General features: G+C 33.6%; 8 protein-coding genes, 2 non-coding genes and 2 pseudogenes across 13 annotated transcripts in view; 5 read left to right on the forward strand and 7 right to left on the reverse strand.

Annotated features, from left to right (window-relative positions):
* The first annotated feature begins 4,088 nt into the window (after positions 1 to 4,088).
* LOC114714231 (probable starch synthase 4, chloroplastic/amyloplastic) lies at positions 4,089 to 14,811 on the forward strand. Of its 2 annotated transcripts, none has more exons than XM_028898960.1 (16): positions 4,089 to 4,346; positions 4,956 to 5,202; positions 6,230 to 6,293; positions 6,395 to 7,466; positions 7,543 to 7,594; positions 9,722 to 9,844; positions 9,933 to 10,008; positions 10,079 to 10,263; positions 10,343 to 10,537; positions 10,615 to 10,686; positions 11,273 to 11,482; positions 11,798 to 11,923; positions 12,241 to 12,390; positions 13,377 to 13,438; positions 13,520 to 13,595; positions 14,163 to 14,811. In XM_028898960.1, the coding sequence occupies exons 1-16, from the start codon at positions 4,207 to 4,209 to the stop codon at positions 14,340 to 14,342; spliced, it is 3,030 nt and encodes a 1,009-aa protein (XP_028754793.1). In that variant the 5' UTR covers positions 4,089 to 4,206; the 3' UTR covers positions 14,343 to 14,811. The 2 variants fall into 2 exon arrangements, with proteins under 2 accessions (XP_028754793.1, XP_028754794.1); XM_028898961.1 differs by having other exon boundaries at positions 4,269 to 4,346; positions 4,963 to 5,202.
* An 844-nt stretch (positions 14,812 to 15,655) lies between these two features.
* On the reverse strand, positions 15,656 to 18,037 carry LOC114714288 (sm-like protein LSM5). Its single transcript, XM_028899016.1, has 5 exons — positions 18,019 to 18,037; positions 17,167 to 17,229; positions 16,942 to 17,065; positions 16,418 to 16,490; positions 15,656 to 15,967 (listed from the first exon to the last, which is right to left on the reverse strand). Exons 2-5 carry the CDS (start codon positions 17,198 to 17,200, stop codon positions 15,935 to 15,937), a joined length of 264 nt encoding a protein of 87 aa, XP_028754849.1. The 5' UTR covers positions 17,201 to 17,229; positions 18,019 to 18,037; the 3' UTR covers positions 15,656 to 15,934.
* A 1,791-nt stretch (positions 18,038 to 19,828) lies between these two features.
* On the reverse strand, positions 19,829 to 20,596 carry LOC114714215 (chlorophyll a-b binding protein of LHCII type 1-like; annotated as a pseudogene).
* Positions 20,597 to 22,891: 2,295 nt separating this feature from the next.
* LOC114714214 (chlorophyll a-b binding protein of LHCII type 1) lies at positions 22,892 to 26,503 on the reverse strand. Its single transcript, XM_028898939.1, has 2 exons — positions 26,428 to 26,503; positions 22,892 to 23,872 (listed from the first exon to the last, which is right to left on the reverse strand). The coding sequence occupies exon 2, from the start codon at positions 23,822 to 23,824 to the stop codon at positions 23,036 to 23,038; it is 789 nt and encodes a 262-aa protein (XP_028754772.1). The 5' UTR covers positions 23,825 to 23,872; positions 26,428 to 26,503; the 3' UTR covers positions 22,892 to 23,035.
* On the forward strand, positions 26,022 to 27,146 carry LOC114714213 (chlorophyll a-b binding protein of LHCII type 1-like). The gene has a single exon (XM_028898938.1). It carries the CDS (start codon positions 26,199 to 26,201, stop codon positions 26,991 to 26,993), a length of 795 nt encoding a protein of 264 aa, XP_028754771.1. The 5' UTR covers positions 26,022 to 26,198; the 3' UTR covers positions 26,994 to 27,146.
* Positions 27,147 to 27,263: 117 nt separating this feature from the next.
* Positions 27,264 to 29,469, reverse strand: LOC114714217 (uncharacterized). Its single transcript, XM_028898942.1, has 3 exons — positions 29,196 to 29,469; positions 27,955 to 28,087; positions 27,264 to 27,871 (listed from the first exon to the last, which is right to left on the reverse strand). The coding sequence occupies exons 1-3, from the start codon at positions 29,354 to 29,356 to the stop codon at positions 27,815 to 27,817; spliced, it is 351 nt and encodes a 116-aa protein (XP_028754775.1). The 5' UTR covers positions 29,357 to 29,469; the 3' UTR covers positions 27,264 to 27,814.
* Positions 29,470 to 30,108: 639 nt separating this feature from the next.
* On the forward strand, positions 30,109 to 31,092 carry LOC114714216 (uncharacterized). The gene is made up of 2 exons (XM_028898941.1): positions 30,109 to 30,185; positions 30,263 to 31,092. Exons 1-2 carry the CDS (start codon positions 30,135 to 30,137, stop codon positions 30,887 to 30,889), a joined length of 678 nt encoding a protein of 225 aa, XP_028754774.1. The 5' UTR covers positions 30,109 to 30,134; the 3' UTR covers positions 30,890 to 31,092.
* A 136-nt stretch (positions 31,093 to 31,228) lies between these two features.
* On the reverse strand, positions 31,229 to 31,308 carry TRNAL-UAG (transfer RNA leucine (anticodon UAG)). Its single transcript has one exon. It is a non-coding gene; the product is annotated as a tRNA-Leu (tRNA).
* Positions 31,309 to 34,119: 2,811 nt separating this feature from the next.
* TRNAP-AGG (transfer RNA proline (anticodon AGG)) lies at positions 34,120 to 34,191 on the reverse strand. The gene has a single exon. It is a non-coding gene; the product is annotated as a tRNA-Pro (tRNA).
* A 10,716-nt stretch (positions 34,192 to 44,907) lies between these two features.
* On the forward strand, positions 44,908 to 45,027 carry LOC114714295 (uncharacterized; annotated as a pseudogene).
* A 14,548-nt stretch (positions 45,028 to 59,575) lies between these two features.
* Positions 59,576 to 64,615, reverse strand: LOC114714218 (ribosome-recycling factor-like). Of its 3 annotated transcripts, XM_028898943.1 has the most exons (9): positions 64,524 to 64,615; positions 63,771 to 64,039; positions 62,967 to 63,110; positions 62,755 to 62,870; positions 61,287 to 61,378; positions 61,147 to 61,168; positions 60,962 to 61,030; positions 60,107 to 60,175; positions 59,576 to 60,028 (listed from the first exon to the last, which is right to left on the reverse strand). In XM_028898943.1, exons 2-9 carry the CDS (start codon positions 63,970 to 63,972, stop codon positions 59,948 to 59,950), a joined length of 795 nt encoding a protein of 264 aa, XP_028754776.1. In that variant the 5' UTR covers positions 63,973 to 64,039; positions 64,524 to 64,615; the 3' UTR covers positions 59,576 to 59,947. The 3 variants fall into 3 exon arrangements, with proteins under 3 accessions (XP_028754776.1, XP_028754778.1, XP_028754777.1); XM_028898945.1 differs by lacking the exon at positions 63,771 to 64,039 and having other exon boundaries at positions 64,524 to 64,614; XM_028898944.1 differs by lacking the exons at positions 63,771 to 64,039; positions 64,524 to 64,615 and adding an exon at positions 63,218 to 63,458.
* A 4,565-nt stretch (positions 64,616 to 69,180) lies between these two features.
* The window catches only part of LOC114714286 (toll/interleukin-1 receptor-like protein), a gene marked incomplete at its 5' end in the record, with an annotated part of 1,021 nt that continues 14 nt past the window's right edge, over positions 69,181 to 70,187 (forward strand). Inside the window, 2 exons of the mRNA XM_028899014.1 lie at positions 69,181 to 69,638; positions 69,808 to 70,187. The exon at positions 69,808 to 70,187 is cut by the window's right edge and continues 14 nt beyond it. Of these exons, the coding sequence (XP_028754847.1) occupies positions 69,181 to 69,638; positions 69,808 to 70,187 (838 nt within the window). The remainder of the gene's footprint in view (positions 69,639 to 69,807) is intronic.

Genomic DNA, 70,187 nt, shown 5'->3' on the forward strand with positions numbered 1-70,187 from the left:
GATCTTTTTCAGGTTCAAGCCCATATTATTTGGATTCATTACAGTGCCATTGATGCCTGAAAATGAGATTCATTATCACTAGGGTTGGATCTAACAAAATGGCCTAATCTCCCACATGACAAATCAATGTTTGAATCTCTCATAACATTTAGTGTCTGACAGTGTCTCGAAATAAGACTGTGTCCAATAGGAGGATACCTATTCTTTAGTCCAAAAAAAACAAAATAGAAAAGAAAAGGAGGTTCATTGGTGTTGTACATTCTTTGCTTATTTTTGTTATTTCTTAATCATATTCGAAATGTGTTAGTGAGTAAACTATTAGGGTTTTGTAAATCTGATGTGTTAACTTTGACAGTCTAGTGCATCTTAAAGTAAAATCACTTCATTTCATTGCACTAATGAATTAATTTCTTTTAGGCAAATAATGTGCACTTTTCGTAAAGTATAACATCTCGTTTTTCCTTCTCATTTAGAATAATTATAATATGTAGCAATTAAATATAATAAACTTGATAATGTTGACATACTTTAAAGAACAACTACTTCATAGAAATAAATTTCGATTTAATTAAAAAGTATGGTAGCGTGAAATTTCAATAAATAGATTTGAACCACTCAATTGTCCTGATGTTGAAGTAAACATTATATTGTAGCGTTTTGAAGGCAATTTTATATTGACCAATGGTACACAATCTATCACAGACGGCGTTGAAGAGTCATCTTTTTCTCGCTGTTTTTTTTTTTTTGGGGGGGTGAATATCTGTTTCTTACTTTTACTACTTTAATGGGCACAAGAACATAAAAGTCATTTCACATTGGCCAATAGAGGAGCTTTGATCAAACAACATGATCAGCGGAGGATGTCAACTGCTGATCATTCTTTTCATGGAAGAGTGAGATTTAAACTTCGACGAAGCAGCTGTAAGAATGCATTGTGATTCCATGAAGAAGGTGATAATTTTTTTTTAATTAAAATCAAGTCCGGCTACCAAGTCAGCATGCCATGTCAGCAGAATAAATGGTGTTAATGACGCATCAGCAAACTTAACATCGTTAACTTCACCTACACATCCTTGTTAAACTACAATGACTGAAGTTATAAATAAATTAAAACTTAAAGAATCAAAACTTATAATTTTAAATTTCATACCTGAAAGCCAAAATTAAAACCAAAATTAGGGAAAATTACAATGACCAAACATTACATTAACCTTTTTCCATTTTGTCACTCTCCATCCGTCTTATTTCCCATTCAAATACAGTCATCACATTGATTAGGATCCAATTAAGATGCTCATATAAAAAGATGGCCACCCGGGATTAGTGTTCTGAACTATCTAAATCTGATTTGAATAGTTTAGATTTAATTTTTTTAATTTTTATTTTTAAAACAATTATTTTAATGGATATAAAATTTAAAACAAAATTAATTATTACTTTTAAAAAAATAGTTTTTATTTAAAAATAATTAATTAGAAATATTAAATATCTCAATCATTCAAATCGTATTTGGACAGTCCAGTGCTTATCAAGAGTTGAGTAGGGAAGATAAGCACCCAAACTAAATCTAGACAAAAGAGATGAAAATAATCGACTAAAGGAAAAGGAAAAGAACAAAATGTTTCAAAATCGCCTATATGTTCCATTTGGTTGAAAAAAAAAGAGAAGTTATTATAAGTTCTTAGCTTCTCATTAATGTTTTCCTTATGTCACATAAATATTAAAAAATAATTATAAATTTTGTACTCAGATGATTTTCATGAAAGAAACGAAAATATTAACGCACAAAAAATTTAAACTATCAATGTGAAATTTTGTTCCCGTAATTATAAAACGACAAGAATTGTAATATTTACCTTTTGAATTTCGAATTCTTAGTGTTGCATCCTAATGTAAGCTATAAATGTTCCGCTGATCAGTCTAAACTGGGTTTGCTTCTATCAAATTAATTTTTTAGATTTTTGCTTCAAGTGTTAAATTAAAATAATTTTATTTAAAATATAAAAAACAAAAAAATTAAATAATTATAAATTTTGAACAATCATTTACACCCGAGGGACGATTATTAGCATATGTTTGCTGACATATATTACTATTTCAAATATCAGGTCCGGAAATAATAATTTTTAATTTAATATCATATTTGATTATTTAATTTCATCCTGTCTTTAGTTCCAGTATACTCTAATTCTATAAATTATGTGTGAGTTTTGTGCGTTCCCAAATGCTGTATGAAATGGGAAGAAAAATTCAACAGTTGAGTGTAGTGGGAGAGGCTAGTCCCTTGCAACATGACCAACTAAAGCTCAAATTTTTGCTAAAAAATATGCATATATTTAGTGCATGACAATGCTTCAAATAAAATTGTTTCTAATAGGAAAATAAATGTGTCACACAAAAAAAATAAGTGAAAGAAAATTCTATAACATAATACTACCTTTGGTCCTAATTATAAGAGTTAGTTGATTAATTTGAGGAGATTAAGAAAAGAAGTTAAGGTAGTTATTTGTAATAAATAAGTATTCTCTTTTTTAAAATATCCTTGTTAATCAAGTGTGTTGACTAGAACTACCATTGTTAGAAGGACTATCTTGAAAAAAATACATAAATATGAGAGACAAAATGGATTAGAATCTTATATTTAGAACCAAAATAAAAGTCAAACAAGATTTTATATTAAGGACTGGAGGTAGTACCACCTTTGGTCCTTAAAATATGATCTAAATAACTAATTTGTAAATATTTAAAAAGTTAGTTAAATTAGTTATTTGTAATAAATAGATTTCTTTTTAAATACTCTTGTTAATCATGTATATTAGAATAAAAATCATTTACCATATGCAGTCATTTGGGAAAAAATGAATAATTATAAGAGACAAAGCGAATTAGTTTCTTATATTTAAAATTAAATTAAATATCTAATTAGAGTATATATTCAGGATGGGAGGTAGCATGTCACTTTCTCATCGTAAGCCATATCTTTCACAGTGACTTTGTTTATAGGATTTGAGTTTACTTTATCTACTAAATTTATAATTGTTTTTAATTGTTTCTTATTAATTATACATATTTAGAAGATTTTTTCACCATGAGAGTAACTTCACAAATTAATAAAGGGGTCATTTAAAAAATAAACAGAAATAATTTTTATAAATAATTAACTTAATTAATTATTAAATTACTATATGTCTTTTTTTTTTTGGGCCAACATATTAAGTTATCAAATGTATTTCATAATTTCTCATTTTTATGTAAGAGGTTAAGAGCTATTAAACTAATTTGGTTATATTAAGAAAGTTAAATAACCTAATTAATTATAACAAATACGTGACTAACAAATTATTGATTAAGATGATAAGACCTCATAAAAAGGAGAATGCAAGTTCGAATTATGAGACACTTTAAATTATACAAAAAAAATTATAAATATATAACATTAAATTCTATACATTAATCTATACATATAGAAGACAAAAAGAAAATTAATACTACCTCCGGTTCTTATTATAAGATCCTGTTTGACTTTTATTTTAATCCTAAATATAATACCCTAATCTATTTTATCTCTCATATTTATCCACTTTTTTCCATCATAATCTTTCTAATAATAGTAGTTCTAGATAACAAATTTGACTAGCAAGGATATTTTAGGAAAAACAATACCTATTCATTACAAATAACTAACTTAACTAAGTTTTTTAATCTCTTCAAATTAGTCAACTAGATCATATAATTAGGATTGTAAGTAGTATTTAAGAGCAGAACTAACTCAACACCTCAAACTAGTTGGCCAAAAAAAAAAAACCAAGCTAGTTGTCATGTGTGTAGTAACGGTTGTAAATGGGTGGTATTTCCCGCAATACCAGCTGACATTGTGAGGATAAAATGGGCGCCCTGCGTTGGACCCATGAATGACCATATGACGTTGTGTGGACTGTGGATGAAGCAATTTGTTTATGTAACGTCAATCTTTAGATAAGGCGGCTCCATAATCACACTCCGTTTTAGTCAAATTTCAGCCACTCTCTGTCTTGTTCCTTATATATATTATTCCTTGCCCGAGAGACACAGCCCATGTGGCACTCACCAGTCCCGGAGACGAAGACGTTGTGCCCACGGAATCCTGGAAGCTTTTGGTTCAAGGCTGCTTCTTCTTCTTCTGATGCTGTTTTTACGCAGTCACACAGCAAAGCTTGAGGAACAAATATGGCGACGAAGCTCACCACTTGCTTTCTTTGCTGCAATTTAAGTCACCTCAGCTGTAATCACTCTAATGCAGTTCGCTTTTCCTTGCCGTCGCATCGGTTTCTCACTGCTTCCTGTAGAATGCGACAGCGTAATCTCAGGTGCTACTAATAGTTTGCTTTACCACATGTTGGTTGATTCGGAAGCGTTGATTTGTTTGATTAGTTTTCTTGGCCATTAATTCGTTCAACTTGATTTCGTTTGGATTGGGAAATGGTTTTGTTGGATTTCGCATAATGTTTTTGTTGTCATTCTTTCGTTCATTGATTGAAGCGTGATTCATTTTCACTATTCATGAGAAAACGAGATTCATTGCTGTTGTCTATGCTTTGCCTCTTTTTGTTATTTCTTAATCATATTCGGAATGAGTTGGTAAAAGAACTATTAGGGTTTTGTGAATCTAATGTGTTAATTTTGAGACTCTAACGGAGCTAAAAGTAAAACAACTTAATTTCATTGCGTTAATGAATTTATTTTAGGCAATGCTACGTATTGTTCATGAAATGTAACATCTCGTTTTCCTTGCACTTAGTGTAACTGTAATCTAGTGGTCAATGGAATTGAATGTCAACCGAATTAAAAGAACTAGTTATCTGTATTTGGTTAAATTTTTTTTTGTTTCTACTTCTATAATGCCTGCTATACTTTGCTAGCTGGTAATTTTGTATATTTGGTAGTTAGCATGCACGAACTCATACAACTGTTCATAGTTCCCAGCACAAAAAGCAACAGATCAAGAAAGCTTCTCATCAACCCCCTCCCACTGAGGGAGATCTCCATCCAAGTGAAGATGAGGACTCTGAGCTTAGAAAGGTTTCTTTGGATGGCATACCAAATTTGAACGAGGATATCCTAGACGCTGACACTGATACGGCTAGTGACAGTGGAGATCATATCGAGTATATTGACGTGGAGAATTTGAATAATCCTGTTGTACTAGCTGAACCAGCACCTTTGGTATCTACTTCAACTAGACATGTAGCTTGAAATTGTGGATTTATTCCTTCTGACATCTGCTTTGCAATTCTGTCTGTTTTATTCAATTATTTTCTGTTTGGATGTTGGTCTGTTCACATTCACACATCTATGGACCACCTACTTAGATATTTCATAGTTAATCATTCTACATCATGGATCTCTCTTTGAAATGTCGTGAGAAAGAGGAAGCTAAAAGAATATAACAATGGTTTCTGTTGCCATATATGCAGAAGTAATTTATTTTCTATTGAGAAGTATGCCATGAAGTACATTCCTACATATTGGTTTATCTGTAATTGATATTTGGTGACATGTACTGAATATTATTTACTTTGTTTGTATTCATCTATGTTGAAATTTAAGGTTCACAAATTGTCGGATGTGATTTACTTAGGAATTTTCAATAGTGGTATTAAATCTTGATACATGTTATTATTTGGGGTTGTTTTCAGATTCCAGTAGTCTTAGTTTAGTTTCTTTACAATTTATTGTTTTAAGATTTAGTTTCTTTACAATTTATTGTTTTAAGAATCTTATACAATAGGCCTAGTTATCATTTGTTTTTGGACATATTGGTATTGAATCAAGTTTTATTTGCAATCTTTCTGTCTCACTACCGATGTCAAAATTTCAAACATGAGTCCTTTATTGTTCTTCAACACTGGGTGGAATTTTGGTGCGTGATCTTTTCAGTGCAAGAGTCTGGACAAATAGTTACCGTCCCATGTATAACCTTACTTGGCTATGACAATGATAGATATTAAAAATTATGCTGTTATTACCCTAAACTAAGGTCAACCTTGCATTGCAAAGGGAAATTCTAAATTCTTTAAATCCACGCAAAAGTTTGAAAGAGGAAATCAGTTCTTCCCACCAAAGAAGAAGAAGAAGAAGAAGAAGAAGAAAGAGATCAACAGTCATGTCAATAAATAGTAAAGTAACAGTGTTCACACCTTTTACTTTTATATAATATATGGATGATTTTGATTACTTCACTTTGAAACAGGCTGAGCAGTTGCCAGGTAGTCAAGTCAAGGATTTGTTAGGCTTGATAAGAAGTGCAGAGAGAAGTAAGATGCCTTTTTGAAGCCCTTACGATTTTCCCTCATCTCCATATTTACAGTATAATGGCTTGTTACCTTTTGTTGAGAAGTATAAGTTCTTGTGGCAGACATCAATCTTTTAAACCAAGCCAGAGTTCATGCAATTGGAGACCTTGAAAAGGTTCTATCTGAGAAGGAAGCATTGCAAGGAGAAATGAACTTGTTGGAGATGAGGTTGGCGGAGACTGATGCACGGATTAAAGTTGCCACCCAGGAGAAGATACGTGTGGAATACCTGGAGAACCAGTTAGAGAAGCTAGGTAACGAGATGACTCGCAAGGGAATTACTGAAGGAAGAGGCACGGAATTGCATGATTCACAGTACTCTCTGACCCTGGCTGATACAATTCATTCTCTTACTGAGGAGCTTAGCTCATTGAGAGCAGAAAATGCCTCACTAAAGAATGTCATTGAATCACTGAAAGAAGAGCTTAATGATGTCAAGAATACAGGTGAACGTTTAGTAATGTTGGAAAAGGAACGCACAACTTTGGAATCTGCTGTAAAAAACTTGGAAGCAAGATTGTCAGTTTCTCAAGAAGATGTATCAAAACTATCCACCCTAAGAGTTGAATGCAAGAATTTATCAGAAAAAGTTGAAAATTTGCAATCGTTACTTGATAAGGCAACAAGGCAAGCTGATCAAGCTACAATAGTTTTGCAAGAAAATCAGGACTTGCAAAGAAAGGTAGATAAACTGGAACAATCCCTTGAAGAAGCTAGTGTTTATAAGCTGTCATCAGATAAATTACAAAAATATAATGAACTAATGCAACAAAAGATAAAGCTGTTGGAAGATCATATTCAAAAGTCAGATGAAGAGCTGCAGTCTTATGTTCAGTTGTATCATGAGTCAGTGATGGAATTTCAAGACACAGTTAATACTCTAAAAGAAGAAAGCAAGAGAAGAGCACTAAATGAACCAGTGGAAGATATGCCATTGGAATTTTGGAGTCACTTGTTGCTTAAAATTGATGGTTGGTCCCTTGAAAAGAAAATTTCAACAGATGATGCTATGTTATTAAGAGAAAAGGTGTGGAAGAGAGATAGGGGTATTCGGGATACCTACATGGCTTGTAAAGAGCAGAGTGAGCAGGAGGTTATTTCTGCATTTCTTAGGCTTACATCTTCTGCAACAAGGTATTAATTCTTAAATAGTAAATTGTAGCAAATGCATCTTCACTTGTCTTATGCATGCCTTATTTTTCTTCTTTAGTTCAGGATTATATGTGATTCAGATTGCAGTAGAGATGGCACCAGTAGCTAAGGTGAACTCATCATCTTTCTTTTTGTTTTTCTCAATAGAATTTTCTGTTAGCACAAAACATGTTGAGCTATAAAATGAAAGACTCTGGATAGTTTACATATAGTCTCTAGCATATTTGCAGGGCTTTCCTCAATGCTAAATATCTCTAAAAAGCTTTATAACAATCTCTAGCAATGTATATGGATCTTGTTAATATTTAAATTGTTATCATGTGGCATCCTGCTTACTAAGATGGATGCTGTTTAATGATGTTCAGGCAAACAAATTCGATGTATTCTGTCTTCCTCTTATTTTGGATTTAAGACTCTTCTTTGTTTCATCTCTTTCATGTTTGAAACAAACTTGTCAGATTATGTTAAAAAAAGACCAGTTTATTAATGTTGGTCCTACTGGTATAAATTTTATGCTTAGCTTTTATGCTGCTGTGTCTTCCTTGTTGTTTTTCTCATGTTCAAAAATCACTTGGCAGACAATTATGTAAAGCTATCTTTTGTTTTATTGTGCTTGTGTAGCAGTTTCAGGTCCGTCAGTTTGCAGTTTGCTTATCATTTTCATACCTATTCAGATTAGACAATGTTCATAATCACTTCTCCTTAGCAGTTGTTTTTGTTTTCCTACCCTAGTTTTCTGAAATTACTTTGATCACAACCAGCTTAGATATCATCATTTTTGGTCCATAGCCTGTTCGCCGAAATCAATTAGTCAAGGTCATCTGGTGCTTTGTAGTGGGGAAAATATAAAGTGATTATCTTTCTAGGTTTCTTGGTTAGCTAAGTTTAATGCACAAAAAGTACTATTAATAGTACAATTAGTATTCCTACAGCTTATATGGTAGCGGTTGTGGACATAAGGTGTTGAAAAACTATCAATAAGTATATAAAATCTAAATCAATTTTGCAATATATTTACTATATGCATTGGATTGCATGTTTTTGTCTTATTATTATGCATTTAATCCACAGAAGTAATCTAATTTTTGAATATATCTCAACCATAATAGTTTTCAGCTATAGTCCATGTCATCAGCCATTGATTTAGTTCCATTCATAGTGCTTAAAGTCAGGAGGATCCACTAGGATTGGCCTAATTCTCTGGTATTTGGGACTACTGATAATCTAATCTAAACAGGTAGAATGCAGAGGCTGCAATTCAATTCTTCTATTTTTTTTTCCTTTTTTTCTTTTTAATGCTTGCTCATGTGGGTGCCCTCTGCATTTTTTGTTAGCTGTGGTTTTATCATACCTGTATCTGCTTGTCAGCTTGGAGAAAGTGTTCTTCTAGATACTAGCTTTGCATTGATGGAAAATGCGATTGTGATTTGAAACATCATTCATGATGATGGCAACGTAGGATTGTAGTTTCCAAATTATATATTCCGCGAGAATTATCATGGTTTCACTTTGCTTGCATGATGTTTGTTAGACTTAGATACCTACTTACATGTAAATGAAAAATGAAGATCTCCATTATGACCTAGCAAACATGAGAATCTTGAATTTTTCATTTGTCAGATACCCAAACTTCTCATTAGTAGAGATTGCCGGATACTCCTTCTGGTTCTAAGTATAGAAGCTAGTTATCTAATTCAAATCGATTAAAAAAATTAGATAAGTTAGTTTTCTATTAAAAAAATTGTGTTGATTTTCTGAAAATACCCCTTCTTTTAATCATTTACATTGGAGTATCATCAATGTAACTTATAAATCATACAAGAACCTAATTATAGGGATGGCTTGGGAATATAGGAGACAAAAGAGATTTGGGTCTTACATTGAGAACCAAAACAATCCCCCCAACAACAACTAGCTCCTATATTTAGGACCAAAGGTATTGGTAATCTAATTGCAAGGGTATTTCATCAATCCTATCCAGAAAGGATGGCTGATCAATTGGAAGAATCTGTTGAAGAAGCTGACAGATTCTGTTACTGCTTGGACTCTGGGAAGGGATGTTTCATTTTTCTCTGACGCTTTTCCCTTAAACTCATGTAATTTATACGTGAGGTCTCTGTTGTCTGATTCTTACTCTAGACCTTTTAAACTTACCCCAGGATGTCATTCTCTGCTTTCAGTTGCAATATTTTTCACCCATATTTACTCATAATTAAGTTTAGTTTTTTTGGTTATAGGTTGGTGGTTTGGGGGATGTTGTCTGTGGTCTCAGTAAAGCCTTGCAGAAGAAAGGACACCTTGTTGAAATTGTTCTTCCCAAATATGATTGCATGCAGTATGAACACATCCAAGGGCTAAGGGTATGATATTCTATTGAGAAATGAATTTGTCTAGTTGATAGAACCTAAGTGTCTTGAACTATTCATAATAATTTGATTACTTTTGCAGGCTTTAGATGTAGAGATAGAATCATACTTTGATGGTCAACTATTTAAAAATAAAATCTGGGTTGGCACTATTGAAGGTCGGTCATTAAATTTTCCATTTTAATTGATTTTTTAAATCTTGGGTGTAACCTAATTCTGTCTATGCAGGGCTTCCTGTTTATTTCATTGAACCCCATCATCCTAAAAAGTTCTTTTGGAGAGGCACATTTTACGGAGAGCATGATGATTTCAAACGCTTTTCATTTTTTAGCCGTGCAGCTCTTGAATTTCTCCTTCGTGCCGGCAAGAAACCTGACATTATTCATTGCCATGATTGGCAAACAGCTTTTGTAGTATGTTCTGTCATCTTTTTAGAGTGAGCTTGTTCTTTCTTTGGGTTTCTTATATGACACTGGATATTTTTTTGGCTAGGCTCCTTTATATTGGGATCTTTACGCTCCTAGGGGTTTAAATTCAGCCAGAATATGTTTTACATGCCACAACTTTGAGTATCAAGGCACTGCACCTGCTTCAGAATTGGGATCATGTGGTCTAGATGTTGACAATCTAAACCGACCAGACAGAATGCAGGACAACTCAGCGCCTGATAGAGTCAATGCAGTCAAGGTACAACAATAAAGAACTTTTCTAGAATCATGATTCATGTGCTAGAATAAATTACAACTTTACATTCCAATTGTCAGGGGGGAGTTGTTTTCTCTAACATTGTGACAACAGTGTCGCCTACCTATGCCCAAGAGGTGCGAACTGCAGAGGTATGGCTTTTAACTCAATTTTGTGGATATAATGGAGTTTTGCTTTATCAAAATATCAATTTTTTTTACCCAAATAGTGAGGCGAGGACAAGCTCTGACAAGTGTGGATTGAAATAAACGAGAAAGCCTTGGTCTTATCTTGTGAACAAATGCTTTAAAAAAGAGCAAATAGATACTGTAAAGGACCCCAAAAATTGATTCCTAAATAACAAAAGACATCAGGAAATAACTACTATTATCTCATTACAATGGTGTTCTAGTCTCATTCTATCATTCTGTTGGGGCCACCTGTGTTTGAGATGCCTATCTGTGTGTGTGTGTGTGTGTGATTTTGACACATGTTTGGAGTGTCAGTTTCTGACATGCCAACACTATTGAAATTAATCACACACATGTTTGGAGTGTCAGTTTCTGACATGCCAACAATACTGAAATTAGTTATGTCCCTGCTTTATAGCATATAAATTGTCAACTGTTCTTTAAGCTCGAATGGTTTGTAAAGAGTCATGCAGTTTTCCTAAGATGTTCTTTTGGATGATCAGGCTTCTTCTTGTTCTTTTGGATGATATTCTTCTATGCAATGCAGGGAGGACGAGGTCTCCATTCAACCCTTAATTTTCACTCCAAGAAGTTCATTGGTCTCTTAAATGGTATCGACACTGATGCGTGGAACCCTGCAACTGACACATTTCTTGAAGTCCAGTATAATGCAAATGATCTTCAAGGGAAAGCAGAGAATAAGGAAGCCATAAGAAGGAAACTGGGTCTTTCTTCTGCGGATGCTCGGAGGCCATTGGTAACTTTTAATTTTAATTTCATGGAGATGTTGTTCGATGCAGTCAGTTTCTGTTTTGAAATAATTGCTATTTTCTATCAATTAGAATATCTCAGTCATTCAAATTTATGCTATCCTGATTTCTGTCAATGTTCGGCTTATGATGCAATCTCTTTTTGATATTGATTTGAAGTGCCAGTCCTGATTCTTACTTATGTGCCCCCTATACAATAATGATGTTCAGTGTGAAACAACTTTACGTTATCTGGTATGAATCGTTCATTCTGGACATGCTTTGATGCTTAATTTAAAAAAAAAGAAAATCGTATTTTATAGGTGGGCTGCATAACAAGATTGGTGCCACAGAAAGGTGTCCATCTGATTAGACATGCAATATATCGAACGTTGGAGCTGAGAGGACAGTTTCTTCTTCTTGGTTCAAGTCCAGTCCCGCATATTCAGGTTTTAGTTGCTTCCCTTGTACCTGAAGTTAGTGGGATGCTGTTTCTTTGTACACGGATGAAAGTCACAGAACATATCACGGAAAGAAACTTTTTTTAAACCAAAAAAAAAAAGGTCACATCAACTTAAAAATGAGGTGAAGGTCATGGAAAAATAATTTTTAATATAGTCATATGTTTGATTTAGTTCTTAAATGAAAGCACTAACATAGAAAACTGCCAAAAAAGATTAGGCGAGGCGTTGTCTCTATCTTGTCTAATTGTAGACTTGCAATTATATCGTTTCTATCAAGTGATTAACACTTTTCTCTTCTCTAGAGAGAGTTTGAGGGCATTGCCAACCAGTTTCAGAATCATGACCAGATACGGTTGATATTGAAGTATGATGAGTCTCTCTCGCATGCCATTTATGCTGCATCTGACATGTTCATCATTCCATCAATCTTTGAACCTTGTGGGCTAACACAGGTAAAGTCTAAACGATTGTTTTTGCAATTTGGGGAAAATTGTGTTTTTGCTTCATTATTTTCACATTCTAGAATATATATATATATATATGACAGGCAGATTTTTGCTTCATTATGTTCATGATATTTCTTTTTTCATGATAAGTATTGTTTTTACGTGCCTATGAAAAGAAAATTATCTTGATAATAGAGGGTTGTATGTCCACTTGATTTAACTGATTCTGTAATCAGACGCAATCCAACTCGCATGTGTGGCAAAATTCGTTTCTTCTGCTTTCCTGACAAAGTAAGAAAAAAAAGGTCATTTGAGATGGTCATGGAGGCAGATAATGTGAACAAAAAGGAAGGCATTCATATTTGTTAAGCACGTTCTTAAAGTGTTAAAGAGAGCAAGATAGAGATGCAGAAAGAAAGGTTATGGATGGAGGGGGGTAGTGGGAGTTGATTTCGACCCCCAAGTCTATGAAAGTGAGGCTAATTGGTCCAAGGGCTTATCTAAGAGTTTCATTTTCACGGTATAAGTTATGGAACACGAATTGGTGTGGTATGGCGGTAACAACAGTGATGACTAACACTAACATGATAGTATTAGCAGTGCAAAACAAGGGCAGCAGGGCATGAGGTCAGTGACGTGGGGCTGCATAGCAATGAGGGGTCAAAATTGACTTGTTTGCAACTTTGGCATAATCTCTTCTATAACATTTTACTTTCCTTCAGTGATTCTGCGTCAGTTCCTCACAATGAAAAAGGAGGAAACTGTGTTCTTTAAGACGATATCCAAAATAAGACCAAGGCCATAAAGATGTTAAAATATCATGTCCTTGCTTGTTAACTGAAACCTTAGGGATGTACGGACAACGTAGCCGCTATTAACAAGATATTTTCCTGAATGCATATCTCAGTACAAAACATGTTTTATTTTAGCTTGTTGACTCTTTCCCTAGTCTCCTCTTTTTCAACCTGTGCCCAGTTTCCTCTTATTTGCAGATGATATCAATGAGATATGGTGCCATCCCCATTGCCAGAAAAACTGGTGGTCTAAATGACAGGTTAGTACATTCTACATGATTTCACCACATGAAAATGTGATTCTTCTTTTATGAAAAGTAATTAAATTTTGTATCTTGCAGTGTTTTTGATGTTGATGATGACACAATACCTTCCCAGTTCCGAAATGGATTTACATTTTTGAATGCTGATGAGCAGGTATGTTAGTGAAATGACTGAAATGACTTGTCTCATAATTAGAGCTGCCCTATGTGCTCTACTATCATGCATAATAAAACTGATGTATCTATACTTCAATGTTTAATATGGTACCTATAGTTTTTTCTCTCTATTAAATTCCTTGATTATGACAATGTTATCACTAGTTAGTCTCTGTACAAGGGCTAACAGGGCCAACAGAGCCAACTTATAAGGTCGACGGTGCTAACAGAGTAAAATTAAAAGATTTAATAAAGAAAGAAGATAATATAGGTGCCAAGTTAAAAATGAAGATAAAGTATAGATACCTCCAAAATGATTTCCTCTAAAATCAGTCATGACAAGCTATGTCACACTGGTTCTTTCATTAAAGGATATGTTTGGATTAAAAACTAGGGGTAAAGGTTAAATTAAATATATCCTCTTGGATTCTCCTCAATTCGAACATGGCCTGTTTCACTTCCTAGCTTGCATGCCTCACCTTCCAAGCTTCCAGCATTATTGTCCACTTGAGAAACCTTAATTTGCCATCAGTTTTGATATGATCTAATGGGACAAATGTGACAGGGATTAAACGGTGCATTGGAACGCGCATTTGACCTCTACAGGAACAATCCTGAGAGCTGGCAGAAGCTTGTTCAGAAGGACATGAACATAGACTTCAGCTGGGATTCTTCAGCTGCTCAATATGAGGAACTCTACTTAAAGGCTGTAGCTAGAGCAAGGGCAGCAGCAAAACGTGCTTAAACTAATCTCTTATTCATTCTCACTTCTGAAGCAAAAACTGGCTGTAAGTTTCAAATCTTTTATATATAGTGATGAAATCTCAGATTTAATTGCTTGATGGTTGCTAAATAATGAAAAGGATCTAGCCGATTGAGGACAATTGGCTTGGATGAACACGTTAGCTCGAGAATGTATATATTGAATGGGTCATGGTTGGGACATGTATAGCTGCTGAAACTGTGCTCGTCTGGTTCCTCGTTTTGCATTGGGCTGGGATCCTTTGGGTTGATCAATGAGCATCCTGTCATGATGAATACTACTAGATTGTGCTTTGAAGTCATGTACGCCTTGCAAGATTCTGACTTTTTTTTTCCCCCATTCTTTCTTTTTTGTTCTTCAACATTCGAGAGTGTATAAAAATTTCTACATGTAAAGCCTTACAACGAAATTAATAGAAAATATTTTCTGCTATAGCATGTTAGTACCGCCAGCGTATGATTTCGCCACTTGTTTTCGTTACTGCCGATTTCTTCCCCACTCCCACTATTGATTGGCTTGCACTATCTTCTCTTTATGCCTACCATGTTTCTGTATGAAATAAAATTTAAATGGTTTAAATTTAATATGAATAGTTTAATTCTAAAAATTTTACTTAGTTTTTAGTTGAGTTTAGATATCACTTTTACAAATTTCAAAGATTATTAAAGAGAAAACATTTCTAATCTTTTTTTTATTAAAAAAAAAAAAGGGCCTCTTATCAATTTTCACATAAAGGGTTCAAAAGCTTGCCCGCTATGCTATCTAAACTGGCGTTGAAGACAATATATTTGTTAAGGAATCTTCTCCCCCCCCCCCCCAACCCCAACCCCAACCCCAACCCCAACCCCCCCAATTGGACATGCAACTCATAGCCACCATGCCAGTTTAATATTTAATCAGGTATTTTTATTAACGGCCCTAGTATCGTATAAATTGCGGTGATGTGGTGATACAAGAATATGCACGTAAAATTTGAATATAAGCAATTGTAGAAATATTGTCAATACAATTGTCACCATTTATCAGAAAAAACTTCTATGCGATCCTAATTTCAAAAGAGAAAATATTACCATTGATCCTAAAAAAATAACAATTCATTTTGTCTCCCAATTTTTTATTTTTTAAAACTTCTATTGATTTCACATAGGAAGTTTTCAATGAAGAAAATAAATAGTTTCTACCGATTAAAAGTGATACTTTAAGAAAAATACCACAATTTTTACACATAAATAATTTTTTAATCTCTACAAATTAGTTATCTAAACCCTACATCTAGAACAGGAGAGAGTATATTGCTTAAATCAATTAGCTCTCATTCGTACCAGACTAAAAGTAGAAGAGTCCAAGTAATTAGATCAATCAGTTCACATAAAATGGGCAGATTCGGGGGAACATTACGGCTCACAACTTGTATCAAGGGCATTAACAGAATTCGAAGAGGACTACAATCACATCTCAGACCTAAACTGATGAAACAGAACATACAGGTGGCCGCAGAATCCTCGTTAAAATAGAGGAACAATGAGCCTTGAAGATGAGTGTAAAAACTAAAAGCAGTAACCAAGTAGTGATCTTCATTCAGGGTCAGGCGAACCACCAGGAACCAACTGTAATAAGCATGGTCAAAACGCATCGGCCTTGTCAACTAATACTCAATGAAATGTATGAAAATTGAAAAACAATTACTTGTTAGCAAAAAATAAGACTAAACGGCCTATGCCTCAATACCAATTAAGGACCTTAAATCTCTTTCAGATACTGTTAAGTATAATTTACCGTTGCTGCCTAAAATTTCGATACATGCTCCCTAACATTACAACTGGGTCTTTCGAAATATCACACGAAGTAACAAATCAAAAACGCTCTTATAACATTGGGGAAAAAAAAAACATGTTATTAATTTTAGAGGAGCATGAATTGCAAGCGCAAAAAGCATTAGCGGAAACTTATTTTTATGGTAGTTAGAAGAGATTTTGCTTTTCATAATCTTTGACTGTCAATATTATGATTTATGCATTATGGATCCTTGAATGTCATTTTCACTCCCTAATACTCACAATGGCAATGTTGTTTCCATTGAGTAAAATCTGGTCCAGCTTTGTTATCCGCCTCCCTTCAGCAGTGATCTCACTGTCATATGAAACCAAAAAAGCTTATTATGTGCCTCATGCATCCACAATTGTATGCAGGAACGAACAAATAAATCAATAAAAAAGTAGGGCTAAAATAAGCCCTTGGTAAATCATGGGTAAATCAGAAGTTTCTCTAAAAGTACATTGCTGTAGCATCCAGTTAACCAGAAATGCAGCAAACTCACCACATAAGTCACAAACAAACTGTGACCAGACATTCAAATAACTTAAACAGTAAAAGGCTTACTGGGTAAGGGCAAGGAAAAGCTTGAAATTGAAAATTCTAACAGCAGTTACTTTTTATTAGTTTCCTTACAGGTAACCGTATATTCACAGGTTCCATAAGGAGACAACCAGATGCACAACATCCAGTAACAGAAGTACAGAACATCAAATAGGAATGACATAAAAGCATGTACAAAGACTTGGTGTTTCAGTGAAGCTCTTACTATTCAGTAACATCTTCAAGCACCATGTTGACATAGACATCAAAGCCTTTGAGAGTGCCAACAAGCTCCTTATCTCCTTTCATTATCACCCATAGTTTTGACCCTATACAGCGATCAATCAACTCTGTTTCCAGCATAAACATCGCATAAACAGAGTTTAATGCTTTAATGGGGCAAAAGAACAAAGCAGAGTTAGAGATAGCATGTAATCTGAAGAGTGCAAACCTGATGGGAGAAGCTGTGATGGGTTGTTGGCCATGGAAACTCAGTGGGTAATGTTCTCACAATCTGTGGAGACATACATGTTACCCGTTAATTTTCAATACCATAAAAATTACGAATGCAATGAAAACAAGTTTTCTAACAGAAATTCCACCAATGAGTAACAAGCTGGTCACTAATCAGTAGACATTATTACAAAGGGCAAAGAACCTAAAAGGAGTAAAAATGATGATATTGCTCAAATTCAGACCTCGAGCTTCAAAATAGTCCCCTGAATTATTATAGCTCCACCAACAAATGCAAGATAAAAGAAAAAAACCAGATAGTTATAATATACCGTCTGCTTGAAGTTAAAAAGCCAGATACTGAGATGTTTTGGGTTGATGCAACCAAGAAGCAAGCCAAGTTATAATTGTTTCACAACTAGAAACCAAGGAGAAAATCAGCCAAAGTCAAAATTATCCACGACGATGAACAATGAAAAGACCGAGTAACTAAACCTAGAAAAGTTCAGAAATTCAGGATGAAAAGATACAGACCTGGAAGAAATAAATGAACAAAAAACCGGGGAGGTGAAAATTAAAAAATTTATCCATCGACCCTATGAATGATAATTTCCGAATAATGGTTCAAGAAATAAGTCCCACTGATGCTTCAGAAAAGGAAATCGTCATTCTCCTACTCTCACCTCCCTCCGATAAAAACGAAACGAAAACTTCACGCGATTGCGAAGACATTGAGATTAAAATTATATCGAAAATTTTGCGGCATGGAGAAAATACAAGAGACAAAAACAGAAACGATGGAATTATGTTAACAGGAAGAATGAAAACGCCATGAACAAGTTGAAGTTACCTCCTGAGCTTCGCTGAGCGGGGAGTGAGCTTTCAAAGTCAATTCCGTGCCCTAAATACTCCTTTCTGTTTTCTTATTGTTTCTGCTTTTTTTAATTTCAATAATTTTTGCCTGGAAAATTAAACATCTAAATATACCTTTTAGAAGTATTATTCTGTAAAACGAGACAAATTTTTACACATATTTAATTTGTATATCGTAAAAAAATACTTTTAAAATTATAGTTTTAATTCCATTCAAACACTTTTTAAAAACTTTTTTTTTTGTCTAAAAATCTCACTTGCCCTAAAATACTTCTAACATTGAACCTTGGGCTTTAAACTTATGGGTTTGGCAAGAGCTATAGACCTTTTTAAAATTTTTAATATTTTCATCCATTTTCAAATATGGGGAAGAAAAAATTTCATGAAATTTTTAATTGAAATAATAAATATTAACAAACTAAAATGTGAAACTCAGAAAAAAAGAATAATATTATGAGTTTAAACGAGACAGCTCCTTTTCATACATGGATGGCCCTTAGCAGACTCTTGCTCATAAGAATTGGACTTAGTTAGGCCCTCATTTTAAACAAGCTTAAAATTCATGCCCAATTCATTTTACCGGCTTTACCTTCAACCATGTAGGTTTCTTTTTTTAGCTTAAAAAAGGGCTCATTATATATTTATATTTTTAATATTTTGTATTCATTGATTAAATTTCTATGATAATTTTTATTAGAAAATAAATATTTTAAATAATCAATGTTATTTATTTTGGCCTCAAAGCTATAAATGTAATATATTCTTTTTGCCAACGGTATAGATTTAATAAATTGTAAGTTTATAAAATTTATTTGTACATCATTAAATATATTTTTAACACATATTATATAAATCATAAATGTAAAATTGTTTTTGTCAAAAATAAAATTTTTTTCAATTTTAATTTTGTAACTCAATTTCTTAATATGAAGAATATCAATAAAATAAATCTTTTTACAAGGCCTATAGTTTTTCAAGATATGGTGGAGTAGATTATAATTTTTTTGAGATAAAGTAGAATATAATTTTAAAATTACTAAGAAGATAGAAATGAAATAAACATAGGAGTTTGTAAAATTTTTAAGTAAAACAATTTAAAACTATACATATTATTAAAAAAAATTGGTTGGTCTTTTTCATTTAAAAAAAAGAAAGCACTGGCCCAATGGTTATTTAATGCGCAACTAATAAACAGCAAACTACGCCTAATAAACCCTAACAAAATTTACCAAATTTTATTCACCGGAAAAAAAATTTAGCTAATGCAGACTTGTTTGTTAAATATTTAAGAGTTAATATAACCTTTTGTCTTTCAAGTTTGACATTATCTTAGTTTTGGTCCCTTAAATTTTAAATTATAAGTTTTGATTTCTCAATTTTCCTTTTATTTATAATATTGGTCCCTATAATCTAATACACTTAAACTATTTTACCTCTTGAGGGAACAAAATTTATGATTTGAAATTTGATAGACTAAAACCAAAATAAAAAAAACTTAAGAAACTAAAAATTATATTAACCGCGTATATATTCATTCCCCCAAAAAATTTAAAACATCCTAGTTTTCGCCATAATGGTTAACGAGAGCAATTTCACTATTAGCAAACAAATATGACTAAGCTAACAAATTGAATAAAATAATTTCAAAGGCCAACACACAGGATTCAGCGTCATTACACAAAATTCAATTCTTCTTTCACTCGTTCTCAACAAATTTACATCAAGACCCCCATGCTCATTCCAAACTCCTAACGGTATAAAAAAGCCCACAAGCCTTTTCTCTAAGCTCACTTTCCGGGGACAAAGTTTGTGGCATAAGCCCAAACACTGTCGTTGACCGGGTCGGCAAGGTGGTCTGCAAGGTTCTCCAATAGGCCCTTTCCGGTTACAACGGCTTGAACAAAAAATCCAAACATTGAGAACATGGCCAATCTACTGTTTTTGATCTCCTTCACCTTCAACTCAGCAAAAGCCTCCGGGTCATCAGCCAAGCCCAATGGGTCAAAGCTTCTTCCAAGGTACAGTGGGTCAGTAACCTCACCAAGAGGCCCACCAGCGATACAGCAACCCTCAACGACTCCCATCAAGATCACTTGGCAGGCCCAGATGGCAAAGATACTCTGTGCATGAATCAAGCTGGGGTTGCCCAAGTAGTCAAGGCCACCCTTGCTAAACATTTGGGATCCAGCCTTGAACTATACAGCCTCACCGAACTTGACACCATTGCGGCCCAAGAGCTTAGGGAAGACACAGCCCAAAGCTCCGAGCATGGCCTACCTAGTGTGGATTACTTCAAACTCACGATTCCTAGCGAGGGTCTCTAGGTTAGCAGAGAGCCTAATAGTGTCCCAACCGGTCAAGTAGGATGGGGGCTCAATGGAGAATGGGCCCAAGTACTTGACATGGTCTAGGCCATACCAGGGGCTTCCAAAGGTGGTGGGCTTGCTAACAGTTTTCCTTATAGAGAGCCATCTAGTCTCGATAACAAAAGGGGAGACCTTCACTTTAGTGCCGACAAAACATGGAGATGAAAGAGCCATGGTGGAGGCAGCCATGGTTGAGATAGAGAATTGTTGAGGTGGGCTTTTATGTGGTGATGATTGAGACTAGGAAGAAATGAAGGAGATGGGTAGGCTTTTATATTGAATGAAGAGATGGGCCTCTTATTAGAGCTAGTAATACAGGCTGGTAGTACGGATACGGGCCGCTATAGGCTGAAGTAGCCCGCACCTTGGCGGGTTGGCAAAATGCCAGCTCGAGCCCGTCGGCCTGCCTAAATTTTTTCTAAAAAAATTATTATTATTTGTATAGGTTTAGCTTAGTTTGAAATATTGAAATTAGACTTGAAGTTTTAAATTTGAATAGTGGGTTATAATAAAATAATGTGAGGATTAATTTATAATTTGAGAAGACATTTTAGGAAAAACTAACACATATTTTTTCTAAATAATTAATTTGACTATTTTTCTCATTCAAATTAATTAAGAAGATCTTTTACGTGTATATTACATATGTAACTGCATGAATGATGAGATGTTAATGTGAAATTTGAGAGTCAAAATCCTCTAACTATGTTGAATAATATATTGAGAATTGTATAAAAATAAAAATTTAAAAAAAAGAAAAAGAAAAGAAAAGTAGGCTAGCTTGCCAACCCATGGGCTGGACTGCATCTTGGAGGCTTGCCATTTTGCCACACCGCCTCTACCTCTTATCTCCTTTCTATCTAAATCTTCATTCTCATTGGATGTTCAAGATTTCCATGCTCCATCTCTCGGCCTATCTGGCACTCTCTCGTCCACTAATGGCAAATAGTGTTAGCCAATGAGATCAAGCCACGTGTTAGTTTGATTGTGGTACCATTTTTCTCCTCTCGTATTTGAAATCTGAATTAATCGAAATGATAATTCAGTTTTCCATTATCATCTATATGCCTTTCAGAATTAAATAGATGAATTTAATTTTCCACTCATGTGATAGAACTCTATATTTATCATTTTAAAAATTGGTCAAAAACATAAAGAAGACGGTAAAAATTAAATTAAAAAAAAATACATATACATATATGCTCTCTCGAATTGGAGAAGAAGCAAATTTGATGGGTTGATTATTCTGAGAAACGAAGTGGAATAGAGAGTTCTAATTCGAATAGTTTGTTTGTGAGAGTGGACAAACTTTTAGCAAGTCAAATATTAAAATCTGAAAACAACCTGTGAAAGAAGCAAACTAAGTCTTAATTGATGGTTACAGAAATGAAATGAAAGGTATTTTTTTAAAAAATGAAATCCAAATATTGTGGTTGTAATAACTTAAGAGTATGATTGCGACAAAAAATTTATAAAATTGGACTAATTCTTGAAGGAGGCTTTGGAATACGCCTTCAAACTTCTTGCATAGTTAAAACTGCCACATATTTAGCTTATGAGTGGATCACAATGCAAGAAGCAATATTAAGGAGGTGTTCATTTTATTTTATTTTTTAAAATTTTGTAATACATGGCACAAACATTATCATAATATATAAGATATTTGAAGGTCAAGTTTCTGCAAAAATATTTTTAAAACCAACCAATCAAAACTCCTATTGTGGTTGAATTAGTTATAATTAAATAACAATATAACTTTATACAATTACTTCCTACTTAGTATATTATCATGTCACATTTAAACATGGTCAAATTATGACTCCCTGTATCTTAAATTGTCTTGAAGGTTCATAGTCCTTTTTTATAGAATATTTTTTTAGTCTTCTAAACATTTGAATTTTCATCGTTTCCAAACAAATATTTTAATTTTTTAGACCTAAACTATAGAATTTATAGGATGCTCTATATATATATATATATATATATATTTTGTTAGATACAAATATTCTTTGTTAAAAATAATTCTATTCAAAACACTGTTCGATATTAAATCTGAATGTCTTTCTTAATAAAAATTTAAATATTAATTTGTTATAAATAGAATAGTCTTTATCAACCTCACTTTGTGTGGTCCATTCTGAACAGAGCATTCTCATCCATATGTACCCTTTGCATCAGCTCCAACACAAAAGCTTTTTTGTCCCTTCTACCCTGTGAAACTTGATATTTTTACGTAACGTTTCATTACAATTAAATTTTAAAATAAAAACAGAATCAGAATATTTTCACAAATGATATTATTTTTAAAAATGTATTTATAACTGGTTTGTAATTAAATTTTTGAATCTAGAGAGTAATTCTATTCTTTTCACTAAAAATATGCTTATCTTCTCAAAGTCGGAACTCAATTGAGATTTCTCAGGGTTAATGTGCAGCTTCAGGACAGCACGCAAAGATAATTAAACTTGAAAACTGAACACAATAAAATCAAACAATTTTATGGATTGAACATCATTACACAAAATTCCAAGTCATTCTTTCACTAGCTCTCAACAAATTTACATCACCACTCTCAGATCCAAATGTAAGAAGGGAATAACGCCCATCATTTTTCTCCCTAATCAAAGCTCACTTTCCAGGGACGAAGTTTGTGGCATAGGCCCAAGCATTGTTGTTGACTGGGTCAGCAAGGTGGTCTGCAAGGTTCTCCAATGGGCCCTTTCCGGTAACAATAGCCTGAACAAAGAATCCAAACATGGAGAACATAGCCAACCTACCATTTTTGATCTCCTTCACCTTCAACTCAGCAAAGGCCTCGGGGTCATCAGCCAAGCCCAATGGGTCAAAGCTTCCACCGGGGTAGAGTGGGTCAGTAACCTCACCAAGAGGCCCACCAGCAATACGGAAACCCTCAACAGCTCCCATCAAGATCACTTGGCAAGCCCAGATGGCAAGGATGCTTTGTGCATGGATCAAGCTTGGGTTGCCCAAGTAGTCAAGCCCACCCTCACTGAAGATCTGGGATCCGGCCTTGAACCATACAGCCTCACCGAATTTGACACCGTTGCGAGCCAAGAGCTCAGGGAAGACACATCCCAGAGCTCCGAGCATGGCCCACCTGGCGTGGATGACCTCAAGCTCACGGTTCCTAGCAAAGGTCTCTGGGTCAGCAGAGAGCCCGGCGGTGTCCCAGCCATAATCACCAGGAAACTCACCAGTCAAGTAGGATGGGGGCTCACCGGAGAATGGACCCAAGTACTTGACACGGTCAGGCCCGTACCATGGGCTTCCAGAAGAAACAGGCTTGGTAACAGTCTTCCTCATGGAGATACGACCAGTCTCGGTGGCAGTTGGAGCAAGCGGAACAGCCTTGCCGGCAAAAGATGGGGAGGAAAGAGCCATAGTAGAGGCAGCCATGGTGAAGAACTGATAAGAACCGTCAAGGTGGGCTTCCTTGTGATGATAGACGAGAAGGGTGAAAGAATTGAAGAAGCTGGATGGGCTTTTATAGTGGATGAAGTGGTTGACGATCTTATCTTAGGGGCATCAAAATCATCACCCTCATTGGCAGTCACAAGATTTTGAGATTTTATTTCTCAACCTATCTGGCACCCTCTCATCCACCAAAGTGTAAGGCTGAGAACCAATAGAAGCAATCCACGTGTAAGTTTAGATTCCGATCACGTGTCTCACTACAGTTTTAAAAATCAGATATCCGAGTCAAAGAAATTATAATTTGGTTTGGAAGTATCTTCTTCATCTTAAAATTATCAACTGGTGTTTACAGAAGTGAAGATATTTTATGAGTTGAAATCTGAAATGTGGTGGTCGTAATAACTTGGAAATCAGATGATGGGACCTAATAAAAGATTACAAACACTCCTTCAATGTTGCCAGATATTTTGTTTTCTGATAGAGCCACACTGCATTGCAACGGGGCAATCTATGGTCGAGCTTATTTTTGCAAAGGGAAACGATACGACCTATGCTGGCTTTTTGAAATTTCCAGAAAATCATACTACTAATAACTTGTGAAAATGAATGATGGAACTTATTTTATCAAAAACCATGCGAAGAAAAGAACTTAGATATACTTAATTTATTTTAGGGAGGGCACCCTTTCAAATTAGTTTAGCTAGTAAATTAGTTCGTTTTCAACTTATTAAAATTATAGCGGATTTTTTATCAATTAAAATTATAGGTTAAAATATGGGTAATTTTAGATTTGAGATTATGTTTTTAACATTTACGATATTTCCCAACTCACAGTTAAAAACTAATTCCTTTCAGCTGTAGAGATTACAAAAGTGAGTTTTACTTTCTTTTTTTTCTTCTTTTTTTTAACAAAGTCTTATCCATACATATGGTTAGGATCAAATTTGAGACAATATATCTAACTATCTACCAACCATGTGAGACTTTGTTTGGTTGACACGATTTTTTGTTTGGTTTATTAGAGTCATGATAATTTAATTAATTCAATTCACTAGATTTTATATTAAAGATCATAGGAGTAATATGAAAATGATAAATAATTGATTGTATTAAATTGCGGATTGGGAAACGTTTTAATATAATTATATTCTAAATAGAATTTATAACCATTCACAGCCAGTGTAGCCTGCTTCCTTGATATCTATCTAATCATATTATAAATTGGACTTCATTCTCGTGAATGATAACAATTTGGGAGAACGTGATTCACATTTTAAAAAAAGAGTACAGAATCGACAAATTTCGAGGAAAAATATACAAGAGTAAAAACATCATTAATGTCTGTGTGACTAGTAAAGAAGAGAATGCTGGGGGGAAAAAAGACTAGTAAAGGAGAGAATGGTTAGAACTTAGAAGAAGAAAAAGCAACGGAGAGGTGAAACGAAAAAACGTATAGATTTTTTTTGATAATATTGCCGGCTATCTGGCTTATTCACAATTTATTGCACTGGGCCCTTGCATGTAGATTTTCCACGGATTTATTTACCTTTCCCGTTGTTACCACAGGTGGTCCAATTTGCATGGAGCATTCTCATCCACAGGTACAGTTTGTATGTTAGCCAACTAGACAAAAGCTTTCTTGAGTATTTCTAGGCAATTAAACTTGCTATTCTTTACCAACGGAGTTAACAGAAGAGCTACTTCCTCATAATATGGCGAACTAAAATTTGAATTCCCATTGAGAGAGGTATCTACATTTAGTTTTAGTGTCCGATAGTACCTCAAATAGAATTATTTCCAAGAGGAGGATACTTATACTTTAGCCAGAAAAAAAAACTTGATAGTTTTTGTTACCCAAAACACTTGATATTTTTACAGCAACTTATTAACTTCGTTTTTGCAGATATAGTCCTCTATCCAGATGAACAAATGGCAGTGTTTTATTGGATGAAGCAAGCACTTTTGATATTGCTCAAGATATTTGATCGGAGAAAACAATCCAGATATGATAAGTGGACCAAGAAAATCCATCCTTGCACAACAGAACGATGGAAATTTGGACATTGGATCTCATATATGATAAGTGGACCAAGAAAATCCATCCTTGCACAACAGAACGATGGAAATTTGGACATTGGATCTCATATATGATAAGTGGACCAAGAAAATCCATCATCTCACAACAGGACGATAGAAATTTGGACATTGGATCTCATAAGAAAATGACATCTCCCCATTTCAAGCTATATAAAGACCATCTAAGCCCAATGTTTGCATCAATTACCAGTTCAAACTCGATTTAAAGTTCTTTTCTTGAACTATTCTGTCATTTTAGAACCACAACTGAAATTTGAAAATGGCTGCTTCAACAATGGCTCTCTCATCTTCATCATTAGTTGGGCAGGCAGTGAAACTAGCTCCCTACACCCCTGAGCTTGGAGTCGGAAGAATCACCATGAGGAAAACAGCCACCAAGCCTGTTTCCTCTGGAAGCCCATGGTACGGCCCAGATCGTGTCAAGTACTTGGGCCCATTCTCTGGTGAGCCCCCCTCCTACTTGACTGGTGAGTTCCCAGGTGACTACGGTTGGGACACTGCAGGGCTCTCTGCTGACCCAGAGACCTTTGCTAGGAATCGTGAGCTTGAAGTCATCCATGCTAGGTGGGCCATGCTTGGAGCTTTGGGATGTGTCTTCCCTGAGCTGTTAGCCCGTAATGGTGTCAAATTTGGTGAGGCTGTGTGGTTCAAGGCTGGATCCCAAATCTTTAGTGAGGGTGGGCTTGACTACTTGGGCAACCCAAGCCTGATTCATGCACAAAGCATTCTTGCCATCTGGGCTTGCCAAGTGATCTTGATGGGTGCTGTGGAGGGTTACCGTATTGCTGGTGGACCTCTTGGAGAGGTGACCGACCCACTTTATCCCGGGGGAAGCTTTGACCCACTGGGCTTAGCTGATGACCCAGAGGCTTTTGCTGAGTTGAAGGTGAAGGAGATTAAGAATGGAAGATTGGCCATGTTCTCGATGTTTGGATTCTTTGTTCAAGCCATTGTGACCGGAAAGGGCCCATTGGAAAACCTCACAGATCACCTTGCTGACCCAGTGAACAACAATGCTTGGGCCTACGCCACAAACTTTGTTCCCGGGAAGTGAACAAAACATGTACTACATTATCATTACTGAGAGCAAAGAAAACGCACCAGAGTTAATGAGAATGATTTATGATTTGCAGAAGGGTCTAGTAGGACATGTATCGAAATCTGTTTCTGCCGAAAATATGAATTATATGAATGAATTTACCTTCTATTACCTCGGGTTGAATGAGACCTTCCAACATTTGCAATTTTTACCCTCTTACTGTTTACTGTCTAGCCCTTGCTAAGTGATCAGACAATTAAATTTGAAACACGGAACAGTTATCAGTTCGCCTTTCAAATCACATACAAGATTTACCCATCTATTTTGATTCTTTTGAATCTCAGCTTGTACAGTTCTAATTCTTCAAATGATCAATGAGAATACATCCTAAATGCATCATAATCTCCAGTAGCGTACTTTGAGTTGTACAATGACAAATGCAGATCAGTCCTAAAGACATCTTAGAGACTGGTGCCAACTAGGCAAGTCAAACATGAGGAAACAAACAGCTTTGGACCTTGTTGAAATAAGCACAAGATGAGAACTGAATGCACAGGCAGAATATCAGCTGTGTATTTCCAATCAGTTATTGGGAATATGGATGATTTAAAGAACTCCACTATCCACATGACAAAGTAATTTTCAATCTTCTTGATTATTCTTTCATGCCCAAGTCTCAAGTCCGTCACCTCTTATCCTCTGAAATGTCAAAAAACAAACACTACCACTTACTGCAGAGAATCCCAAAAAATGGCTAATAATCTGCTGCAAGTTTTCTCTATCTCCCCAAAGGAGCGCCAAGCCATTATTAGTTTTAGTGTTAATAGAGGTCCATCTTATGCTGGTTCATACAGGCCCAAAACGTGCCCATCAATACACCTCATTGCAGCAACCTGCGCACAAGCAAATCATATCAGACAATCATTGGTTCTAAGCCTATTGAAATATAAGGCATTATATATTAAACGATCATCACCTTTCCATGGATCTCATGTTTTACAGGACCATCTAGCTCAGCTCCTAATGACATTAATTTAGTCACTGTGGTGTTGATGTCAGTAACCGTAAATGATAGCAGCGAGGAGTATCCCTTCTGCAAGCCATGGTCACTGTGAAAGTAAATTAGCATCTTAAAAACCAGATAACGTGGCTAACCCCACAGAAATAAAAGGTAGGACTATTTACCCAAAATTTTAGCCCAAAAGAAGTAAATGTCATCGTTTGATACCAATTACCAAAAATAATAAAACTGATGCCTAATTCTGCTTGCATGTAGAATTAGAATTAATACAATAGCTTCCATGTCAAATAAATAATCCTAGAATACAGACTTTTTTGCATATCTCAAGCCATGTCACAACGGGAAAAACAATTTCATCTCCCCAGGCATCATTCAAACAAAGCTAGCGAGCAAACAGAAAATTCATCCAGACAACCAAGGCCAGAATCGATGGCATTTGAATGGGTATGAAGCTCATCCTTCTGGCGTGGTTGAATAAATCAATTGCATTATCAACCCTATTGACAAGCATCGTTAAGGGGCAAAAATGAAGACAGAAATGATCAACCGGATCATGATCATCTACTACTATCTTAGAGAAAATATTCAGCACGAACTTTATTCAATATACTTCCTATTAAAAGTATAAACAAGGCTCTTTTCCTTGGCCAGAAAACGCAGCTAAGATGAAGCATGAATCCTAAATTAGTGGTGACAGCCAAAATTCCTCTAAAGGGGGGAAGCTCTGCTGTCTTATCAATTCAATTTTTCTGAGTTTTCCCGCAATACCATTTTTGCATTTCCAAATGAGAAATGAACAAAGATCAAACACCAGATTAAGCATTAACATGTGGGCATATGAATCCCCATTGATCAGTGAAATATTTCGTGTCAATTCTTGTAAAATGAGGTTCGCAACATTAAATTCTTTCTAATTAGGGAAGCATTATCTAGTAAACGAAATCTGGGCACCCTTCAATTTATTAGAGAATAAAACAAGCAACAAACTTTCACCAAACTAGTGGCATTTATCAGCTGCTCACCTCACAAATTTCTCTTCATTCTTTTGGCATTATAATCTTACACCGAATATAATAAAGTTTATCTATAGGATGAACTACGATTTTCTCTTGGCAGTCTATAAATCAACATTAAATCAAACAGGTAGAACGCATCAGATAAGGAAACAGGCGAGTGAGGCGATTAAAGATACATACTTGGGAGAATGCAAGAGGGCAAGCTTGAGGGAACCGGAGCGAAGTTCAGCCCAACGAAGAGTGCAGACGTCGACAGTGAAGTCCAAGCCTTCCGCGTAGAATCTAGCAGCTTTGGGAACGTCCTTGTGAAGTTGTAAAATCCACCTAAACGACGCCGCCATAAAGGAGTCTGCCGACGCCTTCGATTTCACCTGCCGGAGGATGACAGTCAACAGCGGCTAATCACCGGCGAACCCCTCACACACTCCTAAGGCGTTCAGGCGAACTAATCTCTCACAAACATTTGTTGTTTTCTGTTGGTCTGAAATCATTCATTCACTAATATTTGGAACCGAAAATTGGGAATTTTCCTCGAGCCAAATTCAGGGTTATTTCTATTAAGCACCACTCTTTTAAATCCACGCTAAAAAAGTGTTTGGGCAGTCTAAAAATTACTTTTCAAAAGTTTTTTTTTTAAATTGAGATAAATTTTTTTATATATTTATTTCGTATATTGTAAAAATATTCTTAAAATTATGATTTTGATTTTATTTAAATATCTTCATATATTTCGTAAGTACAATGAATACATGAGATTGATTGGAGGATAGGAGAAAAAGTTCTAAAATTAGGTCAAAAGATCAGTCATTTATACAATACAAGTTTATAAATTTATCGGTCAATTTTCAATATTTTTCATTGAAATAATATAAATTGAAAATTTCAATCATATGTACTGTTATTTATTACTCATATGCTATAAATTTTAAAGTAAACCAGTACTTGTAATTATTGTAAGTTGTAACAATAGAAGAAGAAAAAATGGGTTTCAGAATTTTTTTCCTCAATGTTATGTAAGACACGTATGATTGGAGAGCAAAAATTACTGAGAACCCATAAATAAATTCTCATTATAATCATTGTGTTATTGTTGGTCAAAAAAACGGGTGGGAAAACGAAATGCAACCGCCACCGTCTCTGCATTCGAATTTCTTCTCTTCTCTGAGACAGGTGCGTCAATCTTTGAAATTTCAGTATTCCCTTCTTCTACTTACCTGAGTTCTAATTCCTAATCCATCAATCATCAGGTCGAGAAGAGACTGAAACTCGAACATCCGCCGCCGCTTCCGGCTCCGGCTCCGACAAAGTCGCAAACACAAGACGGCAACTACTCTTCGCTAGGGTCACTAAGCTCTCCTATGTTCCTCCACCTCGATCAACCCATCGCTAGTTCTTCTAGCGACCCATGTGGTAGCGAACCGCCTCGAGCTTTCCTATCTATTTCCCCGGATTTCCCATTACCCGACCAACAACACCCACCTCACTCAAGCCCTTCAGATCGCCGCAGACCTGAAATTGAAGCTGAGGATGATGAAATTGACGAGATCGAACAGTTAATGCGGTTATTGGGGTTACCGGAAGAGGGGGATGAGGAAGAAGGTGGTAATGATTGTAATTCCTGTCACTGTGAGGGTGGGTTTTACTCAAAGATTGCGGGAATGAAGGGGCCAAAGTGTAAGAAGGAGATGAAGAGGCTAGATGGGTGGATTAAGTACTTTCGAGAGGAGAAGAAAGAGCCTTTGAGGTTGGCACATTTGCTTCTGGGCAAACGTGTTTTTCTTTCTGAAGGTGGTGATGATGATGATCATGGTTTTGGAGGCTTGGAGTTTCCTTCAACTGTACAGGAATTTCTTCACACAGACCCACCTGATTGAGGCAATCACCCTCTCTCATTTACTCGATTGAATTAATGAGCCCTGTTAAACTTGTTCTATGTTTTGTGTCAATTTGCTTATTTGAGTCTGATTAGCGATCGAATTGTTGGAAGTGCCCTGGGTGATCCTTAGGCTCCCCATTTTTACATCTGCCACAACTCAATTTACAAATGTATATGATCTTGATCTGTGATTTTTCTGAACTTGATTTGTATATTGTCAATTTGTCATCGTTGCGTTGAACTTTTTGTAGTTTTGTGCTTAGTTCATTAAGAATTGGTCTGATTGATAAAAATCGAATGCCATTTCTGAAGAAGAGAAAAAGAAAATTATTTAAATTGACAGCTGTGGGATTTGAACCCACGCCCTTTCGGACCAGAGCCTAAATCTGGCGCCTTAGACCACTCGGCCAAACTGTCAGATGAAGCAGGCAGTCGATTGTCAAATTCATATTCATATGAAAAAGAGCTCCGCTTATTTCTTATAATTTCATTTAAATTTTATAATTGTGAATCTGCAATTAATTACCTACCATTTATGAAAATTTCAGTGTGTTTGCTATTGTTTCAATTTTCTAAGTGTTGGTTTAACTTTTCAATGGATATAACGATATATATATTTTAATATTTAAAAAAATAAATGAAATTAACTTTTCTCTGTTTTTTCTTTTGGCACATTATGGACCCTTATAGACCACCCTCTCCCAATTTGTTTTCTTCAATTTCTTTTTATATTGAAAATCCAGTTAACCATTATCATATGAATAAAGAAAGAAGAAGACATTAACACAATAGTCAAGAAAAACCATATATATGTGCAGGACTTCCTTTAAAACTGAAGCCAATGAGAAATAGCAACCCATCACAGCAAATAATCAGTAACCATAATGACCAAGTTTTCTGACTATTTTGAGTGAACGGAGGAATGATCATTACTTAAAAAATAATCAGCCATGGGAATAAAAAAAATGGCTGCAAAAAATTATGCATAATTACGAAATTAGGGGAGGAGAAATAAAAAATCAAGCGCTACTCCTATTAGAAAGAAGAAACTTTAATTTTTTTTTTGTAGGTATAAGTATTGATGCACTATCAAACACTAAATATAGGCACCTTTCTTAATGGGGATTCAAACATTAGTTCATCATGTTATGAAGAACTAGTATCTTCTGCTGGATCCAACGCCTGTTGATAAAGAAACTTCAAATTTAAAACTTGAATAGTATGTTTAGCGAGCCACAAGCTCTCTTCGGTTCCATTATCTTGCAACAATAACCACAAAAAACATAATAGAGGGGACAAATTGAACTACATATATAAACATGGGCAAAAAAGAAGGAAAAAAATAATAATAATAAGAAGATTGGGTTTAGCGAAAAGGATTAGTCTTTTACAATATGATGAATTAAGGCTCGAATCTTCATTGGGAGAGATATCTAAATTTAGTATATGACAGTACCTCAAATAAGAGATACCTATAGGGGGGGGGGAGCAAATAAGAGGGGGTGACAATGAAGCCCTGAAAAAAATGATTGTGGTATGTTTTAAAATTGATCATGTGCGTATTTCTTCGAAGTTCCACATCTCAAGCCTTAATCCATTTCGGTTCATCTTCTACTCAAATTAGAGTGTACGAGGAGTACTTCTGAGGATTAAATTTGACAGATTTGGATAATCTTAAATAAAACGTAACTTTTAATGCTATTTATAACGTAACGTTCATCAAATCAAGATACATTTGAACTATATGCATGTATGGAAGCTTTGAACTTCTTCACAATGCGTTTTAACTTCCTTTCCACGCTGTTTTCCAATTGATTTCAAACATAAATGACTCAATAAATTCCAACAAATTTATTCCTTTTTTCTCTCGTCAGAATTAATAATTTTCGTGTATATATACACACACACGCACGCATACCTTGACCTTTCGATCAGCATCACACACTGAAGTAAAGTAACAGCTCAATCTATTTGTTCAGTGAAGAGAAAAAAGAACCGCTTGGTTTCTGCACTCTTGAACTTCTCAAGCAATCAAATCATCACAGACACCATGGATAGATCAAGTGGCTCACTTCATCTTCTCTTTCTTTTACTTCTTATCGTCTCTTTCAGCTATGGTAAGTATACAGTTAATGGGTGGCTTTAGATTACTGTCCCATAGAAAGTTTATTTGTAATTGCTTTTGGTTTCAGAATCTTCTGTTTTTCGTTCAGACTAATCCTGGATATTATCTTCCAAAACTTAATCCGGAACCGGACTGGTTCTCTAGCTTTTTAGGTAGAATCTAGTATAAACCATTTGTGAAATCCGAATAAGTTAACACTCGTATAATTAGAAATCAGATCAAATCTTGTAGTGTGGCCTTGTGTTTTGACGACTAGGAAATTCTTATTTCACAAACACATACAGATCCTGTCATTATTGACCATGAATTTACTTATATATTGTGCAGGAGGAAACTTGAAGGTGGCGAAAGGACTGGTAAGAAAAACTGAAGCTTGTTTTGAATATTAATTAAAAAGAGTCATTGAAACATGAAACATAATGCTTGTAGCAAGTCTTGTAGATTTGTGATGTTGATGGATGAATGTTATTGCAGGAATATGAGAAGACGTGGTGCGTGGCGAAGCCTTCAGCGAGCGAAGCAGAACTGAAATCAAACATAGAATACGCATGCAACCAGTTGGGAGACTGCAAGAGGATAGAAGAAGGAGGGCCATGTTATGAACCAAGCACAGTTCTGAACCATGCTTCTGCTGTTATGAATCAGTACTACGTCTTTGCGGGAAGGCATTCTTGGAACTGTGGATTCCGTGGCTCTGCTCTTCTTGTTGTCACTGATCCTAGTAAGATTCAGAGAACAAGACATTATTATACATGTTTGATTGAGGCGTTTTGGATTATGTTATTCAATTCGATATGTGATTTTTGGGTTTGATTTGATCTTTTGCAGGTTACGGAGACTGCAAATATGAGTAGTTGAGGACACTGATTGCGTTGGAGTCTCTTTTATATTATTGTTGCTATTTCATGTTGATTTCCCGTTAGTTTGTGATGCGATCTGGATTTGAAGTCGGAATAGTGATGTTTACGTTTTTTGTTAATTAGAATTGAAAATTTGAAACTATGGATTTTTATTTTATATATTGTCAGGCGATGTCATGCTTTAGGTTCGAAGCCAAAAAATGATCGTCGAAGTGAAAAGGACAAAAGTTAAATAGGCTAAATGGGGCATTCCGAGAATTGAACTCGGGACCTCTCGCACCCTAAGCGAGAATCATACCACTAGACCAAATGCCCGATGCTCAGCGGCTGCTTGAGACAAATAGTTCATACAAATTCAACTGAGAAAACCGCCTACACCCCCAAATTGATGATATACGTTAACATAAAAATTAACTGTAAGCAACTATTACAAGTATACATACATACTCCCATATATATTAAATACAATTATGTATACTGACTTAAAATAATTGAATAGGTTTGATAAAATTCTGAATTAAACGGATCTAGTGAATGTGTCTATATTGTTGTTTAAATTTAGCAATTTAAATCTATTTATTCGCTTTTCCATAACTTAACATTTATTATTATACTCCCTCCGTTCCTTATAAGAGACGAATAACCGAATTACGTTGATAAAAAAAACAGTTAAAATTAGTTAAGAACAATCAATGTGTAAAAAGTATAATTTTTTTTCCAAAAATACCCTCATTAATAAGGAGAGAGAGTATGAGAGAGAACAATAGTAAATTAAAAAAAGAGAAGTGGAAGGAGAGAGAGTGTGAGTTGGAGACAATAAATATGGATAAAATAAGAAATCAATACAAAAAAGTAGAGACAACTTTTAAGTGTCTCTTATATATAAGAACATGCCATAAGCATCAAATGTCTCTTATAATAAAGAACGGAGGGAGTACATCGGAACAACGGAATCCAAATCCAACAGCAGAGATGACGTGTGGCAACTGGGAAAGCCTATAAGCAGCGAAGAAAAAGAACACAATTAATGCGTTTAAATACAATAATTAATGCATTTTAATGCATTAAAGGTTCATTGCATAATTGCGATTCATTCATGAATAAATGCCCCATTTAGTAACCTACTTACATCCTTATTTATTGAGAAAACCCAGTTCTGAGTCACATAACTCAGACTACCGCAGAATAGAATTGCTTAGAAAACAAGAATCAGCCTGATGATGAGTCCTCTTGCTCAATTGTGTACAATTGTTCTATCTCTGCTGTGTCTGTGCTCTCTCCTAGGTATGTTAGATCAATTCTCATCAATATTTTTAAAGGGATTCTTATTTTAATTAATTTGAAATCTCTAATGCTTTAAATAAAAAAAAAGCTGCAACCAATCCCTGATTTCAAAATGATGGTGCAGGAGTAATTTGCCTGCCAGTTAATGGAGAGGCAATGATACCAAATAATGGAATTTCACCTGCGGTTGACTATGGGCCTATTGGGCCTGTAGGAAGCTATTCCAGCCCAAACTCAAAGCCCCAACGGGGCTCCTTTGCCCTCATTGCTGCTACTGCTGATCCAAGTATCTCTCTTCCTTCATTTCCTATTTGTCTGTTTATTTTTTGTATATTATCCACTCCCTTTTATTCAAAATACAAGCATCAAATAATTGATGCGCTCAAAAAGTTGGTTAAAATTAGTTAAAGATAATAAATACATTAAAAAATGTAAATTTTTTTTTTTTAAAAATCTTACTTGTAGAAATGCCAAGTGGGAGAGAGAGACGAGAGATTGAATACAAAATGATATGAAAGAGACATATAATTAATTAGATATAAAAATAAAAAATTATTAAATAAGCAGACAAATTCAATTCAAATTAGAACTTGTGAAGAAAAAAAAACCAGACCACTTCAAAGGTTATTTGAAACTTATGCTTTGAAGGTTCAACATTTTTACTGAAGATTTGCGCTAGTGGCATGTTTTCACAAATGGTGCCACCAATTCCAAAAAAAAAAAGCGTTTTTTCAACGAGGTTTTAACACGGGTTGTTGTGAGAACATTAACTGATAATATAATCCTACTCTCATATTCTTTTGCTTATTTTGTTTGCAGGTGAAGCTCCAGTACCAGTAAACGTAAGCAAAATAATTGCTTAACATATAAGCTAGCTAATATACTATAAATGTACCCTCATAATTAATGAAGTTATATATATCATATATTTTTATTTTTCTTTATTTGGTTGTATTAATCTGCAGAAAACATGGTGCGTAGCAAAGCCAGCAGCATATAAGAGTGTTTTGAAAGAAGTGGTGAGCAAGATTTGTTCAAGAATACCAGTAGATTGTAAGATTCTGGAGCCAGGGGGGCCATGTTACAGTCCCAACGATGTCTGGGAACAGGCCTCGGTCGCCATGAATTTGTTCTATCTTAAGTCCCCAGATCACAAGTGTGACTTCCAAAACGCTAGCATTCTTTCTCTTTCTGACCCAAGTACGTAATTTAGTTAACTTATATCTTCTATCACTTTCAGCTTTTAATATAAGAGCTAGTTATTAAGTTAACTTTGATGTTAAATATAAGACTTCAATTCACTTTGTCTCTCAAATTTAATCTTTTTTTTTATAAAAAAAAATTCCTATTGATCATCAATTGTAAGAAGTTGCATGCCACCCAGAGTAGTTCCAATCCACATCATTATAAAGAAGATTGTTTCGAAAAATCAATATACATTTATTATAAATAATTAATTTTCTTAACATTTTCAAATTAAGTATCTAACCCTTATATTAAGAGTCGGATGTAGTATATTCACACACTTTTGATAGATTTCAAAGAGATATATTTACTCTTTTACTATGAACATTTTATGTAATGTATATATGTGTGTACTTATTTAATGAAATGGGTCAAGAGCTAGAATTAACTAAAACTTATTCAAGTTTTATTGACAAAAAACTTATTGTATTGATTACCCACGTGATCAAACTGAGTTAGTTTCGTACAAATTTTTGACATTTTTAATTTCCCCTAAATTCTTTGTTTCTAATTTCATTTGTAAACGTTGTCTAATTTCAGGTTTTGGATCATGTAAGATGCCAGGGAAACAAGAGTGAAAATACAAAGATGTGGAAATGAAAGAATATTATATTTAGGAATGGGTGACCGAGGGGTTCGAACAATTATCTATTGTATTCATGGAAAACCATAATTAACCTAAAAAATAAAATTTATTAAGTTTGTGAAAAACTTGTGGATGTTTGCTTCTGCATGTCAATTTCTGATTAATTAATGCTTTTTTTCTTATGCAAAGGTCAAGCTGACGCTAAAGGAGGTCAGAAAGACCCGGCTTTTTTTTTTTTTGTAATTTTCCATCATAATTATTTTTTCAAATTGTTATTTAAAACTATTTTATTATGGTAAATCCTTTTTATTAAAGTGTTTCAGAAAGCAGTTGTTTTCCAAATAATTATGGTTGACTTTTCGTATGCAATTAAACACTAACAAATTAAAGCATGTGTGTTTCTTAATATTTTTAATATGATATTTTCGTATGGTTTGCAGAGGAGCCCTACTTTTTTTGATCAGTACTTGCAATTTCTTTTCCATGGATACATCCCGCTATTTGTACTTTAACTTTTTTTGTACCCACCTTTTTAGTTAATTCAAGAGGTCTTTCCATTGCTTTACGAAAGGAAATTCTATTTTTTAATTGGCCGGTGATAAATTTTGCAAGAATATTAGGATATTCACAAAAGCTTGCAGTTCTCATAATAGTCATGTTGAGTAAAAATATTATCTTAAAAAGACTAAAATGTAAGTATATTTTATCAGCATTTATTTGGAAAGTCACAGATTAAGTTTGATGAATCACTATTTTTTTGTTAAATAATGAGTACCATGGTCCTAATTGTTGAGAAAAGAGATTTATATCGTTTCAATGGTTCATATAAAAAGTTTTCGACTAATGATTTTTAAGTTAAAAAAAAATTTTTAAAATAATTTTTTAAAGAATAAAAGTAAAAAAATATAGTTTAATTTGAACCATCTAAAGTGCAGTGTGGTGAATTTCTGATACTCATCAGTATCACTACGCTGGGCACCGAAACTCATTTCTTTTTACCCCGGATCTTTACTTTTTACGGCGGTTGTTATGAGAACATTAACTGATGATATAATCCTCCTCTTATGTATATTCTCTGCTTATTGTGTGTGCAGGTGAAGCTTCAATACGAGTAAACGTAAGCAAAAGAATTGCTTAACACATAAGTTAATATAATACTATATACGTAGCCTTATTAATTAATGAAGCTATCATATGTATATATTTAATATAATACTCAGGTGATGAAGCTCCAATACGAGTAAACGTGAGCAATATAATTGCGGAACATATAAGCTAATACTGTATATGTAACCTTATCATTAATGAAGCTATCATATATCTTTGTTTTTTTTTAATAGTTTTTTTTTCTTTTTGTTGTTTTAATTTCCAGAAAATATGGTGCGTAGCAAAGGCAGGCCAGCAGCATATAAGAGTGCTTTGAAATAAGTGATGAGCAGGATTTGTTCAAGAATGCCAGTAGCTTGTAATTAAGGTTCTAGAGCCCGGGGGGGGGGGGTTTCATGTTACAATCCCAACATTGTCTGGAGCCAGGCCTCCGTCGCCAGGAATTTGTTCTACGTAAGTGTGACTTCTAACACGCTAGCTTGCTTGTTGCCTAACCCTAGTATGTAATTTAATGTTCACAACATAAGTGATTTTAACTAATTCGTCAGTATCAAAAAATATTAGTTGACTCATCAAATTTGTTTGAAATTAAATTTTTTTTCTTAACTTTACTCATATTAAATGAGGTTGTGTAGGAGAAGAAAAAAAAATATAAGAAGTTAGATTTAAGCATTAATTGTAGGGATAAATTGATAAATAATCATTGAATACTCTCCAAATGACTTGTATTTCGGACTAAGTCATTGTTTTAAGGGAACATATCTTTTATTACTTTTGGCATTTAATATAAGAGTGAATTATGGTATTAAATTTAGTCTTAAATATAATATCTAAATAGGAAAAAAATCCCTATTGATCAAGTCATTGTTTCTAATTTCAGTTGTAAACCTCATTTAATTTCAGGTTTTGGATCGTGTAAGATGCCCGGGAAACAAGAATAATGAAAATAAAAAGATGATATGAAAATGCAAGAGTATTATATTAAGGAAGTTAGGAATGCGTGACTGAGGGATTCGAACAAATTACCTATTGTGTTCATGGATAAACATAATTAAGCTTAAGAATAAAATTTAGTTAAGTTTGTGATGAAGAACTTCTTGATATTTGCTTCTGCATTGCGTCAATTTCTTAATTGATGCTTTTATTTATTATCTAACCCTTTTTTTATCCAAGCTGACGCAGAACAAAGCATGAATTAGAGTTTACGTACATGCGTTTAATTGCGTATTCGTCAATTAATTAAGTATTCAAGTTTGAGGACTTTAATTGCGTATATCAATTTTGTGTAAAAATAGAAGCTTTAATGTTGGCAAAAAAAAAGAAGAGGGCTTTAAGATGTGCATAAGCCACCGGGAGAAAAAAAAAATTAAAGAGAGCAGAGAGTCAGGAGGTTCGAATTGCAATTGCAAATAAGAAAAAGAAATGTGGCTACACAAGAATTTTTAATACTATCTGCAATAACATACTACCTCCGGTCCTAATTATAAGACCCAGTTGACTTATTTGAGGAGATTAAGGAAGTAAGTTAAGTTAGTTATTTGTAATAAATAAGTGTTATCATTCCTAAAATATCCTTGCTAATTAAGTGTATTGGTTAGAACTATTATTATTAGAAGGACTATCTTGAAAAAAAATACATAAATAGAGAGACAAATGGATTGGAGTCTTATAATTAGGACTAAACAAAAAGTCAAACGTGGTCTTATATTAAAGACCGGAGGTAGTAATGTTTATCAAATCTGGATATTTGAATGTACTTGTCCCTCGCAATTTTGCGACTTGGTGGCCGGTGAAACTGACCTTTATGTCTTCTCTTTCCAACGTACTTGTTCCTTAAGATTGCTATATATATATATATATATATATATATGTATGTGTATATATATATGTATGTGTATATATATATATGTATGTATGTATGAATAAAGCTTTGATATAAGAGAAAAAGAATAAAGCTTTGGAACTTTTTCGCACAAGACTGACCTTTATGTCTCATTCTTTGGTGTTATTACCTGGATATAGGCAATAAAATAATATAGTAAATTAATACAGTACTCCATTTGGTTTAAAATATAAGATAAACTTTATTAGAGGGGTTTATTTTTTTAATAAAATAACATTTCAGTCTTATTTAAGTATTTAATGATTTTTTTTTTTCAATTTTACCTCTAAACACTTGTTAGGAGTTTCTTGTAATCAATAGGAATAGTCTGAAGAAAAAAATTATAAAATTGAGAGACAAAATGAATTGAAATTTTAAAATTAACTTAGAATATATTCTTGTAGAAAAATCCGCCTATCAATTTTGAAGTAAGGAATTCTTTTGGCTGGTTGCTGGATTGTTTTGTGAGGAAATGCAAGGCAACGTCAATTCTTTTGGTGAAAGCAAGTAATGGTAATGGAAGATTGTTTATAATAAACTGAAAATTTTGTTTATTGAATAATCAAGAAGTTGTGCCTGCACCAATAAGGTTGTGACATGACTTCTAGTTGAAAACGGGACGTCTTCATTAAAAATATCTTTTTTGGGGGGGAAAAAAAGAAACAAATGGGGTTAGGGGGACATCACGAAAATATTAAACACATGCATGATGCATTGTGAGTGGGAAGAGCATTAAAATGAACTAAAGGGAAAGAGTAATGTTGACAGCCCTGAAGATAATGAGTTAATGACTAATGAGTGAGCTCAAAATTGGAGGAAGCTAAGCCAAGTGCCCACTATTAAAAAAGAAAATACAGTATATAAAGTATATAATAGAAGACAAGCCGTGTAATGACGGTTTGTTTGCTTTTCTTTTCTCATTTTTTATGTTTCTACTTATTTTTAGCGATATTTAAAATTTTATTTCTAAATTTGACTCATTAAGAATATGATCTGACAGCTCCAATGGTTTCTTTTTCTTTCTATACGTCCAAAAAAAAAAAAAAAGAGGAACAAACCAAATTGGCAAATACGCTCAAATCGGCCACCTGCCTCTTTCTCAGTTTGCTGCTATATAAACGCTCGATTAGAATCGCACGGAGAGAAGCAAAGTGAGGCATGGCTAGATTAGTGCCAGATGTCCTTTGGGTTATGGTTCCGGTGGTCGTCAGCCACGGTAAGTCATCACTGATCATTAATCTGACATTAGTTCATGATTGTGAATTTAAGGTTTTGGTGGGTGGGTTCGGATCATCTCAGATAAAATTTGTTTGTTGTTCTGGTTTTGACTATTCTCTAGAGATAAAGATATGGTCAAGGCAATTCCTTATTTCATAAACACAGATCCTTTTGCATCTGTATCCTTCTACTATATACACTGACCATGAATAATTTACTTATATATGGTGCAGGAGGAGGGTCAAGGAGGGCCGAAGGACTGGTAAGAAAAAGCCAAAACTTGGTTTGAATTAAAAATAGTGATGTATAACGCTTATATATAGAGCATCCTTGTGAGGTGAGATCGTGCTCTTATCATGAATATTACTATCTCTAGTTCTTAATATAAAATATTATTTGATTTTATTTTTGTCCTAAATATAAGACCTCAATTCACTTTATAACACATATTTATTTATTTTTTCTTAAGATAGTCCTTTTAATAATAATAGTTTTAACCAATAAAATTGATTAGCAAGGATATTTTAGAAAAGACAATACCTATTTATTATAAATAACTAACTTAACTTATTTTCTTAATCTACTCAAATTAGTCAACTATTTCTTATATTTAGGACTGGGGTATATTGCAGGAATTCCAGACCACCACGTGGTGCATTGCCAAGCCGTCGGCCACTGAAGTCGAGCTTAATTCTAACATAGAATATGCCTGCAACAATTCTCGGGATTGCAAATTTATAGAAGCAGGTGGAAGTTGTTACGAACCCATACCAGTTCTGAGCCACGCGCCGCCGTCATGAATCAGTATCACGCCTGTGTCAGGAGGAACTATTAGAATTGTAACTTCCGGCGGATCTAGTCTCATCATCGTCGCTGAATTTGCAACTCTGCAAATTGTTGCAGGCATATTCTATGTTAAAATTAATGAATGTCAGGATTTGAATAAGAATGTGTGTGCCTTACAATTAGAATTTATTTAGTTGTTTATCTTTTAATATTTCATAATAATAAACAAGCTCAAATTACACTAGAATTCTGCGAGGAAACACCGCTCCAGCAACATATATCTTCATTTAGAATATCAATTAATTCGCTCGGCGGGCCCCTTCTCTTGTTTTTCACCCTTCGTTTGCCCCTTCTTGTTCTGCCTCACACGCGTATTCGAGTTCAATATGTCACTCACTATTACAAAAATGAGAATGATTGACAATTATTATTTTTTATAATAATTAACTGTCAAATGTACTTATGTCATATATGGTTAGAAAAAACACTTTGACGGTTGTTAACCATCGTATATTAGTTAGTATGCTTGATGGTTTTAACTGAAAAAATTGTCAAATATTTAGTATATAATAGGCTGCTTGTATAGCTAATATTTGACGGTTTAAAATAGGTTTTGTTTTGGAAATCCATAGATCCGATTGTAAGCATAAGTATTTTTTAAATATATGAAAATACGTGTTTTGAAAACAATGCAACAATTATATTACTATCTCCAGTCCTAATTGGAGATCAAGGAAGTAATTAGTTAAGTTAGTTATTTGTAATAAATATGTGTTGTCTTTCCTACAATATCTTTGGTAATCAAGTGTATTGACTAGAACTATCATTATTATAATGACTATATTGGGGAAAAATGCGTAAATACAAGAGACAAAGTGGATTGAGGTCTTATATTCAGGATTAAAATAAAATTTAAATGAGGTCTTATATTAAAGACCGGAGGTAGTAACAAAGAATAGAAAATCCTGTCATCACAACAGGATTAAAAAAAAAACCAAAAGAAACTCAGGCAAATGATAAGAATTGATACTTTAAGGAAATCTATACGCATTTTTTTTTAATAAACAAGGGACTTAACTAATTTTCTTAACATTTACAATTCCTCATTTACTTTTACATTTAGAATTAGAGGAGTATATAAAAAAATTTTAGGGTTGTCCAACGTTGTCGAATAACACTAATTTGTTTTAATACAACGTTGCAGGGTTGGGTTTCCTGCAATTATAGAGCGGGTGAGTATACAAAACTAGCGTGCTAATTAATTAATTAATTAAGTCAAATATGAATGTTAAAACTATTGAATCTGATATGAGAATAAAAACTTTGGATAATTTATTTTATCTTTTGCATTCAATCTTTTGTTTTTGGTGTGCTCAGAAAATTAAAGAAAAAAATGTTGATGATTTCACTTTCCAAACGACTGACCTTTGAAATCACATCTAAGCCAATTTAGGGTCTATTTTGAATGGTTTATAAGCAACATTTTAATCTTGATTTATAAAATATGAAGTAAGCAAATGGGAGGAGTTTTATTTTCACTTATATGAAACATACTCATGAGTGCTTATAATTGCCAACCCAAATGAGCCCTTAATTGTTTGTTCTGGTTTGTCCAACTTGCTGCAATTTACTAATTAAGCCTTGGTTATTTTGCTATTTTGAAATTTCTCGCAGGAGATAGCCGTGACCCACCAAAGGAATTGGCAAATTCAAAACACTAGTTTTGGCCCACATAAGAGTCGTCAGCCATATTATATTTTGTGACCGAGGAATTTGCTCACTCATATATAAATAAATATATATATTATTTTAACAAACATAGCATCTAAATTTAAAATAAAAAATATTGGTTCGGTGGTCACCATTCAAGTAAACAATGCAAATTCATGATTTAAAAAGTTAAAAAACTTTGTATATGGATTATGAAAATTAAGAAAGAAAAAAGATTCGGACCGTGTATAAATCTCATCTCAGCATGGAGCATGATTGTAACAAGTACAAAATTTGGACTCTTCATAATCATACATGACATGATATATTTAGTTAGATTAATTAATAAGTTAAAAGATTATTGCAACAAAAGAAAGTAATTGATCAAAGTTGAATGAATATTGCTTTAGAAATTGGAACACAAATCTCATCAAATAGATTATACAAATGGTAGTTTTGAATAACTTTTTTTTTCGGAGGCTTTATGAATATAGAGAATATGGTGCGTGGCAAAACCAGGGGCAGATGAAGCAATGCTGAGAGGAAACATAGATTATGTGTGCACAAGACTGGATTGCTCAGATATTAAGCAGGGCAACGCGTGGTTCAACCCAGACACACTGGAACCACGCCTCTGTTGCCATGAACTTCTACTTCCACACTTTGGGTCAATCTCAAGACTTTCACTTCAGAAACTCTGGCCTCCTTGTTCCTCACTGATTCCAGTACGTGTCATCCTTCTCTCTCCTCTCTCTCTCTTTTGTCATAACTTGTATTTGAAAATATATATCAGCTAACTAATAAGATGTTTAATCTTTGTTGTGGTGAATCAAATGGCAGGTTATGGAATGTGCAGTCACAGGTGATCTGATCGAAGAGCTTTGTGAGGGGTCAATATAATGATGACTGGTTTTGTTTTGACTTGTTATGAGAAAATGTAATGGGAAAAGAACTAGCGTCAGAATGTTAATAAATTATTAAAGCAGCAGCTCAATTTGATCTGTACGCGTTTTCTTCTGGTTCCATACAAATATTTGCTGCTTAATAACAGCATTTTGGAAATACAAGTAAAGATCGAAGACGAGGTTGAAGAATACTACAGAGCAGTACTGGAAAGCAGACGCACCAAACGAGTCCCACATCGAGCCGAGAAGATTCCACTTATAGAAGAAAAACTGTAAAAAGGGTAGTGTGTTGATTTTGAGGATCCCGCAGCCGTGAGGTGAGCTCAGAGCGAACTATTCTTTCGCCTTTTACTAAAGAATACCGTGTGCTCTCCTCACTTAACGGCATACGTTAATTTTTTCAAAGGGCTTCTCTTTTGTTGAGAAGCTCTCCGCAACAGTTCGAGAACCAACATTATTTACCAATTTGCCCCGAATTTTTTCGGCCCAATCTATTTATATATATATATATATATTAGTATAATATTATGCAATATAAAATCTCTCGCAAGCTCATATTAGTTTATACTGATTATGCATTAAAATTAGTATTACAAAATGATATAAAACAGACTATCTCCGGTTTTAATTATAAGATCTTGTTTGTAGCCTACAAATAAAATACAAATGAGATCTTGTAGTACCATACATATCTATCACATCATGTAAATTAATCTGAACTTAAAAAAATATCGATCCTTTTGAAATTATTTTTAAACTATGAGGTCTTGAAATTATTCATAGATATCTGATAAACAATTATTTTTGTTAACCAAATTAAATGCGTGTTTTTCAGGAAGAAAAAAGAACTAAAGCACCTCATAATGTCACAATTAACAAAGAAACTCATATCAGAAGCAAAGAAAAAGAAATCTGAACCATTATGTACAAAAAATGGTTATAGAATTCGTCAAATTTTTAAGAAGTGAAAAGTAGATTAAACGACAGATGATTAACGGGTAGCTTTCCATAATTAAATATCATATATCGTCTAAATTAGCATTTTAATGATGATTTAGATCAGAGAACTCCTCATATTTTCTCACAAAATAAAAAAACATATGCAGTTTTCTTTCTGAATTTCATTATTCTTTATTCAGGCTCATCGAATAAACTCACTTTATGTTCATTTTATGAACTGAGAAGGTGGCTTTTTGTGATCATATTTACCAACTTCATGAAGATGATCAAGATCAAAGAAGGAAAAGTTCTTACATAGTTAGAATCAGAGTCACATAATTCCTGCGTTTTTCTTTTTTCAAAAAGAAATTCAGTTTTGTGACTATGACTGCAATTGATTTTATGTTAATATTCTTTGCCAAAAAAATTTTATGTCAATATTAACAAGCTAATTTTCTTATTGTTATCCGACATAATTTATAAAACAAGCAACCATAAAAATTTATATTGTAGTAGTCTATTAATTATCGCAGGTTTTCTCCCATGCACAAAATTGCTTGATTTGTTCACCGAAAAAATCGTTTGTTTTGCACATATATTCAAAAAAATTAAAGACAAGTCCACTGCTGGTTTATATTATATTGAAAAATCGTTTATATTCGAAAAATAGGTGATAAAGGAGGAACCTTTTGCTGGCAAATTAATCGACGATGTTGCAAGTATAATGTCAAGAATGATTATATTTAAACCAAAATTTAAAGGTAATAAATGAAAACTTACAAAATTTCTATACTATGATCTCCGTAATTATATGGTAGCATATTATTAGGAGAAAACAGGACACAAGTAATACATAGAAATAAGATCATAACTGGTGGGTATAACAGCTAATTAATTTGTATTTCGTTTATTTATGAATGTCCGAATTCTAAATTTAGTTTTTATAATTAATATGCATATTATTACGTATTTTGAGGTAAGCCAATCAAACAAGAATAGCATCAATTTTAGGAAATGTCATGGATGTTTCTCGTTTCATGCTTTTTTTTTTTTAATCAGAACGATTAATAGATGGTTCGAATTATCAATAGAAAGAGCGGTACTGAACGAGTCATGTAGCCAAATAAGGTAACTAAGCACTTGCCATAAATCAAAGTTATGATAAATTTTGTTAATTTGCAATAATTTTTATAAGATATAAATAATTGAATCACATAAATAAAATATATGGTTTAAAATTGGTTAAATGCAACAAATATGTTAAAAATGTAAAATTATTTTCAAAAATATATCTCCTAACTCTCACATGTAACTAATGGCTTAGGCCAACTTGGATATCAATGGAGCTTGAGTCACTAATATTGATATAGTAATTAATGAAGACAAGAATAAAAATAATAGTAATAAATATTTGAATAGGTTGTTTGAGTCTCTTATAAATAGAAACAAATGATATATATATTCTTCCAAAATTCTCAATAAAATGAACGGGAGAGTCTTATGCACTAAAATCAATTAAGAAGATTTATTTACTATTTTAGTTTGAAATTAATATGAATCATTTATTTAATATTTATCATCAAATGAGAGTAGTAATATTCTTTACATACATGAATCGGCGCGGGAACAATTTTATCACAATCTCTCAAATAGTTCGTAATTTGGTTGTGGCAACATCAATTCTAAACTCCTATATAAATGCAACATCCCTCCTCTATAGATTTCCATCTTCATCTCATCAATTCACAAGTCTTAGTTATATCAGACGCTACTCAAAATCTTAAAGCCATGTCTACGCCATCTTTCTCCAGCTTCTTCATTCACATGTTCCTCTCCCTGCTTCTCTTTCTTTCTATCAATCCAGGTTCCTTATTACTACCATTAATAATTCACTCCTCTTCATTTCTCAACGCTCAACTTAATTAATTTCTACTTCATTATCCTCTTTCTTCCAATAATGTCTGATTACACACATGAACTTATTATTTGCAGGGAAGCATCAAGGGAACAGTAAATGCTGAGATAATAAACAAATGAGCTTGAAAATTGCAATTAGGATTGTAAGTTAATAATGTTTAAGATTTGAAGTGTTTGGTTGTATACAGATGATGAGTTGGTGTGTGGCTAAGCCATCTTCAACTCAAGAACAACTGCAAGCAGATTTGGATTATGCTTGTTCCCAACCACATGTGAACTGCAGCAATCTTGGTCCTTGCTCTTATCCAGATTCAAGAGCCCATCGTGCCTCTTTCGCTATGAATATCTACTTTCAAACCCATGCAAGACAACCCGAAGCCTGTGACTTCAAACACACTGCTCTTATTGCCTCCTCTGATCCCAGTACTATTCATTATATTATTATTTATTATTATTATTATTATTATTATACCTTACTTTTCAACTCAAAATTATAATTGATGATCCATGCCTTGACTTGAATTAATTCATGTTTCTTTCTTATTTTTGCAGGCTACTCTGAAAACTGCACTTATCTTGGTGGTAAGTAGTGTTATATATATCATGGAGGCCTCTCCTAATATTACTCTATTAAATATAACAACATGCATTTATTTAATTACTTTAGCATTATGTACAAATCTTCTTTATTAAAAACAATGAATTGGTTACTATTTGAATCATCAATGAGACAAGCGAGTCTCATATATGTAAGATCATTTGAGTCTTCAGAAAGAGAACATTATAACTGAGAATCCTGCTCTTATTGTGTTTATTATTGCAGGTCAAGCTCAAATGCCAGCTGCAAAAGTAAGCAAAAGGGTTCTTTCTTAGCATATCTAAGTTAATACTACTACGAAATATAATTAACAATTTAATTATAATGGAGTTATATATCATGCACATATTTTGCAGAAAACATGGTGTGTGGCAAAGCCAGCAAAACAGATGAGAGTGTTTTGAGAGACATCATCAATAAGATTTGTTCGAGAATAGATTGTGGGATTATAAAGCCACACATGGTCGCTGTTACATTGCCGACAATGTCTGGAACCAGGCTTCTGTTGCCATAAAATTGTTCTACGTCAAATCCCACAACTGTGACATCCAAAACGCTGGCCTTCTTGTTGTCGTTAACCCAAGTACGTAATTTCATTAACTTATACTCCTTCCAATCCTAAATATAAGAGTTAGTTGACTAATTTCAGTAGATTAAAGAAATAAGTTAAGTTATTTATTTGTTATAAATAAGTATTATATTTTCTAAAATATCCTTACTAATCAAATGTATTGGCTAAAATATTATTATTATTATATTAGAAGGACTAATTTAAAAAAAATGAATAAATACGAGAGACAAAATGAATTGGGATTTATATTTAGAACTAAAATAAAAAGTCAAATAAGATCTTATATTAAATATGGGAGATAGTATTTCTATAACGAACATGTTATATACATATTCATGCAATCGGTCAGAAGATTAATTAACTAATAGTTTGAAGTTTTATTGACAAAACTTGCAAGTACACCTTATATTGATCACGGAATTTAGTCGTTTCATGTAAATTTTCAAAATGTTTGATTTATTTTTCCCTCAATTCCTTTTGTTTTCTAATTTCATTTGTGTACCTTATTTAATTTCAGGTTTTGGATCATGTAATTAAGATGCCAGGGAAGCAATAAAATACTACAAAGAATATAATCAGGGATGTGTGAGTGAGGATTCGAGCAATTATCTATCGTATTATTAAGGAAAAAAATATAATTAAGCTTAAGAATAAAATTCTAAAGTTGGTGAAGAACTTGTGGATTTGCTTCGCATGTATGTTTTGATTAATTAATGTTTTTTTTTTATTATGCAACGGTTTTTTCAAGCTGACCGAAGTGAGGTCACGTAGACTCGGCTTCAATACCATAAACAAGTTTTAAATAAAAAACAAGGAAAATTAATCTACAAACATCCCCTATAATTTCACCAAATTTAATTATGAATGATGACAGTTAATTGTTAACCATAAAAATTTTTTGCATCACTAATTATTTATTGATTGGTATAAACCTATTTGGTATTTGGTTTTTGAATTCATTTGAGGTTTCACTAGCAAATTGAAAATATAATCAAATCGCTGTATAATTTGATTATCATGGTATTATATTTTCGGCAGTGTTTAAGAGCTTGACACGTTGGCCCCACGTCAGAATTGGAACGAACATAAGAGTGACACTTTTTTCTCACTCATTGTTTTCTTGGGATAAGTTAACTCTGGATAGCTATCACCAATTTACTGTTCCCAAACGTTCTTTACGTAAGAAATTAAAGGTGTATATATTTTATTTCAAAATAATCCTAATTTAGCAGTTTAATAAATTCATACCAAGTACTTCTAATATGTTTTCCCACAGCTGAGAAGTAAGATACTATATTTTGCCGATAAAAATGAAGCCGCGGCTAATCAATTAGAACTTTGTTCATATATCTTGTACTGATTTTCCAAGTCTCCTGAAGTTATATAATTTATATCAGGAGATAAACAAATACATATGTTTATATTTATGGATATTAATATTGTTTTCTAATACAATATCTGTTAATATTATTAACGATACAAAAATATAAAAATTTTATTTAAATATTAGTAAAATTATATATTTATTTTATTTTAAACAAGTTAATGACGTTATAATCACTTAAAGGTTTAAAAAGTCTTTTACATTTATGTGACAAAGCTACCCTCATGTATTTATCATATTTATTTTAACAACATAAAATTACTTAATATAGAGAAAATTACATGGTTTCACACATTGTAAAACGTTTTGAGGACGAAATCCATTATTTATAATTTGCAGATGTTATTGTTTATTTGGCTCAAACGATGTTAATGTTAATTATGAATTTTACATTGAAATATCAAATTAATATTATATGAACCATGATGTGATGGCAGACCTTAAAGACGAATAAAATTTAGGAAGGACAAAATTTTAATATATTTACGACAAAAAATTTTAACGATCTATTATCGCAAAATTTACTTTTATTGGTAATTGTTAATTAGTATCAATATAAAATCATAAAATTAGCTTTTGCCCTATATAAAGGGATAGTGAATATTTTATCAAATATTCAATTATGTAAAGATAGATTTTGAATAAAATTATATTGGGTAGCGATAAATTTATAAATAAAAATAGAAGGATATTCAAGCATTTCATTCCCCTCTCAATGTGAATCAATGTACCAAATAAAAGGACTTGCCACTTCACTCAAAAAAAAAAAAGAAAAGGACTTGCCACTATTCACAAATATTTTTGGTCTAATACATTTTTTGACCTGATATTGGTCAAATACATCACAACTTCTATCATTATATGTTTATACATTAAATGGAAAAATCATTTACTTAAATGGGATTTTATCAAATTAATGTAATCAAATGTACACTCTTTTATCTCTTTATTAAAAGTTTTTAAAGCACCTCTCATTCTGTGACATGAAAGATAATTATAATGTCTTCTAGTTTGCCTTATACTTCTCTCAGTAAACATTTAAAATAAGAGAAAAAAAACATAACTAATTCTCCGAACCTGATTTTTTGAAATTACTATAAAATGAAATATTGGTTGTTAATATTAATAAAAGAAAATCACCCATTCCAAAAACAGTCACATTATTATCACTCAGAAGCAAACAATGAAGTTTGTTGTAAATTAATAAATATAATGTTTAATAATTAATAATTCTTACATAATTTTTTAATTTAAGAAAAAAAAATATAAAATTGATTATTGATTTTTGCTGGTTGTTTTTATCCACGAGGCTGTTGGGAACTCAACGCGACGTTTTCCTTCGTAAGCCAAAGGCTTACATGCCATTGCCATTGTCACTGCATGTATTGTTGTCATAAAAACTGTCTAACTTTTCTTCTCTAATTCCAATCTCAGAATTCCAACTCGAAGAAGAAGAAGAGGAAGAAGAAGGCTCTGAAAGAAGAAATGTTTTACTCTCAGTGTCTTCTTTCTCGAAAAGCTCCTTTAGGCGCCATTCGTGTCGCAGCTTACTGCTTCAAAAGGCTCAAGAAATTTCAAGTCAATGAAACTGACATTTGCTTATCTGTTGGTTCGTCTTGTTCAATAAGTTTCATACCTTTTTTCCTTTTAGTGTAGTTCATCAAATGGGTTTCTGGAGAAAATGAAAGCAAATGAAATTTTCACTCAGAAAATTCAAGCTTTCTTATCTCTGTTCGTTTTTCTCATCGTCCTTTGAGAAATTAGCAAGTTCAATGTGTTTTTCCTCCTTTTATCAAGTGTGTGCTTGTGTTTATTCCTGTTTTCCAGGAATGTATTCAGATATTTTCGTGCTCGTTTATGTCCTGAGTGTTTACAAGTAGTATGGAAAGTTGGTGGCGATGCGATACTGAGATTCTTCGTTCCCTGTTCTTCCAATTAAAATTAAGTATCAACACAAGTCGAGCTTGAGTTGAAATGATCCTTAACATATATGGGAGCCTATCTGACCAAGTAGTCAGCAGACCTTAGTCCCCGTTCTTCAATTAAAATTGAGTCTTGACACAAACTTAAACTTTTAAGTAGAAATCTTCCGACCGATAGAGCTTGGTTTGGTTTTCAAAGATTGCTTGTTTGGTCTTTATTTTCACCTTTATGACATGCTATCTGGTTTTGTTCCTCACTGTAAATTTCAACTATGGAAGGCGTCACCATATACATTTCTTCTCTTGGATTGTGGGTGTGGGATGCCAGAAAATTATTGGTCTAATTTGTAACATGTCTTGATATAAACTCAATGCTTTATTAATATTTATGAGTAGCTTTATTGATCATTTGATATCTCACTTACACTTAATGGGAGCATTAATTATGTGAATTCATTTAATAACCTATATTGAGTAGCAAAAAATCTATCAGATATATGCTTCTTGGTGGTTAGTGTGATGATATTAGTTTCAGCTTCTAGGAGTAACTAAGATTGTTGGGTCATAGTCATCAAATGTGGTAAAGGGCAAAGAAGAAAATGATATTGGTGATTCATGATTACGTCTGTGTGGACAAAAGAAGATCGTACCGTGTCTATTATAGAAAGCTTCTTATCTAAGAAGCATTCTATTATTGTCATTACTCATCATTTTTTGTATTTTAGCCACTAAATGACTGTGTTACATGATGAATCTTCTGAAATGTAGCATGCAAAGAAATTAATGTTACTTATTTTAGTGATTCATTAATAAGGGTTACAGAAAGAGAAACTAAAACCGAGTTTGATTTAGCTCAATCATAAATTATCATTGTAATTAGTTTGATTGGCACTAAGTAAAGCGTTTTATTTTTATTCTTTTGCCTTTCTGCAGACAAAATTCTGCAAGATGAAATCAACGATCAAACATATCGAGTGCTGGCTGCTCTTCTTCTTGGGGTGGTCAGAATATATTCAAAAAAGGTTGAGTATCTTGTTCAGGATTGCAATGAGGTTCTTCTGAAACTCAAGAAATTTAGGCTCAATACGAAGGGGAAAGGACCTATGGAAACCTTGTGCGCAACAATTACCGTACCAGAGAGATTTGAGCTTGATGCTTTTGATCTGGAAGTATCTGAAGATGTTGGAGGGTAAGCTGCTATTAGCTTCTGAAGCTTAATTGATTATTCAGATTACTTATATTTGTTGAACATTTTATAATTTTTGCTTTGATAAATTTTAGGAGCAACATTGCTCCGCAGGAAGATATCACACTTAAAGGTACTCTGCTTGCTTCAAAAAGTTTTCTCTAGGTTGCTATAATCATGTTTCATCATTTTATATTATATGATTTGGTATGAAACAGATGTGTGGGATAATGAGCGAATTGGACAGTTTTCTCTGGACAAGGTAAAATCTACGTAGTTCCTTCCACATGTCATTTAATGATGCTTAATATTTGTTTTATGCTTTGAGCCCATCATTTATTGAACGCTTCTTTTAATTAAACTCAAAAGTTTCTTAATCTATTCCTTTCCAATAATTAATGTCTTTCTCCCATAAATGTCATATTAGCATACCGCAAACTACTCTGTTTATGGTTGCAAAAATTAAAAAAAAAAAAAACTCTGTTTACGATTGAGCTAAAAATACCAACATCTTACATTTCATTACTTGCAGTATCAGTCTGAGGAGTTTTGTTGCTCTCTAAATCTCTGCTCTGCTGACAACTCAATGGTAGAAGAAGAGTATGTGAACTGCATCCAATCCTTCAATTCATTAAGGACTTCTAGTTGTTTATTCCATCACATTTTGCACTGCTGAATTTCTTTCTAAATGATTGCATTTTATCTTCCCAAATGAACTTCTTTAATTATCTAATATATGCCTTGCAGTTTTCGTCAATCTCTCCAGATGACCATCAACTTTGAGGTCGCTGGACCAAGTAGTCCAACTAATTTACAGGCAGGAAAGGATGCATCCTCTCCTGAGAAACAGATGAATTCGGCCACTGATTTGGAAGTCAAAGTACTCACGGAGCTTGTGAACTCGTTAAGTCGAGATAAACAGGTTGATGAACAGAAGAGAACCGAAGGTGAATCGTATGAAGATGAAGCCCAAAACAATAGTATTGAGAGATTTCAATCACATGGGACCTCTCAGAAGGACTTCAATGTGTCCTGTCAGGGGGAGGAGGAGCCTGTGGTTCCTTTTGAACAATTGAATGAATCTCATGCAGTTGCTGAAGAACAGATTGAGGCTAGGGGAAACCAGATGCATCAGGAAGCTGAAGAACGTCACGAGGCAAGGAATTCAGAAGCAAGTATGGAATGGATCAGAGATGGCAAATCCTATCAAGAAGAATGCACATTACATAATAAATCTTCAGTTTATAAAGAAACACTCAAAGAACACATTGAAGGGACTAATGGAGAAAGTCATACCGAACAAAATTTAAGAATTCATAAATATATCTCAGTTGAAGGTCAAATGTTTTCCGTTATTCCAATTACATCATTATTTATTGATTTATCTCCTTGGTTTCGTGATGCTTCAACTGCAAGGCCAACACTACTAGGTTTGTATGGATCCATCGATCCTTTGACATGTGCTTCAATTTTCTTATCAAGATTATAATTTTTTTCCTTCTACAAACAAGTACTTATTCTTCTCCCCCCTGAGAGGGTGAATTATGTCAGGTTCTACCACGCCAAAGGGTATGCTTATTCCCACGCCAGCTGCAAGAGAGGGTCCTCGTTTTATAAGGAAAAGAAAATATGTCATTGATGATGTGATAGTGTTATCAAATGAGTATGTGACGGTTTAGATTATTAGCATACCTTTTATTGACCTCTCTTTCTTGCAATATCTTTGTATTTTGTAGTTTTGTTCCGCCATTATATGTATAACAAGTTTTGCTCTGCTTATTTTGCATGATTCATTGTGCACAAGGCTAGTTTGCATTTTGGAGTTTGAGCTATTATAACATTTTTTGTCGTATTGAAAGACTCACCAAATCAATCGTAAAATACTGTGCTTTGGATGTTCACATCATAATTGATAAAAAAAGTCACTGGTTTTGAGGCTTTCTGGTTTAATAAAAAAATCTGCTTTTGAATTCCACCTTTTAAGTTCAGTATTAAGCTTTAGCAGTTCTCTGACTCTAATTTCCTTTGTGTCTTTTCTACTTCCACTTTCTTCAATCTATCAACTCTTTGGGTTTGTGCTAATTTTGTTGGTAGCCTAGCAGCTACAGTCAACCAGTTATGGAAAATTATGTAGTTTGGATTTGGACTGCCAATTATCTAAGCATTTTCTGAATATAATAACACCTTGAAATCCTTCAAATGAACACTCACTGGACACTTTGCATCTGGAGCCATTTCAGGGAAGTTAAACAGAACATATCTGATGCCAGAGATTTAATTTCCAAGCGTAGAAAAAGTCGTCACTCTCTGCTCAAAGCACAGCAAAAACGCCGTATTTCTACTCTTCCTAAGGGCTTCCATGACTCTTTGTTGCCTAGTGAGTTAGCAAATGTCATTTTTTTTTTTATTTGTTGTTTTAATTTGGCTACCATTAGTAACATCGTTTTTCTGCAGGTCATTCATTAGAGCTCCAATCCTTGTTCTCCAAAAAGAGAGTGAAGATATCAGAGTCCTTTCAAACTACAAAAACTCCCAGAAAGTTTGATCAATTGGGATCTGACATAGTAGCTTCTCCAAAAACTCCTCCTCAGCTCGCAACTATTCAATCAATTGAGGGACCAAATGATGTAACACCTTTGAGTCCACATGAAAGCTTGAGAAGAGAGCAGTCTCTGAGAAATGATGAACAACTCAGCCCGATGTATGAGGAAAATATTAACAGTCATGTAATCTTCAAAATTCTGCTGATATAATGACTGTACAATTACTTTTAACTAAGTTGTATTGTAGACAACTGATATCACAGATAGCCTTATGAACAACCTTGCAGTGTAGTGCGGGAAAATTAAGCTCATATGAAAGCTTAGAGGGAGGCCAACCTTTGAGAAAGGATGAAGAACATAATCTGATGAATGAGGTAAACGTTACTATCATGGAACAATCTTCAAATTTCTGCCATTTGTACTATTCTTTAGTTTGTGTCAGCAATCATTTACAATTCACCTTGCAGTCTTATACACATGATTCTGTTGGAAATATTTATTTCATGTGTATGATACTTCGAGACTTGGCTTTTGTGAAGTGCAAGCTGCTATTTAACGAATCCTGTAGTAAATAATCTTTAATGGACATATCACGAACCTGTAAACGATCTGTTTAAATGTTTAAATAAGCTATATTGAACCAATGTACTTTTATTACTGTTGGCTGAATATTTCAAATAATATTCCAGCATTTATTTTCTTTTATTAGTAAGATTTTCCCCCGTTTTGTAGCCCCGTTTTTCCTCTATAAACCTTTCCATTTAATAGGCTTATTTTCTGGGATTGAATAGCAAGAACTCCCTATAAATCGATGTATTTTTTTTCTCTGTAAATACATAACAGAATATTCTTCCAGAAGTATTAGATATCTTAGACATGATTACTTATTGGTTGAAACTAAAATTTCGGTCACTTTTGTGTTCTCTATATTCTTGAAACCACTACGAGCTAACATCTATATATGTTTTATACTTCTGTGCCAGGATTCATATTCATTTGAAACACAGAATTCCCAATCTCGTGAGAGCTCCTGCAAACCCACATTTTTAACTTGTTCCACATTTTTTTTTTTCCTGTTTATTTTTTTATGAAGCCTAATACGGCGTTGTTTCTTGATATCTTTATTTGCTGCAGGTGCTTGGACTGGACAAACCAGGTGAGACTGTAGTTAATTCATGAAATTTAGTTCAGTATCTTTTTGTGATATTGGATTTTGATTATCTTCTTCAATAATGTGCAGGGAGGTTGCCCTGAACTTGCACAGAAGTTTTTTGAGTCTGAGGAATCAAAAGGAGGGGGAAGTTGTTAACTTCTCACAAGCTTTTGGTTCAAAAACCAGGAAAGAATGTGCAAGGCTATTTTATGAAATATTGGTATGTTTATTTAGTCTTTCTAAGCAATATTTTAATCCTTAGAAAGATATCAATTTTCTTAATTCAATCCTCTGAGCTCGTCTGTTTATAGTCCTCTAAATGACTTTCCTCACTAATGGAATCCTCATTTTAGGTGTTAGTATGAGTATTGAATTGGTAATGAACTCCACATTGTAGGATCACAATGAAATGCCTCAGAAATGGAGGACCAAATTGATTAAATTGACATTTTTCAAGGGCCAAAAGATCAATTTACAATTTTTGTTATTTCAGAACTATTAGAAACAAGCTAGTTAAGTAGTAACATATACATTCTCATTATTGTACCTAATTAATGTTTGATTGGCTTTCAATGCAGAAAAATTTTGTTAGGTTAAAAGAATTTTCATAATTATAATAGAACTAGACATATTACTTGTGGGAGTTTGAAAAATGTATTATATTCATCCGATCTTTAATATAAGACCTAATTAATTAATTTAAATAAATTAAGAATGTTAGTCAAATTAGTTAATATGGTATATTTTTTTAAAACATCTTAAATATCTTCCTTAATTCCTTCTGTTTTTCTCCTACTCAATTATTATTGAGAGAATATCAATAGGGTTAATTTGGAAAAACATTGATAAACAGTTAAAATAAATCTTACATATAGGATTAACATTAACTCCTAAATTAAATTCTACATTAAGGACCAGAGGAGTACCATTCATCACTTGTAAATAGTGCATGTTGATATAGATTTTATTTAATATATATATATATATATATTGATATATTTGTCGCATATTGATGTTGTTTCCTGCATTACAATTTTGCAGGTTTTGAAAACCACAGATTTTGTGGATGCGGAGCAGCATGATGCTTATGGTGATATTTCAATCAGGAAGCTGCCAAAGTGGGATGAAACTTTTGGAGTGGATGATTTCTAAAAGGGCAGAGACAAATATCAGAGGCTATATATATACATATATTATATTATATGATGCATCCTTGTATCATATGAAAAAAATTATGCTGTTTCAATCAAACGTCAAAGATATAAAGCTCACTGTCACATGCTGGTTTTCCTTGATGCAAGAACTTCTATTCATTATGACCTTTGTTTAGCTGAGAGTTACGAAATGCCTTTTTTTATGCATTAGTGATATTCTTATGAATCACACTTCTATTGGAGTTAATGCTAGAGATCCAAAAATCAAATACATAATACAAAAATCTAGATTATTATATAACGATTGAATCATGCATATATGAGATCTAGGTAACATTGAGTTTCCATATGGAAGCAATTGAACTGCATTTAAACTACTATGGTCACTCTTGCACTTATCATGGGTTGAACTTCAAGCGGTATTTTTTGATTGAGGATTGGAGATTATTGAGTTTGAGGAGAGCAAAAGGTTCAGGATACATTTTCTTCTCAAAATTCCTTTTCCACCCTTGGACCAAAAAAGAATGGTTTAGATGTAATGTCTTATAAAACTAATATTAAAATATTCTGTAAATTAAATTTTTTATGCTACAAGTGTGAATAGTCCAGATTAAATTTTTGCAATTTGAATTTATTTATTTATATTTTAATAATATTTTATAAAGTATTACATATGAACCATCTATTTTTTAATTTAAGAGTGTCAATAGTCCAGATTAAATTTTTCCAATTTGAATTTATTTATTTATATTTTAATAATATTTTGCAAAGTATTACATATGAGCCATTCATTTTTTAATTTAAGGATGGAGAATGGATTCTAAGAGGGAAAATAAATGAATTTTGAGAGGATATGGACTCAGAACGGAATCTGTTAGAAGTGTTGACTCATAAACCTTTTGACCAAATTCGTATCAAGTTCTGCCTTGTCATGGCTGTTCTTGAGTTGATATAGGATGGATTAATTTGATTGATTAAATTCGTACTACAGCCTTATAAAATTGAATGAAGTTAATTAGCACAATTTCTAAAAAAATTGGAAAATTAATTTTTTGATTGAAATTATTAAAATCTAAACATCTAAAAAATTGTATTTGTTGTCTTCGAAATTCTAACGCCAAAAGAGGCAATCAAATTAAGAGAACAAAAATAAAAATTTAATTTTCTGACTTTATGTAAAACTTCAATTTAATTCTTTAACTTTATAAGTGTTTTCGGTCTTTTAAACCTAACATTATTAATCTCAAATTATAATTTTTATACAATTTTTTTTAATATTAAACTTAATACATTAGAATATTTTATCAATATTTAAAATATTAACTATCATCATCTTTCGTTAATTGTGTCAGAATTATAGGATTAAAAAATATTTTAAAAAATGGAAAACACAATTGAAAGCAGTTAGTGTACCTCGTTTATCTACATATATTACGTAAGCTCAACAGGATTGTGATATGCCAATTTGCCACCCAACTAAAGTGCCTGCAAACTAAAAATCAAGCAAGCAGATATTGTCCCACGTGGTTTGGACCAAACAAAGGGGGCTACCGTAGTCAAAACAATATGAAAATTAACAGCAACAAAAGGAGGAAGTGCCAATTCAGCATTTCTAACCCTCATAATAATCTTTCCTTCACTGATAATAAAATCAACAAATTTGGATTCCCTATAGTTATATCCTGTTATGCTTTTAGAGAGAGAAAGAACACAGAATAGTGCGATTATATATATGGCTCACTCTACGTCTCTAGTCATCACGCTCATCTTTTCTCTTTAAATTTTTCTCCGAATGCACTAATATGCAGTTATTTTCTTAACGGTAACAGATCCTATCAAAGATCAACATGGCGGAAGGTACGGAAGGGATTCATCTTCTATCACAAGACTAATGAAATAACGCTTAAATAAGGTCAGATACATCCTAGGTGGCGAAGGGAAATGTTGAATCCTCCACAAAAATTCAGAAAACCAGTAGAGCTCAACCTTGACTAATTTCCTTCTCCTTTGCCTTGCATGTATCTTCCGCATTTTTGATAAATTTTTTGGTCAATTCATCAACCTGTAGGCAGGAAAATGTATCAGAATCGGAGCTACGCAATCTTGTTGGCCACTCAAACGGAATAGGCTTGTAACTTACTTCTTTCTCCAATCTTTTTATGTCATCCTTGGGGAGACTTGAATATAGCTTTTTGATTGCGTCCATTGCCTGTAGAATAACATCCTTAGACACAATTTGCAGTAAATTATGGTACAGCTCCACTTCGCATATATGGTGAGGGGAGACAACCAATGTAAGTACAAAACCCTTTGGACACAGGCCTGGAGATCTGATTGCATTGTTTCAAGAAATTTTGAAGACTTTCTCTATTCTAATAACTTGAAAAGCTAAACATTAGAGGTATTGATTAGGACAAGATTATGCTGGGCTTTTAAGTGTAAAGCATGAAAAGGAAAACGTGACCACTAGTACCCTATTTGAGAACTCTTCAATGTCAAGAATCAAAAGAGTAGCATAAAATATTTGAGGGGTTTCGATTACCAAACCAAAGTTGAAATTGGTGAAAAACTGATGAAAACATCTAGCAGGAGTGAGAATTCTGGACAACTTGAGCTGAAGCCTTTCCTTGAATTATTTAAAGCAAACAATTTCCGATAGTATACATTGACAACTTAAAGTGAAGGTCAAGCATTAAAAATTTATTCCATAAATTTGTCAGCACTGGAAACTCGGACAAAATTTATGACAGAAGATGACGGCCTGAGCTACCTGCAGCGAGCTGAATTAGGCCCTCACAAAGCCACATGGAGACCAAAGCTGTTGGCCAGCCCAAGCCATAGACAAGTACAGTCATCTACCCAACTCCAGGTACTGTGAAGTTCAGGGGGGCATTGTTCTTTACATGTTTTGTTGCAATGATATAGTTGTTTATGCCACTTTTTCTCAACAACACATACATAAAGATCAAGGAAATGGAATAGCTTTCCACCATACCTTTTGTCGGGCCCTTCTAATGCTTTGACGGGCATCTTCACATGACTTGGTGACCAACTTATTCATAGCCTGAATAAATGCTCAACACAGAGATATAGCAGCAATTATGTGTGTAAGCCATAAATTTTAGCTGAAGGGGAAAAAGTTGAAAACACATATAAATTGAAAAGGTATTATTAGTTTACCTGCATATGCTCTTTGGTCAATCTGATCATTACATGGTGAAGTAAATCAGTAAGTTACAATGAGCAAGTATTTTATCGTTCTTTAATGGCCAAAACTCCAAATGAACTTCATCCTGACAGACATCAGTTTCAGAACTTACGGTGGAATAACAGCGATCAATCTTTCACCATCCACTTTAGGATTTAACCCCAACGGAGAGGAAACAATGGCGTTCTCTAATTGTTTAAGTGTCTGTAGAAGTGATAGGGATTCAACTGTCATACTAGTTTAGCAATTAACCTCAACAGAAACATAAACCTGATCTCCAATGGCTCTGGATTACAAGTGAACATAAATGGATTCCTTAAGTAAATGGAAATGTTATAAAACTATATATGGTTTTTATTGATTTGGAAAAGGCTTATGATCGTGTGCCAAGAGAAGTATTGTGGAAGGCTTTGGAAAAGAAAGGTGTACGGGTTGCTTATATCAAAGCCATACAAGATATGTATGAGGCGGTAACTACCAGTGTAAGGACGCCTGGAGGGGAGACAAAGGACTTCCCTATTAAGATTGGCCTACATCAGGGTTCCTCTCTGAGTCCGTACTTGTTCAACATTATTCTGGATGTTCTAACTGAACCTATTCAAGAAAGAATCCCTAAGTCCATGCTCTTCGCGGATGATGTTGTCCTTATGGCGGAATCAAAAGAAGAGATTAACACTAGTTTGGAGTTATGGAGAAGGACTTTGGAATCGAAAGGTTTCCGTTTGAGCAGGAACAAAACAGAATATATGCATTGTGATTTTGGAGGGAGGCAAGGTAATGGGGATCTGGAGGTGAGGATGGGAGAACAAATTATTCCTCAAGTATCGAAATTTAAATACTTAGGATCCACTATACAAGAGGATGGGGAAATTGATGGAGACATTTCTCATAGAATACAAGCTGGCTGGTTAAAATGGAGGAAAGCTACCGGAGTTATTTGTGATAAGAAGGTACCTGAGAAACTTAAAGGAAAATTTTATCGGACTGCTATAAGACTAGCTATGATGTATGGTAGTGAATGTTGGGCAATAAAGGGAAAACAAGAGCACAAAGTCGGAGTAGCAGAAATGAGGATGTTGAGATGGATGTGTGGTCATACAAGAAAAGATAGAATTCGAAATGAAAAGATCAGGACAAGAGTTGGTGTGGCACCTATCCAAGAGAAAATGGTTGAAAATCGCTTAAGATGGTTTGGACATGTGCAGAGAAGGCCTTTGGAGGCCCCGGTGAGGAGGGTGGATCAAACAAGATGGAGTCCCATAAAAAGAGGCAGGGGAAAAGACCGAGAAGAACGTTGAATGAGGTCATTGAAAGAGACCTCCTAGTCAATAACATATCTAAGGATTGGGTTGTTGACAGAGCACGATGGCGTCGTGTGATTCATGTAGCCGACCCCACCTAGTGGGATAAGGCTTGTTGTTGTTGAAGTCCATGATAAAGAAAACAAATTTAAGAAATTAAACTTTGAATAAGATCCTGACTGCAAGAGTTAAACCATAGAAAGCTAGAATAAAAACTGGTCCAAACAATGATTAGCATAGAGATAGATGTATGTACGTATGTCTGTTTCAGGAGAGTACCTGTAGATCATATGGATTTACAGATAAGGTCTTTGGATCTATGACTGAAACAACAGCAATTCGGTTCAAAGGCATCTTTACCCCTCCTGTTTCTACAATGATATGGTCAAGCATTCCTGTAGAAACATATCATCATGCATGTACAAGTTAGTTATTAACAATCATGGAAACAAAAAAATAAAGTTTCACCATAACGATGCCCTAAAATATACCTGGAGATGCCCTTCCTGTGCGTAGCTTGTTTAGTTCTGTTGATAATGCAGACATTGCTGCCTCCATCTGTGAAATAGCGTTTGCCTTAATAGTAGGCCCAACATCCGGAGGAACTTCAATTGTACTAACACCACCTCCATCCTCTAAATTACATAAATAAAATAATTAACACAATTTTTAAGAATTAACTTACCTAAAGACAATATGTTTTGCGCAGAAGGAAGTTTAATTAGGCAAGTCATTGGCATACTTTTACAGAAAAATCTCATATCAACTTTATATTGTGAGTGCTTGGAGTTAGTTGATTGCAACCAGAGAAATGATTCTGTCTGACCCTATCAACCTTGCTCTGATCTTAAGTCTACAACTCCTGCTGCTAAAACCTTTATGCTTCAAGTACAGACCCTAACCCAATTCAATTAGCACAAAACATACAACAACCAGAGTTGGAGAAACCAGATTCACTCAGTTCCGAAAAATCACAAACTTTCTTTCACTTATCATTTTTAGCCATAGAGAACTTTCTGTTTTGAATGCTCCCTCCCTGAATTTTGTCATGTGCTTATTGTTTAGTCAAAGGAAACATCAAATATACAGCAGTAAGACAAATTAGTCCTACTGCTAAAACTTGTGCAATCATATGCAGATAAGTCCATTCACTTGGAAAACACCAAAAATCAAAGGAGTTAGCATATTTAATTTCCCTCCCTAAATCAACATAAATTATATCCTGAGATTAACAGGATTCGAGAAGGAATGGTCTGTCTAGATGTTCAAGTTGGAGAAGAGACAGAAAGGCATACTTGACTTTCGTCCCTTGGCAAAGCCTCTGCGACTTTCTATGATAAAATTAGCCGCTGGGACACTGAATACCCTCTCAATATTAGAGTTACATATGTTGATGGGATTTTCGATAGTGCATGAGAGATCACGACCGTAGAGGGTAGAGCTCCGAAGGAGAAGAAGGTTTCTGTGGGAGAATGCACGTCTAATGAAGGTAGACATCAGTCTTCTTTGTTCTTCTTTCTTCCTACTCTTGAGAAATTAAGTTCTTCAATTCACAAGGCTTATTCTGCAGGAATAAATGAAGCTATTCAACTATTCTAACAGCACATTTGCTAACAATGAGAGGGGAAAAAAAATTGATCATTAAAATCCGAAAATTAATGTTCGCACTTGTAACTTCTTTTTCTCCCCCAAAAAAGTGACAAGCTTTCCTATAGTGTGTTAAACCCGAAATAAGGCTAATTCAATACACACATCAACCGTTCATATTTAGAGCTTCCCTAGCGGCATGCCCCAACCCCGTTGTATGTTAAACCAGTAAGCAACTTAAATTCACCCTACTTGCACAGAAATGCGAAATGCACACCAAGTCTAGAAAATAAATAAATAAAAAACCAACACATTTTATCTGGCACATTGGAATCAATCTTCTATGTAGACTTTGCAGGATAGTAATTTTGCGCCTTTGAGTAAGCAGCGCATATGAATGAAAGGATCGCACAGTTTAGATTTGAAGAATCAAGAGAAGAAAAGGATAAACAATCTCTTACCGTCGGTTGCAGTGATGTTGCAGCGAAGCTGTCGCCGGCGGATGCCGCGGAGGAAATTGAGTATGTGACTATGCGCGGCTGCTGAGGGTCTGTGTGTGGCGGTGCACTCGAGCGAATGAAGCCAACTCAATCAAACGCTGCGTTTAGCCTAAAGATATTGGTTGGGCCGAAAGACAGTTTTTTTTAAATGGCCTAATGCTGGGAATGGGTTATCCTTATCACTGTTGCTAATGTCATCATGAACATGCTCTGTTTTCCTCTAATTTGTCGTATTGGGAAGTGGAAGTTTACATAATTGTTTCGTTGTCTGATTTAGAATATATTTGGATAAACAGTGGGAGAAGTTTTTTTTTAAGCTGAATTTTGTAAAGTCAGATAGGATGATGTGATTTATATTTGTCTTAACTTTTGTGAAAAGTCACTTTGAGAAGCTGAAACTTATTTAGACGAATTATGAAAATGTAAGTTTAGATATAAAATGACTGAAAAAGACATAAATTTTATTAAGTAATATTATAATGTAACAATCATAAGAAAATATTGAAAATAAAATGTTAACTAAATAATACTCCCTCCGTTCCTTATTATAAGAGACATTTGATGCTTATGACATGTTCTTATATATAAGAGACACTTACAAGTTGTCTCTACTTTTTGTGTTGATTACTATTTTACCCATATTTATTATCTCCAACTCACACTCTCTCTCCCTCTCACTTCTCTTTCTTTTAATAATTTAATTGTTCTCTCTCATGCTCTCTCTCCTTATTAATGAGGGCCTTTTTGGAAAAAAATTATACTTTTTACACATTAATTGTTCTTAACTAATTTTAACTGTTTTTTTTTATCAACGTATTTCGGTTATTTATCTCTTATAATAAGGAACGGAGGGAGTATTATATAATTATATGGTAAGTCCAAAGCAATAAAATGAAAACAAAAAGATATTTTTTTACAAAAAAAAAAACATTAGGTAAATAAATGAAAAAATGGCATGGTGCTTTTTTTTCCCCCTCCAATTTTACATTCAGTATTTACTTTTTTCGATAACTTATGTTCAGTATTTACTTAAAAAAAAATATTATCCTCAATTTATTGTTCAACTTTTACGTGTGAATGTCACCCCCTAAAAAAACTGTTCATATGTAATATCATGTATTCTCTTTCTTCTTTCTTTCTCTCCTACACATCCCACAGTCCCTCACCCCAAAAGCACAAAAAAGTAGCTCCTGCTCAAAAGCTGACTAGAGCCCAGAAATCCATCACAAAAAGAAATTGATCCAAACATTTTAAAATCCAAAAAGTAGCTTTTGCCGGTGGAAGCATATGTTTAGCTACAAAACGACGATCCCAAACACAGCCTTGTTTATGATGCTTCACATTTACAGAAAATCTGTCTAAATTGTTTCATTACCTAATTTATTTGTAAATTCTTCTGGTTAATGAACCTAAGTCACTCAAGATCTCACTAGACTTTCCAAATATTGGACAACTAAACAATCCGGAGCATATAATTCGATAGTAATTAAAAGAAGAGGGCAGAAACATAATAGCCGATTACATTCCAGTGAAGCAAAAAACTAGTAATCGAATTTTTCTTTTTTAAAAAAATCAATCTTTATTCAAAGGCGTCCCTATTCAAACTACTCCTTTGATCCTTAATATAAGACCCATTTAACTAATTTGATTAAATTAAAGAAGTTAGGTAAGTTAGTTAATTATAAGAAATGTAAAATATTTTTCCTAAAACACCATAATTATCTTCTTTAATACCTTCTCTCTTTTCTACTTGATTATAGTTAAAGGAGTATCTATAAGGGTAATTTAGAGAAAATTGATAAATATGATAAATAAGTCTTATATTTAGGACCAAAACCAACTCAACAAATAGGTCTTATATTAAGAACCGGACGAGTATTACACGACCAGATTGAAAGACAAATTAAAAATGAAGAAGTTTAAAACAAAGCAAGAAACCGTACGACGGCGTCCGACACAGGCTAGGCAACCACGCGGGGAACAGATGACGCGGGGAGCAAATTCAAACAGAGATTCAAAGTCGGACTGAACAAATCACTGTCACCGGATTTTGGGAGTAGGCAAAGCGCGAACCTTCTTGAATACTTGCAGGAGAACAACCACGCCAGGCTGACAACGGTGAACGGCGTCCGACGGCGAGCTCGACCAAGTGTGGTGTGCTTGTTATGCTTGTTGCAATTATAATTCATTTGCTTAATTTATTAATTCTTTTTTTTAATCTGGTATTTTAATTTATTAATTCACATAATGAAAGCATTATTATTTTTACTCTTTCCTATCCTAAATATAAAACCCATTTTATAGTATAATTAGGACTGGAGGGTAATTTATACCAATATTTTATATTATAAAATAGGTTTTATATTTAAGATTGAAGGGTAATTATACGAGTATTATATGGTATCCCATTCCTATACTAACGGATAATCTTTTGCCAGAATTAATTTTTTGATAAAATTAAACACATTATTATAGAGCATTCTAATTTTTAAAGTCATGATTTTCAAAATATACAATTTTATTTATTAATCAAATATATCTATCCATCAATTTGTAGACTTCATTTGTCCCATGTGTCGATTTACATAGCCCCATTTTGTTTTATTATTTTAAATTTTAATAACTTCTGTTTAGAAATATTTGCTTTTTTGAACGGGTCGAGTCAGGCCGTTTTAACTGCGTGTGAGGCCCCCTCTTCATTTACAGTTGACAAATGATAACGGATGATGTTTTTGGATTGTTATTTTTGTTGTTCTATTTTCACTTTTCTAGGTCTTTGTTTCTGACTGGTGGCTCAGGCCAAAAAAAAAAAAAGTTTAGAAATATGTGTTTCATGCCTCCATCCTTGTAATTTTATACCTTTCTTAAAATTCATCCCTTCTCTCATAAATTACTCCCTCTCACATTTGTATAAATTTCAATCAAATACTTAATATTATACTACCTCAGGTTTTTAATATAAGATCTCGTTTAATCTTATTTTAGTTCTAAATATAAAATCTTAATTTACTTTATTTCTCATATGCATCTATTTCTTTTAAGTTAATCTTTTTAATAATAATAGTTCTAATCAATACACTTGATTAGTAAGGATATTTTAGAAATACAACACCTATTAATAACAAATAACTAATTTAACTTATTTTTTTAATCTACTTAAATTAATCAAGTAATTCTTATATTTAAGATCGGAGCTAGTAATTTCATTGGCCGAAGTATAAATGAGATGGTACTCAGACTATTCGAGAATTTCTCATAAAATAGTCAAACTTTTTGTTAACGGGAGGAAGTGTAATATAAGAATGATGGTAGCTTCCCTCCGCTTTCCGAATGTCTCTCAGTCTCCTTCTCGGCCATTTCATCTTTTAAATGATCAAGACGCGTTTTATTGAGAAAGGTAAACAAGGGCAATCCTTTTAAAGTTCATGTCGGTCACAACGGCTAACTATAGCCTGGAAATTTCTTGAAAAATACTACCTCCATTTTTTAACATAAAATCTAGTTGACTAATTTGTGGAGATCAAAAAAATTAACTAAACTAGTTATTTGTAATAAGTAAGTATTTTCTTTACTAAAATACTCTTACTAATCATGTGTATTAGCTAAAACTACTATTTGATGGAACCTTTGTTAACATGTGTAATTATTACAAAAACTACTTTGAAAAATAGATAAATATGAGAGATAAAGTGAATTAAAAATATATTTAGGACTAAATTAAAAGTCAAACTAACTTTAATATTAAGGAGTGGAGGTAGTAAAAGAACAAGGTTTCGTACTACTATCTTCTTCTACAAAATATCTATTTAATTTCAGCAAATATAAACGGCCACTAAGGCACACATGCCATAGCGAACCTACACAATTATTGGTGACATTTAAAGTAATTTATCTATCTATTACACTCTAACTTTGTTTGTAGGTTATATGAATATTCACACATGTGTTTGCCCTTTCTTTATCCACCAACCCATGAAGTCCAAATAAATATTATTAGTACTGATCACTCATCAGCAATAGCAATTGAGTTTTTAAATCTTTTTGATGGATTCCACATGATCTCCTTCTTGACCGTAGAATAAGTCATTATATTATTATCTCGAATAAAGTAATTTATGGTTTATTTAAATGACCAACTTGTGTCTTTGTCTTTCTTTAATCACGGACTTAGGCAATGCAAATAATACAGCTTTAATTCTAATCAAGAGAAGCGGTTTATTTCGTTTATATATAAGGAAACCAGTTAATTTCCTTCTTCTCTCCCCTTTGTTTTCATCTCGTTGCTGATTCTAATGCTATTTGACTGCTGAATTTGAAGACCGAAGCAGGAAATTTGCACCTATCCCATGGATTTGACCATTTCTTTAACGCTCATAGAAGGTTTCTTGATCTTATTGGCCATAGCAACTAATAAAGCTATCAGATTTATCTCTCCTTCATCACTTCATGTTAACCATCCTGCTGCTGTTAATGAGAGGTAATTAATTACTGCTTCTAAAAACCCCATATTCGTTATCTTCTTGCTCGATTAACTAATTAATTATCCATTTCTTGTTTCTATATCTTTAGTTTCGAAGGTGAAGCTGTTTCAGTTTCAAAGGTTTCTTCTCCTCCTACTCCTCCTACTACAAAGTATGATGTATTTCTTAGCTTTAGAGGAGAAGATACTCGTCACAATTTTGCAAGTTATCTCTATGAAGCACTTTGTAAAGCAAATATTCAAACTTTTATGGATCACAAACTCCATAAAGGAGAAGATATCTCACCGGTTCTTCTAAGGACGATAGAGGAATCAGAGATATCTGTGATTATTTTCTCTACAGATTATGCTTCTTCAACTTGGTGTTTGGATGAGCTTGTTTACATATTAGAATGTAAGAAAAAATTTGGAAGGATTGTGATGCCTATTTTCTACAAAATTGATCCATCAAATGTTTGCAAACAAAGTGGAAGATTTGGAGATGGCTTTGCTAAACTGAAGCAAAGATTTAAAGACAACCCAAACAAATTACGGAAGTGGAAAAATGCTTTGATCCAATCTACAAGCCTCGCTAGATGGGATTCCAAGAATTTCAGGTACCTTCCAGTGCAGATCATTTGCCTTGTACGAAAAAAAAGAGCTTTTTCATGAACTGATAGTGTTATAGATTTTGCTCATCCATTTTAATTTCATAAGTCTACCCAATTGTCCTAGCATTTGTAGTTTATACTTAATTTTTTTGTCTATTAAACATGCTTTTTTTAGGCCAGAGATCAAACTCGTTAAAAAAATTGTCAAGGATATATTGAGCAAATTGAACTACTGTACATCGTCATCATGTCATCTTGAAGGACTTGTGGGCATTAATCATCAAATTGAGAAAATTGAAGAACTATTGATTGATGCTCGGATTGTGGGAATATGGGGCATGGGTGGTATAGGTAAGACTACACTTGCCAAGGCCGTGTTTCACAATTTGAAAGCACAATTTGAAGCTTCCTCCTTTGTTGGAAATGTAAGAGAACAACTAGCAAGAATTGGTCTGAACAAATTAATGGAAGAAAGCCTTAAAGAATTATTAAAAGATGAGGGCCTTCACATCTACAACATGAAATCCACTTTTGTGAAACGCAGGCTCCAACAAA

The sequence above is a fragment of the Neltuma alba genome, unplaced genomic scaffold (genome assembly GCF_004799145.2).
Source record: "Neltuma alba isolate B1F8T4 unplaced genomic scaffold, ASM479914v2 tig00011497_pilon, whole genome shotgun sequence".
Lineage (NCBI taxonomy): Eukaryota > Viridiplantae > Streptophyta > Magnoliopsida > Fabales > Fabaceae > Neltuma > Neltuma alba.

What these genes read in the sequence shown, in the direction of transcription:
- LOC114714231 (XM_028898960.1), top strand. Translation starts at nt 4,207, where the DNA reads ATGGCGACGAAGCTCACCACTTGCTTTCTTTGCTGCAATTTAAGTCAC. An exon ending in ATGCGACAGCGTAATCTCAG is followed by an intron (nt 4,347 to 4,955) that starts GTGCTACTAATA and finishes AACTGTTCATAG; the next exon opens with TTCCCAGCACAAAAAGCAAC. An exon ending in AACCTTGTGGGCTAACACAG is followed by an intron (nt 12,391 to 13,376) that starts GTAAAGTCTAAA and finishes TCTTATTTGCAG; the next exon opens with ATGATATCAATGAGATATGG.
- LOC114714288 (XM_028899016.1), bottom strand. Translation starts at nt 17,200, where the DNA reads ATGGCCAACAACCCATCACAGCTTCTCCCATCAG. An exon ending in ATCACAGCTTCTCCCATCAG is followed by an intron (nt 17,066 to 17,166) that starts GTTTGCACTCTT and finishes TGCTGGAAACAG; the next exon opens with AGTTGATTGATCGCTGTATA. An exon ending in ATGGAAACAACATTGCCATT is followed by an intron (nt 15,968 to 16,417) that starts GTGAGTATTAGG and finishes TGCTTATTACAG; the next exon opens with TTGGTTCCTGGTGGTTCGCC.
- LOC114714214 (XM_028898939.1), bottom strand. Translation starts at nt 23,824, where the DNA reads ATGGCTGCCTCTACTATGGCTCTTTCCTCCCCATCTTTTGCCGGCAAG.
- LOC114714213 (XM_028898938.1), top strand. Translation starts at nt 26,199, where the DNA reads ATGGCTGCTTCAACAATGGCTCTCTCATCTTCATCATTAGTTGGGCAG.
- LOC114714217 (XM_028898942.1), bottom strand. Translation starts at nt 29,356, where the DNA reads ATGGCGGCGTCGTTTAGGTGGATTTTACAACTTCACAAGGACGTTCCC. An exon ending in GCCCTCTTGCATTCTCCCAA is followed by an intron (nt 28,088 to 29,195) that starts GTATGTATCTTT and finishes TTACTTTCACAG; the next exon opens with TGACCATGGCTTGCAGAAGG. An exon ending in AACATGAGATCCATGGAAAG is followed by an intron (nt 27,872 to 27,954) that starts GTGATGATCGTT and finishes GCTTGTGCGCAG; the next exon opens with GTTGCTGCAATGAGGTGTAT.
- LOC114714216 (XM_028898941.1), top strand. Translation starts at nt 30,135, where the DNA reads ATGCAACCGCCACCGTCTCTGCATTCGAATTTCTTCTCTTCTCTGAGA. An exon ending in TCTTCTCTTCTCTGAGACAG is followed by an intron (nt 30,186 to 30,262) that starts GTGCGTCAATCT and finishes ATCAATCATCAG; the next exon opens with GTCGAGAAGAGACTGAAACT.
- LOC114714218 (XM_028898943.1), bottom strand. Translation starts at nt 63,972, where the DNA reads ATGTCTACCTTCATTAGACGTGCATTCTCCCACAGAAACCTTCTTCTC. An exon ending in TTAGAAGGGCCCGACAAAAG is followed by an intron (nt 60,176 to 60,961) that starts GTATGGTGGAAA and finishes GTTATTCTACAG; the next exon opens with GCAATGGACGCAATCAAAAA. An exon ending in TAAAAAGATTGGAGAAAGAA is followed by an intron (nt 60,029 to 60,106) that starts GTAAGTTACAAG and finishes TCCTGCCTACAG; the next exon opens with GTTGATGAATTGACCAAAAA.